The following is a 72,089-nucleotide window of genomic DNA, read 5'->3' on the forward strand; positions in this document are numbered from 1 at the left end:
GTTTAATTATGATGATTAATCATATACGGCTAATATAATAAAATTTGTGACATCAATTCATCAAAGATACAATGATAAACATATAAAACTCATTATATGTTTTTACATGTAAACTCTTAAGTAGCATTTTGATTGATTATTTAATAACAACACCATACAATATAATCTTTCTGATAACATTTATATAAAAAAGTACTCATAGCAATATTAAATACAAGTTACACCATGAAAATTATAGTTTGGGGTGAGCGAGTAACTTGTGTTCCTGGATTACTTGATCGTTTTCTTGCTTCAGCATGGTGTTTAGCTCTTCGGCAAATCTCTTCATAGCGACACTTGGCAACCATATGGGTACCACGATTCCAGATTCCTCGTTAGGGCTTTTAAAGCGCACGTAAAAACTAGCAACATATGGAATATCACCTACCCCGGCCTTGGAAGGCCCCGCATAGACCGGCTTCCCCCACCCGAAATCAACTTCAGTTAAACCGCCGGCACGCGTCAAATCTGATACAATATAGGTTCGTGCAATTGTGAAGTGGGGTCGTCCTTTGATAACCATTAGGTCAGCAACAGATCTTATGTACTCTTCGGTGACATCAGATTTGGCTTTCATCACAAGCTCTAATGTGTGACCTAATGGTTTGTTACATAGGTCTTGAGCTTTGGAAATGGCGGTTGGGAAGCCTATAGCATTTCCATAATATCCTATAGGAAGAGGAGGGTTGAACTTTGAACGTGCATTGACAAGGCATATGATACGCATCTCATCCTCGGGGTTAGGTTTTAATGCAATGGTCCGGCAACGCCAAAGGCAAGCTGTTAGCACCTCAAAGGTGGAACATTTTTGTAGGTGCGTTGGTACAAACCTACGAATGGCTGAAATTTGAGCAGATCCAAAGAAAAATGACTTCGTTCCATGTCATCTAATGAGAGGGTTGTACCATTGGTATTGTCTTCAACTTCATCATACTCGTGATGAGTGCATGTCATGCGTGGTGGGTTTCTTGCACAAAGCAACTCTCTTCGCCATATAGGTAAAGTTGATGGTTTGGATGCACCATTTGTGATTTCACTTAATGCTATCATGAATTGTACAAATCCTGCTGCATCACACATGGTATGATTGAGCGTACACTAAGGATGAAACCCCCGCATAAAAGTCGGGTCACCTATCAATAAAAAGTTGATGAACATGTATCAGTAACCAACAAGATATCCATATTCAAATATGAAAAAACTATTATGAAAAAACAATTTATTTTGTTAATGGCAATTAAAAAATATATGCAAATGCCCTTCAACTGTATTAATCAATATTTGTATTTTTACTTTATTTTTCTATTTAATTTGAGTTATCATTAGATATTCCATGCTTATTACAAAAAGATAATTTAGTTATATTATTTTTTATACTTTATTAAATAAATAGCACTTTATATGTCAAATTTAATAAGTTACATCTTAATTCAGTCGTATAATAACATATACATAAGTTGACTAAAAAAACTTTACGATATTAAATAAGATTATAAAACAAAACATTTTTGTTTACTTTTTAAAAATTTTAAACTTGATTAATTAAAAGTTTAAAGCATTTCTTTTTCAGAAATAAATTGTTATCTGTTTGAAGTTGTTGAAAATATAAAGTATATATCCTTGTTATTCTTGTAATTGGTATCCAAAAGGTATATCGTTTATAATAATTTCAACTTATAACATCCTATTTTTTATAATAATTAATAAAAGAATTTTATTTATTTAATGGTGTGTTATTATTTAGTTAAGTTAAATAATAATAATAGAGTGTGGGCTTGAACAATAAAAGATTGAATAAATTATGGTAATAGGCCTTAGGTTCTTGGGCTTTGGGGTATTTAAACACCCTTAAACCTCCCTAGAAACCTAAACCCTTATTTCCACATTTGCCTCCATACACTCAAAAACACACACAAGCACTCTACTTCATTCCGGATCATGATCCGAGCAAGAAAGAGGGTATTTAAACACCCTTAAACCTTCCTAGAAATCTAAACCCTCATTTTCACATTTGCTTCCATACACTCAAAAACACACACAAACACAAACTAAGATGACTTCTCGCATGAGCCTTTTTATTTAAATTTAAACATTTATGATTTCAAAAATATACTCACATTACGCGTGTGTGTGTGCGCACACACACACACACATATATACGTATATGTGTGTGTGTGGGTAAAATATCCAATATAATAATCACTTATCGTACATTACGTACGCGACTCCTACATCATCGATTTCAAAAAACACGCGGTGGCAATATTGTAAATTCTTTCAATTCGTTTTCATCCAATTAACCGCTACAACCTTCAACCATCGTCATTGACTCCATTGCAGACACTCCAGTTGAATTGAAAATATGAAAATTGATTTGAACTAATAAAAGTCTAAATACGTTCTAGATTTGTTCACATGATGAAAACGATGATCAAATTGAAGTCGATTGATGATTACGTACGATATTATATGAAGTGATTTGAATGTCCAATCTCATGTTATAGAAAACTTATTTTCATATATGATCTTGTTAACGTTTAAAGGTTTGTGCTAAGTGTTTAAAGTTTTTATTCTGAACTTCTTAGATTTTTGTATTTAACTTCTTAGCTTTTGTTCTAAACGTTTTAAATTTTGTTATGAGCATTTTAAATTCTGTTCTGAACGTTTTAGATTTTTGTTTTGAAATTCTTAGACTTTTGTTCTGAACTTATTATACTTTTGTACTAAATTTCTTTGACTTTTAATCCGAACTTCTTAGATTTGTGTTTTGAAATTCTTAGATTTTTTTTTCTTAACCTCTTAAATTTTTGTATTAAATTTCTTATCTTTTTGTTTTGAACTTTTTAAGTTTTGTTCTTAACTTTTTGAATTTTTGTTCTTAAATTCTTAGACTTTTGTTCTAAACTTCTTAGATTTTTTACAGAAATTCTTAGCTTTTTCATCTAAACCTTTTAAGTTTTATTCTAAACTTCTTAGATTTTTGTTCGGAAATTCTTAGACTTTTTCTATAAAGTTATTAGATTTTTGTACTAAGCTTTTTAGCTTTTTGTTCTCAACATTGTTAAGTTTTGAACTGAACGTTTCAGTTTTGTTCATAACGTTTAAACATAATAATTTGAACCCTAATTATCATAGCTCAAGTGAGTTTATTTTTTTTCAATTTCTTAATCGATTGATGATTATAAAGTCTTTTACACATCAATTCGATTGATTAAATAATCAATTTTGATCAACTGAAAGATTATTCTTGATGTTCAATGACGTTTTATTTTGATTTTGGTTTTTGACTTTTGAGATTTCATACTTTAAGCTCAGATTAGGGTTTAGAAATTGGATGAGATAGAGCGAGGAATCTATAATTTGAATCAGGATCGATTTGCAATCGATGAATATGATCACGAACTAGTTTCGGGTTATTTACGAAACTATCACCGCTTGTTTTGTAATCTAACGCTCTGGAATGTCGCGTACGTAATGTACAATAAGCCATTATTGTACAATAACAGACCCCTATATATTAATGTTTGTACGCGCGCACGTAACGTGAGTATATTTTTTAAGATATAATGGTATTCAAACATGATGGCCCAGTGGGTCGTCATAGATAATTAGGTTTTGAAGTTGAATGTATTTAGTAATTTGTTTAAAGTCAGAAATCAAGGATCAATAAAATCGGCAAGGATGACAAAGGTTGAAGGATTCGAGTTTTGATGGGTTCTCGCCGAACCAACCATCAAGATACCTTCCAAATAAACTACAAAGGTAATCTAGAAAACTCAACGGGGAAACACTAGGAAGATATCAAGGGACTAGGCAGGTGACTAGAAGTCGGCGGTCGAGGGGTGGAGACAAAAAAGAGTACTTGAAAGCAATAAAGAGAGATAGGAGATCAGAGAAGGGTTTAAGTAGAGTTTTGGAAATGAAAGGCAGTGGCTATTAAAAGACCTCTAGCTCAATTGTATCAATGTGTTAAAGAGGTGTAAACGTACTTGAAGAAACACTGATCGACCCCGGGCAGATTACGGATAATCTGGGGGTTAAATAGATGTTTCCCACGAGGGGTTAGATCCGGCAAAGATGGTTCTTCTGATAACCTGCAAAACAGACACCGTGAGCTCGTCACTGAGAAGGGGGGGTACCTCCTTGTGACCACCCTCCGGCGTGAGAATCAGACTAGATTGCTCTTGAATATAAGTGTATATTAAGAGAATGACTAGAGCATATATCATGTAATATATCAAGATATGAGATATGAGATAAGATGTAAGATGATCATACCATTCCAAGGTGTTGGAGTATTTATAGCCGAAGGTAGGTTTCTAAGAAGGTACAGCCGGCTGAATAGTATTCCTGTTCTGCCAACTGTGGGCTACGCACATGCCATGCTGGTGGTTGGTGGATAGGCAGCGGCTGATAGTGACCAGGCCGGCTGTGTACTATTCCTGTTCCACCAACTGCAGGCTATGCACGTCCTCCGACAGGTTGGTGAGTAGGCAGCGGCTAATAGTGACATACAGTACAAGAGCGTGCTGCTCGTCATACTGTTGTCAGTGAGCTGTCGTATCCTTGGTCAGATCTTTTGTCCATGCCTCGTCAGGTACAGTACAAAAGATCCTCCAGTATCGTACGGACTGGCTCATTTGGGCGGGAGTTCTCCCGGCTTTGTGCGGGAGTGTTCCCGGCTTGCTCACTCCTTCTTCAGGTGACATTACTGAATTATTTAAGAGTTAAGTGCCTTGTGCGTGTAGCTTTGCTGCGCAGGTAGCCTTCCCTGATGGCTTGTATCCGCAGCTACGAGAACAGGCGGAGTACTTCACCATTGGGAGGCTTTTCCTGCGGGAACAGCTTGCGTACTGCGCGTAAGGACGTCACGTCTCTGAGCATGGTGGGTCCTGCGGGCCCAGTTGGTTTCTACGCAGACGTCCCTCTTCAAGGGGTTGCGAGTTTAGCCTTTGCGCAGACGTCCCTGTTGAAGGTGAGTCTTGCGGGTTCACCTGCGCAGACGTCCCTCTTTGAGGTGAGTCTTGCGGGTCTAACTGGGCTCTGCTGGGACCTTCCTCTTCAGTACTGTTTCAAGTCTTATTGTGAAAATGGTGTATATTTATGAGTGTTTTAGTTTCTACTTGATAAAAAAATAGTGGCTAGAGACTTCTCGTTGACAAAGAAGAAGTGGGAGAAAAGAGAGGGTAATTGTATTTTATATTAAGAGTAAAATTCTTTATCATTATTGAAAAAAAAATGTATTGCAATAACGTTTTTTGTAATTGTAATACTAATTTTGCTTTAGTGTGACTTTATATCTAATAAATGCTTTGCAATGTAATCAAAAATTGTATTGCAATTTTGAAATGTTATCATCTACTCTATGCTTTGCATTAATATGACTTTGAATCTAATAAATGTTGTGCAATCAATAACCTTTACTATTTTCGTTCATATTAAACCCTTGAAACTAGGGTTGTTAATTTATGACACAGACATGTTAACACAAGACGAAACGGATTTTAAATGGTTTGTTTGAGCTTAACATATTTCGTGTCTTAAATAGGTCAACATATTTAAGATATGTTTAAATTCATGCCTTAACAGGTTAAAGACCTATTAACCTATTAGTAACCTGGGTGGATTTTTATTTTAAAAAAAATATATATATATACACTCCTAAAGTCTCAAGCCTATAGTTATACTTACAAACGGGCATTTCACTGTCCGTCAAAACCCGATATTATACTTTTTATGGATGTTATGATTTACTTCAATGGTTTTTTGTTTCAAGTATGCTATGGATTTGTCGTTTTTTGTTTCTAATTATGTTATGGATTTGCGGTTTTTTGTTCAAATATGTGATGGATTATCTATTAATTAAGACTTTTATGTGTTCGTTTTGAAATTTCATACACAAAACCTATAGATGCGTAGGTAAACGTTGTAAATGAAACACTATTTTATTTGAAAATATTAATTTAATTATTAGTTTTTTTATGCACATAACATAGACATTTGTATCTGACATACAAAGTCTTTAAAAATATAAATCAACAATATAACAAATTAAACGGTTTAGAGGTGTTCAAGTTAAGGTGTAGCCGATTTTGACATAACTTATAGGCTGAACCGAACCAGTTGAATTAGTTGAACTGGCCAAGTAAGTTGGGTCAGTCATATCGGAAAATGGTTTTGATAGGGTGGTTTGAGCCGATTATCTAAGCATTGAATCGTGTACTTAAATCTTCACAAGTTCGATAAAATTATATGGTACTCATTTGTGTTCTGTTTCGATGTAATCACAACTTCTTAATTCATTAACTTATCATTGTAGATTTAAAATATAAAATGTTTTACTATTTTTATAAGGCTTTACGAAAAAAGTGTAATAATAAACTTAAGATAATAAAATTGATTAAATTAATAATCTACACGTGTTATAATTTATAATTAAAGATAACTATATATATATAACACCAGCTTGATTCAGTGATAAAGGTGTATATATTCAACAAAATGCTTGTAGATTTTAGTTTCACTTAAGACATAAGCGAATAACAAAAATAAAAATATAAAAAAGAAAGATAACTATGCGTTTTGTAATTGTTGGTTTCTACTTCTACATATAAAAATACACTTTAGTTTTATACATTTTTATTGAAGTTATACAATTTAAAAAATAATTAACTATTCCTTATTAATAACTCATCCGGTAAACAGTAAACAAACTACGAAACTCGATTTTTCAAATTCTAAATCATTAATCGAACAGCCAAACAGGACGCTTTTGCTCGGTATGTACGGTTCGATTGATTTTAACTAGGGTTGACAATTTTTCGCTTCGTACATGTTAACATGACACGAAGCGACACAAAATTAAACAAGTTTGAGTTTGGGTTTAATAAGTTTTGTGTATTAACGGGACAACACGCCTAATACCTTTTTTAATTCATGTCTAAAAGATTAAAAATCTGTTAACATATTAATTATCACTTTTATAAACTTTTGGCAGTTTTTTTTCACTTAGTATGTAATATTATATTTATGACGCCTCTAGACAAGTATTGTCGTGTAACGTGTTTTTAAACAAGTTCATGTTTGAAAAAAATGATACAATAGTTATCGTGTACGTTGTGTTCATATCCAGCCCATGTAATCACATCTTATATGTCGTGTTTAACCTGAAGTGACTATCAATATTACATATTATCTAACTAAGGACTAAGGAAGTTGATATTCTATGTGCAAATTAAATACCTTGCATGGAGCATTATTAATCAATATAAATGAGAAATTAACCTGAAACAACATCAATGGTGAATCGATGATGCTTCCCGAGCCCGGAACATCGTACAAGAGCTCTTCCATACAAGGGAACGGCGGGTAAAGCGCCTCCCCAAACTGCTTCAGTGCAACGTCTGCCTCCGCCTCGATAAACAACACACCCTCCCCAGTGCAGTTCACCATTAGCTTCCTCCCCGGACCTTCTATTATCCGTCAGCAAGCGGATAATAAAACACGAGTACCTTTGCTAAAGCATCCCTGATCAAACTCGCGGGGTTCTTATTTTTCATGGTTGGATTTTGTTGGTAAAAGAGAATCATGGGAAGCTGAAACCTAATGCCTGCCTGATCGTCGATGTCAGAGAGCGGCTTAAGTTCTCGAGGTGTTGGTTTAGCCGGAACGATGAGCTCCGGCGGGTTTCGTCGGACGTTAACTGTTAAGGGAGTGGTGAATTGGGACATATTGGCTTATGTTGTGACTTGTTAGTAGAAGGTGTAACACATATTAAATATCAACTGAAACTAGCTAGTGGTAGACCAAACTAGCTCTAAGGCTACATGTAGTGGGCGTGAGTTTGGGTGATTTTTGGGCGCGAAGGGGCTAGAACACCGCCCCCACCCCCCCCACCCCCGGCGATTTTTGGGCGAAAAGGGGCGGGGGCGGATTGTTATTGTCGCCCAAGTTGTGAGAAAATAATAATATTTTAATAATTTGACCATTTGACAACGGTCAACAATAAAAAAAATAATTAAAACAATATATTTATATATCTATATAAACATAAACCTTCTTCTTCATTTCATATCCTTCTTCTCCATTTCACATCTATATAAACATACACCTTCTTCAAAAAATCTAGCAAAATGAATCCTTGAAACAACTCGAACCAACCGAATTCCTTGGAACTCACCGCTACCATGAGAGGAATCATCAAAAAACACGAAAAGTATGATTCAACGATGCCATGAGAGAAACCAACAAACAACACGAAAAGATTGCCACTATGTTGAAATTGCGGGAAATGAGTAAAGAATACGAATCTCTCAAAGCGGCCAGGTTACACGAAGGGGCCATATTATTGCAACGACAACGAATTGAAAAAATGCGCAAATATTATGGATATTAGTATTTTTTTTTAGTTATATATTTTTTTTTAATTTTTAGTTATGTATTTTATGTATTTCTTTTTAATTTTAATGCATTTTTATTTAATTATTTAAATAAATTGGTTTTTATTTGATTAGTTTAATTATAAAAAGAAAATAATAAAAAAGATACTGTGAGCCCAATTTGTAGCCCCTACACGATTACACCCAAAAACAAATTCTCACTTCTTGCTGACTGGGCGCCACGTGTCACAATTCGCCCTCATTTGTAGCCCATTCACTACGCATAGCCTAATTCCTTTTCTATCTTTTTTATTTTCCTCTAGCAAATTTCTAATAACGTAAAGGTGATCCTAAAGATACCCGTCCAGTCCTCACCTTAAACTAATTGAAAATCAACTGAGTAAACTTAGATTGATATGTAGAAAAGAGGTATGTAGAGTTCCCATTAATCATTTGAACAACAGTTGACCAGTTTATCTAATGGTTAAGCATCAAAGCCATAATATGTATTTAGATGAAACTTTTTTTTATAGGAAGAGATTTAAGTATGAAATGGTTTTTAGGGGAGAGAAAGTTTATTAGGTAATTAGGAGATCCGTCATTTTAAATGGCGGATGTTAAATAAAACATAGACTATGTTAGATTTTGTCTGGTGATATGGACAATTACCAGGTGTTCAAACATTTCAATTGCTGGATCTGGTATACTTTATTCGTGTTCCGCCATTTGAAATGGCGGATGTCAATTTATGTGATCCACCAGTTTGAGTGGCAGGTCACAATTCCCAACGTAAGCTACCCATGTATGTCAAAATGAATCTTGATGGACATTCGTCATTTGAAATGAAAGATGTCATCTGGACATTCGCCGGCATTTCAAATTACGGATGTGAATAGTGTACTTTTCTGTGTGATTTAACTACACACTACCTTTCTTTTTATTATTTTTTATTTCCTAAATAGCCTTTTTTTAAATAAAAAGTTTTTTAATATTAAGAAAGTTTTTTTAATATTAAACACTAATATATGTAATTTTGATAAAACACGTTTTAAATGTAATTTAATTAACTTTCTTAAATATTAAAATTTTCTTAAATATTAAAACTTTAATTAACTTTCTAATATTAAACACTAAGATTTTTTTAATATGTAATTTAATAAACTTTCTTAAATATTAAAAATTTTTTTAAAGAGTTACTTAGGAAAATAATATTTAATAAAAAGAAAAGGTAGTGATGTGACGAAATCAGCCAGAAAAGTAAACTATTCATATTCGCCATTTGAAATGGTGGATGTCCAGATGACATCTTCCATATCAAATGGTTGATGTCCATCAAAATAAGTTTTGACATATAGGGGTAGCCTAAGTTGGGAATTGTGACCTAGGGTTGAGTTTTTTTTCCTAAAATACCCATACCCGTACATGTTCAGTACTTGTACTTGTACCTGTAACAACCTCGTTTTAATTAATAAAATAAATTATGAGTTATTATGAGTCGGGTTTGTGTTACGTAAATAGATGTGAGTTATGGACTTGGGTTAAAAAGGAAAGAATGAAAGATCATGGGCTTAAGCCCATGACCCATCATATATAAACAATAATTAACCCTTAATCCATTCATTTAACACAAATTCCATACACCATCAAAAACACACGCACTTACCTGCCACTCAAACTGGCGGATCACATAAATTGGCATCCGCCATTTCAAATGGCGGAAAGCAATAAAATATACCAGATCCGCCATTTGAAATGGCGAGACCACCTGGTAATCGTCCACATCACCAGACAAAATCTGACATGATTTATATTTCAGTTGACATCCGTCATTTAAAATGACGGATCTCCTAATTACCTAATGCAACTTTTCTCTCTCCTAAAAACCATTTTATACTTAAAATAATAACTATTTTAAATTTTTTTTCTTATTTAGATTGATATATTTATTGTTGATCCGGAAAGCAAGAACCACATTAGTATTCTGATCCAGCACATGTTTTTTTTAACGGCCAACTAAGTAACGCTGGGTATCCCGTATAGGCCCCCATTGGCTAAAGGTAGCCCGAGCCGACCACTAGTCCGGACGGACGGAGCCCCTAGCGGTCCACCTGTTGAGGGATTCACCGGATAAAACCCGACCCCCACGCCCGCCAAATGGCACGACAGCGAGGAGCCGGTAAAACCGGGTGAGATCAGGACTCGAACCCTGGCAAGTCAGGGTCATCCCTCATATCTCCCATATAAGTTGGTGGTAGTAAGGTTTGATCCCCTACCTCTCACTTATAAAGTGAGTACTCTTCCATTGAACCACAACCAACTTATATCACATGTGATTCGCCTTTTTAAATGTTAGATGAGAATAGACCTTTTTTGTACAATTGGATTAAAAAAATAATAAAATACTGATACATTTAGTAGCATGCGTTGGTTGGATTGGTTGGCTAAGGACAAAATTTCCTAGCGCGAGTGATGCCATGGTGGATCAATACAAGGATAAAATATTGATACATTTTGTTATATTTATTGTTATAACATTAACCATCGTTTATAAAAATTAACTTATATATTATTGTTATTCGTTAAGGCCTACGAGCCTTTTTTATTTTGGCTCGGCCGAGGTATTTAAATCCTCGGAGACGGCCTTGTTGATGTTGTTGGATAACTTGGTTGCTTGTGGATGGATGGGCTGAAGTTTGCTGGGCCGGATGGAAGCTTATGAAGGTCTGGGCCCTCACATTTGTTATTGATAACATTAAATGAGTGTTAAACGTATGGATTGTTTTTATGGAGAATCATTTGCATCGTCTTGCTCTCTCAAAATGTCTTCTAGACATTATTTTGGGTTCTTCATTCTTCATAACATTTAAAATAAAAATGTTTAGAAGCAGTTGTGTGTTTTTTTTATGTTTATCACATTGATTGCATTGGTTAGTTTTGAGAGTATTTTATCGTTGATTGAGTCTGTAATTTATCATAAACAGCTTGTAGTATTTGTTTTCTTGTTGACTGGGTAATAAACATGTTTGGTTCAGGGTTATAGAGTCTTGATTTACCATTTGTGACGTATCCAAACACATCAAAATAGACTAAAACATATTTATCAAGTAAATGGTGTTATTCACGATCTATTGAAGCAAGAACGGACTCTCCCTCGGTTAGGTTTTGAATTCCATGACTTCATATTTACTAGGTTTTGTCTATGAAGCCGTGTTATTGGTTTTATTCACAATGTTAAAGCAAGTGTAGGGTCCCAATTACCATATTGCTTATAACCAGCGTAGTAAGTTAACAATCCATCGTGGGGACCTTTTATGTTACCATATAAAAAACTTATTGGATCCAATACATAGGGGCCAATTTATGATATATATATATATATATATATATATATATACCACATGAACCTTTTGTGTAAATTATTCCTTTTTTTTTAAGTTACATGAGCAATGGCGGACCTACCTTTCAGGTAGGAGCGTCGGCCGGCCGTCGTGAAAAAAAAATAGTGGTATATGTATGTTAAAATCCCGACCGACCCCTATGAAATTTCAAGAACCATAAAACAATCCATGTGGAACTTCGAAATGACCCATTGATATTTCGATACCCACCCTAATAAAATAAATTTACATATTTACAATTATAATTATATAAATGTATATAAATAATTTATCTAATTAAATTTGAGTTTCATGAACAAATTTAAGCCCAAATGCCCATCAATCTATACCAATTTTTAAGCTCAAGTCCCAAACTCCAAACCCAATCTATATATAAAAAAAGGTCCCAAAGACGCAAGTAATATGTTAGGTGAGTTTAGTGAATAAAGAGCTTTAATCTTAAAAAAAATGTTTCGGATTTTTATATACATTTTTTTTCTCACCAACTTCATTTCATTGCTATATTGTTTATTGAAGTTATGTCTCGTATTACTTGTCACATCCGCAAGCTTTAAAAAGAAGCTTTTCAGCGACGACGTACGTAAAGTCCAATTTACGTAACTAAGTAGGTGTTAAGATTTAAACAACTTACTCGTCACAACCGCAACGAATTTACGTGAAGTCCAATTTACTCGTCACAACCGTAAGTTATTTATTTCATTAAGAAAGACCTTATTATTAATGTCAAACTTATGATATTTTGGTTAGGTTCCAAAAAATAAAAACATGTAGAAAGCAATTTTAAATATTTTGTATATTAATGATGCATATCAAATGAAAGTTTCATGTACTTTTCTAGGTTATATGATATTTTGTATGATTATCTTTTTTATATATATGATCCGACCCGATTTGACCCGATTGGAACGACCGAACCAAAGCAAAAATAAATTATATACCGATTATCCGATCTGAACAACGAATCTGGGCCGAAAAAGTTTATATAGACATAGTCAACTGATTACCGACCAAAAAAAAAATCTGACCCCTGTGAAAAAATTTGTTGAATCCGCCACTGTACATGAGTGTGTTTAATGTCCATAGCATTCCTACTGATTAACTGAAGGGGCATCTGTAACTAGGGTCTTTTCAGAAATTGTCTTAATGATTGTCAGTCAGATTATCTTTCGGTAGTCAACTTTGCATGGTTAAGAGGAGTTAGTACCTGGGTGATCTTCATTCTCATTGCGTTAAAACCAAAATTCGTTTTCAGTCTATTCTTCTATTTTCCTGTTCTTTTCAGTTTAGTTATTCATTTAGTATTTTGGCATTTCTTTAGTTGAATAGTCAACCATTTCTTCTAATTAGGTAGGAGTCGATAGAGGTTTAGTGCCAAAAGCCACCTATAGTGTCCACGGATTCGATATCTGAACTAGATACATATAAAAGTAAGAAACAAGTGATCTTGTTGCCGAATCTAGTTCCGATGCATATCGAGTAATTGATCATATTAAAATCAGTTTTAATAAAACATTTGAATTGGATAGATATTGTAAAGTTTAATCAGGTATATATAATCATACTGAAATTAATGTTCTTCTCAAGATCAAACACAAATATTTTATGTTTTCACAATGACAATGCCACCTAAATGTATTGTGAATTTGGATTACTCCTGGTGATAAAGTATAAATATTACAATTTACATATTTCATCTTAAAAGTAAACAAATAGCCCACTGCATGTATGAAAAACTAGATGGGCTTGAAAGAATGAACATGTAATAATGCACCAAAATAAACAAAAAAATGTTGACCTGCATATGAGGCTTGTACCACAGGGTACAATCCTTGAAAAATCTTGATCATTCAAATTTCTATATTCTTATGGTTCTTGGTGACCATTGTTTTCAGATTTTGCATCTGATGTCTCTTTTCCCTGTGACATAATAGTCACATGTAATCCATATTATGTTTGCAATAATGATAGATTCACATAGTATTAATTAAGAGATACGAACCTTGTTTCGTTCACGCCAACCTAGTCCAAATGAAAGTATGCCTGGCTTCTTTGTTGTGTTGTTGTCTTTCACAGACTCGGGACGGGTAGTTCTACACGGGATTCACAACTCATGTTAGTCAACGTAGGAGTTGAAGATGCAACAATGTATGCATGCGCATACAGACGTTTATAAATATTCATACGTTGATTTGGCTAATAAAGTTTTGGTAAAGAAAGCGTCGGTACATACAAAGTTTAGATATAAAACGGGTGGGTAAGGTGAGTTGGATAATGGGTCAAAATAAGTGTGACTTAGAACGGGCAATATCTTGTACGGGCCAAAACCAATCCAGCCAGATTGGGTTAACCCAAAGCTTCTGTTACCCTCTTTTTATAAATAACTAGTGTGTCATATATAAGGTTGAAAACTTCCGACGCGACCCAAACATGACACGAGGATAATCAGGGAAATGGCTCGCACATGTAATCCGTTTAAAAAACGGGTCATGTTCTGGTCGGCGTGTTTAGTTAATAATCAAGTCGACCCACCAACCTGTTTAGTTGCACCGGTTGACCCACTAACCCGTAACCCATTAAACCACTTTTTACTACCTGCTAACTTGATTAACACGTTTACAACTTAGTTATCACACGCCAACCCATTTGGCAGATTCGTGTTGGGGTCACACGATTTTATGTGTTCATATATTTTGGATGTAATAATAAGGTCGGAACTGCCCCCAAAAGTTAATTCATTAAAAGAATTGCTTATAAGATAGCATTGTTAATGACATGTGTTTGGAATCCAAAAATAGAAAATAAAAAAATGCGCGTACGCTGGCATTGCTTGTGCTTTAACTTGGCCAGAATCATATTGCAATGTTGCCTCTAACATGGATTCCGCCATTACAGCTCTTTTCTCCATCTGAGCAAGTGAACAAATAGATTGCTCATACTTCTCCTGCATATAACATATTCCTAACTTTCAGGAAATATCAAGTACCATAATCTCATAAAATCTTCTTTGTAAGGAAAATTCATGTTGAGTATTAAAGCTGCGAGAGCATACAAGACAAAACGGTCAAAGAATATGAGAAGGGAAATATCAAATACCTATATCATCTTTGTTCATACAATGGCAAAGTAGTAAATGACCAGAACATCTTAATCTTCTTTGTAACTATAATTAACGGTTTAAAAAGTACCTCAAGTACACGAACTAAATGTCTCTGAGCTGCTGCGTCTCGCTCTGCAAATCTACGAGCATCTTCTGCGACTTTCTGTTCTTGCTCAACTCGCATTAGTACCTGTAATGAAAAAATGCAGTTACCTGTTTTTTAAATGTTATAATACATATTAATAAAAGGAAAATAATAAAAAGAAAATTGCATTTGAACCTCAAGCATTGCTTTTTCCTGTTCTTTCTTATCATCAAGAAGTTGTTGCAGCTCATATGCCTCGTGTTCCAAATCATCAATCTGCATTATGTTAACAAATCTTGAATCAATTTCTCATATTATCAACCTATTTTGCCACATATACATAAAAAGAAATGTTTAATATATATTTTGAGAGAATACCTTCGCACACAATTCGCGCCTATTATCTTGTTGGGCCAACTCCATAAGTGCTGTTTCCAACTCCTCAGCTCTAGAAAGGCAATACCCTTTGTTATAAAATGTCACCGACGCTTTTGCTTATTTCATCTTGAATATAAATGCAAAAATAAAAATAAAGTATTGAAGCTTACCTAATTGTAGCTGATCTTTTGTCCTCCAGCATTGAGCATAACTGGGCCTTCAACCAGATAACCTGTACATTTAACCTATTTAATAAATACCGCAAAATGATATAAATATGACAAGGGTTAACAGTTTCACCAAAATGTAACTTACTTTCACCTTTTTGGTAAATTTATGCTAGGAAAAATTGTTTTCATTTCCATTGTAGATTTGTAGGTAAGATAGTTTCATTTTTTTATGTAACCTTCAATAGCAGGTAAAACAGTTGTTTTTTATGGTGTAGTGGTACCATGTCAGCGTTTTACCTGCTATAGAAGATAACTTGCATGCAATAGAAATAAAATTTGTTTGGTCATTTTATGCAAGAAGAATGTATTTTTTTATGCAAGGAAAAATTGTTTTGATTTCCATTGTAAGTAAATATAGTTTCAGTTTTTTACCATAGTATGTAACCTTCAATAGCAGGTAAAATTATCGTTTTTTTATGATGTGACGGTGTGCCATGTCAGCATTTTACCTGCTCTAGAAGGTTACTTGCATACAATTGTAAAAAACTGAAACTATGTTACTTACAACGGTAATCAAAACAATTTTTCCTTACATACAATGAAGAAAAACTGGGAAGACCTTCAAACTGTTTTACTCATTTGACCGGTTTACCTGTTTATTTAAACGTTTTACCTTACCCGTTTGACCTGTTACAGATATAAACATAACCAAAATCGACCCGGTTTAAATATTATATTTTTAAAATGTACCTGATCTTGAAGATCTGGAAGAGAGTCCATTTCCGAATTGACATTTTCCATGTTAAAAGATTTATCCCGTTTAACAGGAGACATCAAATCCATGCTATCTTTGTCGTTAAACCCTTGTTTTATACTAAGTTCACGCACAATTGGCTCACGTTCTTTCTTAAAACTGTAAAGTTTATTAGCCAGCCCTTTGGAACTTTTCCTTAAATTATCTCCTTTTGTTCTTTCTTGAACTGCTGCTATGACATCTGGTCTATGTTTTTGCCTAAGTTGTTGTAATGTGTCTTCTGTTACGTAGGAGAAACTTATGCAAGCAGTCACAACTAGATTGCTGCTATCAAAAGTTGAACCAACAAGTGATTGTAATAAAGTTATAGCATCTCCAGCATCCATGGTTGAACCTACGTCCGGACCTACAACAGTTGTATATTAGTTACTAATAAAAATAATAATCACCCGTGATAGCCTAATGATACAAAATGAAAAGAAGTTTAAAATCAAAATGTAAAGGAATTTGGGTACCATAAAGCTCCATTAAAGCTAGTGCAGTTCGCAATAACATTGCACGGTTTCCTTCAAATAAAATCACATCCCAGACACGAAGAACTGAAGGTAAGAAAAAGACAACTAATCATTATTGCTAAGGATCCGTCTTTTAGGCCTATAAACGAACTGAACATTCAGTCAACAGTTCGTGAACTGTTCGGCGGGAAGTTCGTATATTTAATATATGGACGAACATGAACAATACATGTTGTTCATTTAGTTGAACGAACATAGATGAACACATGTATCGTTCCCTTATATGTGTTTGTGAACGTTCATTTACGTTCGTCTATGTTCATTTATTCAATAAACAGACAAACAAGAATAAAATATTTTGTTCATTTAGTTAAACGAATGAACATGAACACATGTCCCATTCAGTCATTTATGTTTGTGAAGGTTCTTTGGTTTTAATTCGTTTATATTTGTTCATTTATGTTTGCTACTTTACATTTGTCTAAATTCGTACGCTTATGTTCGTTAATATAATCATTTAAAGTTTTTTTTGGCTCATTACAACTTAGTCTAGTTTTAATAACTTTCTAGGCCCAACAAATTGTTCTTCACTAAACTTTTAACTAGTTGTAGTTCAGTTATGTCCGTTAATCTTTGTTCAGTGACGTTCGTTTTACATTTGTGAACCGTTTGTTTATGTTGTTAACAAACAAATATAAACGACCACTGACATGCTCATTTTCTTAACGAACGAACATGAACAAGAAAAAAATGCTCGCTTAATCGTTTACGCTAGATCATTTGTTCGGTTAAAAGTTAAATATACTAACACAAACATGCTTTATTCGTGTTCCTTCGGTTCGTTTACAGGCTCAGAAAATAAAACAAAAAAGCCTCACCGCTTTCCCATGGAATCATATTTACAAAAATGGAAAGAAACCACGGTCCACAGATCCATCCCATCTCGACTCCCATAAGATCAAAATGAGCAACTATAGAACAAGAAACACATAGATGAGATATTGCATGTTATAAATTAATTAGTAAACAGAGTTATTAAAAACTAGCAGTAGAGAAAACCTAGATTAGGGTATCGTTCACGCATCAAATCTTCAAAAACAAGTTGGTCCACCTAAATAAACAAACAATTTGAAGATGATGATTTCTTCCCCCTCCAGATTCTCAACAAAATCCGGTAATGTTCTCTACAAAACATTTAAAATATAAGAATAATAGAAAAATATACCTGGGATTCTATCATGTCTGTTGTAAAGTATCCATCATAGTAATTATCGATCATTCCCACCAAAGTCCTGAAAAGATTCCAATCAAAGTAATATGCCAAGGGGTTTATTAATGATGCTAAATAAAAGTAATTTTGGTGATATGTTAGTATAAGAAGTTTAAATCATATGATCACACTGTAAATTGTTAGTTGGGTAGGAAAATGGCATGTTAGCTCATGTACACTACTACAATATATATCCCCACTTGTAAATATAGATAGATCATATGATCATATTCATACACTACTATAATGTATATTCCCACTTGTAAAGATATTTAGATCACATGATCTTACCAATTTACCATAATTATGTCACGGACTCATGGAGATGCCATGATGAAACCACCGCTATGTGTATGTATTTACAAGCTATCTATCATGAACTCTATCATTAATTTTGGTGTATGAATGTTGGCAGCAAACAGCTTGCTCAAATAGTAACAGTATTCATGTAGAAACCAACTAAGACAACTTTTAAATATCTTAGATGTATAAGTGGGAATGAAAAAAGCCCTAGAAAATCAAGTGCTTAACGGAACGGTGTGCCAGTTTAACCATATTTATAAATTATAATGAAAGATCACAAGTCAATGCGTACCAGAAGGCATTTTCTTCAGGCATCATTAGCAGCAGCATTGCAGCAAAAAAATTCATTGCCTACACAGATTATTTAAAAAAATGGCCTTACAATCAGAATACAGGTTACAAGATAACGAATTGATTATTAACCACATATTAAAAGCATTATTACTCAGTGAAAAGTATGTTCAAATCCAAAAATGCTCATTAACCATACGAGCAGTCATTTGTAGTACTAATTTCACAGGTGACACTTGATTATAACATTGGTCAATAAATAAACTGTCAAAGAGTACAATAAAATAATCAATCAGGTACATTCAGAAGTTTAATCAACAGGTTACCTGGCAATAGCCAACATCAGGGTTATGGCGAGCGTAAGCTATAAGTAACCGCCTTAAAGAGTTCCTACCTTCCTCATTTAATGCAGGATGACCAGGAAACGTTCGTGGTAAATCCTGTTTTAGGTTAAGGAAAAAAAAGATTACTTTCACAAATAAAAAGATAGCAACTTATAAAAGAACATGAATATAATGACCTTTTCAATCTGCTTTTTAGTTTTTTCTGGAACATGAGCTCTTTCTACTTTTTCCCCTGGTTTAGTGAGATCCAGTACGGTATCACTTGTATCCAACAAACTCTGGTAGTAACTCTCCACCCTTCGTGCTTTCACCCCAACAAAAGCTTGCCATGCCTGAAACAATAAAATCTTACATGTAATAAAAATTTAATTTCTTAAGGTGTAATACAACTGATGAGGTATAAACAAGCACCTCTCCTCTAAGGTCTCGTGGCACGCCCCCACGAACAAGTGACTCCAATTCTTTCCAAGGAAACAAGGACTCAACTTCATCACTCGACTCTGTTGAATTTGTTTGCTCGTTATCATTTGACTCCTCATTAGAGTCCTCACCGGTGGGTCCCCCCTCATGAATAGTATGAAGTTGTTTTTCATGACCGCTTTTTGGCTCATGTTTAACACGTCGACACATCATATTCTCAATGTTACTAATGGACGATCTGACTTCCGCCCAATTCTCCACCACGGGCTTCTTAACTTTTGGTGTTTCTGAGGCCACTATTTCAGGAGGATTATCTGTTTGATTATCATCCTTTCTTGGTGTATCATCATTTCTTGGTGTATCATCCCTTGCAACGTTAACATTTTCCTCTTCAACTGATTCCGGTACATGTTTGGTTTCATTTTCTGTTACATCAGCATCAGCTTTAGTGACATCTTCCTCAATAGATGAGTTTGTTTGACCAAGTTCTTCTTGCTGCTGAAGAAAGACCCTCCATTTTGTTGACCTTTCTTTTTCCTCACTCTGAAATATGAATGGAATGAACTTGAATGTCACGATTATAAGAATAACTAAACCTATACATATACATCAATATATCAACCAATACTCATTTGGTTGATGATATCCGAGACGAGTTTTTACAGTTTAAACAGACTGAATATATGCATCATTTCACCAATGTCAGTTTTATATCTTATTTGTCTAATGGATTCCAATCTGTGTATTTTGTAGCACGTTTAGAATCGTGTTATGCAATAAACATTCACACACTAATAATAAGACAATATTACCTTGTAGATGCGATTAAACTCCTTGAATGTCTCAAGGTACTGAGGTCTAACAGTAAATCCATATGCATCCCTGTCAATTCATTCACAAGTAATTAAACAAAAAAGTTCATAATTCCAGTAGTAAAACTAATAATGCAGCATCGAATACTAGCAATCAGCTACTGAGATTATACCTGAAATCTGCGCGTAGTGTTCGCTTACTCAGCAAGGATAACAACATAGCTCATAAAGTTTACCAATTCTACTTCCCATAACAGTATTTTGGTTTCATAGTTCATACCATTACTACAAAGCTGTTGATTATATCACATACACAAAATCCACTGCAGAATCAAATAATTCCAACTAAACATCAAACTAATCCAATATGTAAATAAAAAAAGCCAAAAAAAAACCCTCAAATTAGTCTTCATAATGCCTCTAGGGGTGCAAACGAGCCGAGCAGCTTGCGAGCTACTTGAGATCGGATCGATAAAAAGCTCGAAACGAGTCGATCCTTATAGAGCCCAAGCCTTGAATAACGCTCGTTTAGTTATCGAGCCCGAGCTCAAGCCTTGTATGGGAAGATCATTAAGACTCGTGAGGCCTTAACAAGCCTAGTGTTATTTTTTTTTAAGTCTCAGCTCCTTTTGGACTTTCATGTATTAACTTCACACTACACAACCGAGATCGAGCCGCGCTTCAGCTCGTTTAAGGTAGTGGAAACCTTAACAAACCTAAGCTTGTCTCGAGCTCGGCTGTGTATTGTGATATTAATACATAAAACTCCAAAAAAGAGTTAAAACTTTAAAATACACCAGGCTCGTTAAGGCTCGATGAATCTTAATGATCCTTCCATACAAGGCTCAAGCTCAGGCTTGATAACTAAACCAGCTTTATTTAAGGCTCAGGAGGCTCGATAAGGTTTTCTCAAATAATTAAATACACATGAAATTTGTTAACATATAATAAACAAGTCGTTATTAAGCTTGAAATATGACTCACGAGCCAAACTCGAGCTTTTGAAAAAAGAACTCGGCTCGCCGGGCTGGTTTACACCCCTAAATTATGCCATTATATCTCAATCAATCCGTATCGAATCTGAGGCATATATAATATCTCACCTTTTAGCGCCAAAAACCCTAACATAATCAAACGAACGATCCAAATGTCGCAGAACAAATAAGCCTAATTCTCGATTGAAACGTGATACATCCGTTTTACGTTACGGTGATCGAAGAATTCGATATCGTCTGAAACAAACAAATTAACGATAAATTTCTGGCGTAGAAACAAACTGTAAGGCGAATATAATTTGATGGAACGGAATTGTGTACACGTGTCACCGAAGATACATACAACGAGAGTATGCATATGTGTTAGAAATTGTAAGATTACCGTTTGGTTTCGACATGAGCGTCATTTGCGGGGAATCGTGTGGTCGTTTGAATTCTCATCACCATGGCGGGAGACGCCGACTAATGCTACATTCACCGTCGATTTTGTTTACTTTTCTATTACACTTTTCAGCGGTTTTCGTTCACGTGGGTTGTTTGTATAAGTAGTTTGTTCATATATGTGGTTTTAGTCTCATGGTTTTAAATCTGTGATTTTCGTCCATGTGGTTTCATTTTACTTGCGATTAAGCTCAGTTATGTTAAGTCTGGTCGTTAAACGCATCAGTGTGCCCCTCACATGAGGGGCGGTTTTGTTCGTTTTATACCCAAATAAACCCCAACCCTAATTCACAAGCCCCCTCACGAGAAGGGCTAAGGTCTATTTGGAAAAAAAAAGACAAAATTGCCCCTCATGTGAGTGGCACGTTGATAAGTTTAACGATCAGACTTAACGAGGTTAGTGGGGTCGGGTTTAATTACAAGCAAAATGAAACCACGATGACGAAAATCACATATTTGAAACTGTTGAACTAAACCATATATTTGGACAAACCACACGGACAAAAGCCGAGTTCACTCTTTCACAACTAATACATTTTGCATTTTATATTTTTTTATTTTCTTACGTATGAGGTTCAGGTCAAATAAAGAATAATGTTATGATCCAAAAATCTATGAATGTAATTTTTAAATTATTTAGTTTTGTTATTTAAAAGGCACAGTTTGTTGCCTTTTTGTCTTCAGTTTAATTAAAAAATTGAAAAAATTGGTTTCGTTAGTATGGTAATACTAGGGAAGAGTCAAGAGGATCCATTGAGCATCCGGTAACTAGAATTTGTATTTTGTATATATGAAAGTATGTTTTTTCATTGTGAAAAACATGATTCATCCTCTTATTGTAGTCGAAAGAGATGGGACCTTGTGATAATTCTTTAATTAAAAAGTTTTGATTCCATCACCGGTAATAACTAATAAAGGATGTTGGGGTTCTTACTATTAACAAAATAGAAGTTCCTTTTACTCTCTAATCTATTCAAATATACAAACAATATCTAAAGAAATTTTTATACAACAAAAATGAAAATTCCTAGGTTTCCTAATATTAGTGGACAATATATTCTTGAAGTGTTTGGTTCTTTTAACAGTTCACCACTTGCTAGTATATTACAGCCTTACATGGTTATGACATGTCCCGTAAATATTTGAAGTTCGCCGGTTCGTTTGTCTAGCAAATGGTAGCTTCGACAATCCACCCTGTCAATTCATCGCCCGGGCTGAAAACCAGTTGCCCAGACAGGTGGATTTTCTTATTTTCTAAATTTCTAAACCATTTAGCTCTTTTTATCTGATCAATTAGCTCGTAAGCACTAGACTAACACAATGAAGCGGTTTAACTGATCAAACAGGTCGTTCGCTTTTCAAGACATTGATTTCAGCATAATAGGCTGCTATTTGTCCGGTTTATTTTGTTAAAAGAGTAAAAATGTGCCTTTACTTTTATATTTTATTTTATAGAAACTCTTTATAATGTTTTTTCAATTCCATTAAAGTCCAGACCAAACTTGTTTTCAAGATATAAATTCTTAGCAAGCTTGTCAAGCTTCTTGGCCCGAGCCGGCGAGCCATACTTGGCTCGAGCTTCTTCATGAGCCTGCTAGGCTAACGTATCGAGGCTTCTTGAACCTCGTACTTATAAGTTGCTAACATGACTATCACTTAAGGGGTTAACCTCAATTTGTACGAGGTAAAACCAAAATTTTACACGACAAAACAAAAACAGCATTTGAATATCGCTAGTACGTGGTCTATGCCCGTAACAAACTGCAGTTCAATTAATGTTGTAACTATAAAAACATCTCATAAGGTCAGACACAAATTGTACATGGTACATAAGATCAGTCCTGTTTGGTGCTTGAAAGTCTAGCACGGTGTTTGAGTTCTGCTCGTTTCCACTTCACGATAAGGTGGCATAAAGAGAAAAGTGTGTTCACCTGCAAACAAAAAGTGTGTTGTTAACTAAGTGTACCTTATTTGGCCCATTTGAGACAACACAACCCATATAACATAACAACATATTGACCCAATCATAAATGCCCATTGGGAGAAATTGCCGTTATCAAAGATTAAAAGTAAAGGAAATGAAAATAAAACACTAACCAGAATTATGGTTGCAAAAACAAGAAGAGGACCGGACCAGAGAACCGAGAGGAAGACTCCATGGCGGTCAAAATAATTTTGACCCGCAAAGCTTTTCCAGTTATTACTCAACACAGTGTTTAGTCTTTCAGCAAGATACACACCAGCCACTGCACCAATTTAATCAGACAATATAATCAATTCAATATAACCATCATTGATGTTTAGATATGAAGTCAAAGTTTATTCTAATTGTCATTCAATTTACACAAACTAAAAATCGTTAAAGCTGTTTGCTTGGTTCTATATATTATGCCAAAAAAAATTACTTGACACATATCAGGTTAGTTGAAACTTAAATCTTTAAGCTAAAAGCCTAAAAGTGACCTATTTGTCATCATTACTAATGTTGATGGTGTTGTCAAGACTGAAGGGTAATATAGACATTTGGCTAATAAACAATTTCCTCAACTTATAATATATCAATTACCAACTCACACTCTCTAGATGAATAAGCATCATTTGAATCAGAATAGGGAAAGCATATGATGTTACTAGATGTAATCATTTCAACCCATTTACTTAAAAAGGGTTTATTCGGATTTAAGTTTCATCTACTAACGGGTCATATTGGTTGGTAATATTAAATAAAAAGCTAAAACAGAACGGGTCAAAAGTCTCCCAAAGAACCAATTAGGATATTGTTAATAAACAAACCGAATGAACATGAACGGTGCATGTTCGTGTTCGTTCGTTTAACTTTAACTTAACAAATGATCGAACACAAACTGTTAACGAACATGATTTTCTTGTTAATGTCTACATTAAGAAAACGAAGGTGTTCATGTTCAATTATGTTTGTTCACTTATAGTATAAACGAACGGATCACAAACACAAACGAACAAATGTAAGTGAACATAGATGAACAAATCTAGCCTAACATAACTGAACAAACACCGATTAAAAGTAAACGTGTATATCAAATTATCAATCCACCGGGCCTAAAAGTTTAATGTAACTAGAGTAAATTGCAATGGGTGATATTTTAATTTAATAAGACCATACCAAACTGTGATGTACCCAATAATTTAAATAAATACATAAAAGATTAAACTTACAAATGTAAACTAACAAACATAACAAACGTAAATGAACATAAACAAACATTCACGAACGAGACATTCGTTCATGTTTAAGAGATGATAAACTTACATGATAGAAGAAATAGGTACATCTGAAAGTTGATATTCTTTCTCGAGGTGAAAATTATTACTAGCACCATAAAGTGAAACGACAATAAGCCCATTAACCAAGGTTCCTGAAAAATAATTTTTAAAACTTACAATCAGCTTTCGAAGATAGATTAAACAAATCTTATCTCTAATCTTGAAACTTAAATGGTACTTAGTGACCTTCCAATCAATGGCATGAAAGAAGCCAATGAAGTTATCCATAGCTGGTTGCATTCCAACTCGAAGCTCAGAAGAAATTTTCTCAACAATTTCTTGCATTTGATCCAAATGGTCATTCATTGCGGTCTTAAGTTCATCCATGATTCAGTTTTCTCTCAATTCACTGCACCAGATCTTGAATGTTTGCTGCAATAATGATAACATAGCATAAGCAATCAAAACAATTTTTACCAATACAGATTGATGGAAGACATAAATAACAACAAAATTATGTAAATAACTAAATATCAACTTCTTTAATTGAAATTTACTTTGGCTAATTCATAACTTTAAAGGTAATCCACATAAAATGAAATGCAGGCCTCCTTTAGCAGTTAGCACATATGGAATATATAAATAACATCTATTTCGTTTCAAATTTGACTCTGTATATTATATCTAGGGTTGTAAACGAACTGAACGTAGGTTCATCGAACTGTTCGGTGGGAAGTTCGTTTATGTCCGTCAGTTCAATAAATGAACGAACATGAACAAAGAATTTCGTTCGATTAACTAAATGGACGAGCACAAACAAAGGCAATGTTCTTTCAATTGTGTTCGAGAACGTTAGATAATGTGCTCATCTATTTTTGCTAATGTTTGTTTGTTTGTTTACGTCTGTTCGTTAAAGGTTTGCAATACTTTTTAACGACTTCTCTAATCTTATTATATAGATTTAAGCAAAACTATTAACAATAAAAGAAAAATACACATGAGAATTATGTGATTAATTTATATGTAAAATTAACATATGAATATGAAAGTTAAAAAAACACCAACGCAGACTAGGTAGCCGGACCAAACCGTCGACATTGACCGTTCTCGGTTAGCCAAATAAATAAAACATCATTTGTGTTCATTTGTATTGTGTTTGTGAAACCGCAAGTTCATTTCCTTAATGAACGAACACGAACAAGAAATTTACAAGTCCTTGTTCGGTTCAGTCCGTTTACAGCCCTAGATTTATATCAAATTAGTCATTTCAGAGATCGAAAACCTAAACGGAACATAAATTTAAACCATAAATTGGAGTATTGGACAATAAAAGCAATTAAACTCTTAACGGAAGTCAAATTCAGATCCGTTTAATGGATCGGAGATTACAACTACAATTACAAATCAAATTAACTCAGTGGTATAAAATGTGAATCACAAATCAGATTGTTCGAATCTAAACACAATATTACTAAGTAGAGAGTAAGTGATTGATTACAGATGCACGAGATCGCCGATGTGCAGTAATTTGAAAGCTAGCTCAACCTTGTTCTAGAAACTAGAGACTTAAAAAGGGGTTTTATCACTTAATCCAACTCTGGAACACAGTCGTAATGTCCGGCTTGAGCTCGCCGGCTAGATCGGCTCGTTTTAAGTTTCTTTAGCTTTTTAAGGTTTGGGTTTGACTCGTTTATTGCTTACTAGTTTGATCCTCTTGTGTTACGGGAGTTTATTTAAGTTTTTGTTTTTAATCGTTTTGCTATTATATGATAATTTAATTTATATTTCAACGTAGTATGTTTTAATTTAATACATATATATTAGTTTGTTATTATATTTTTTTGCGTTTGAGTATTTCAATTGAGATGTGTAGGTTTTTTTAGATTTTAACGAACAAAAATACACGTACACGAACATGTTGATTTTTTTAAATGAACAAACATGAACACAAATATTTGTCTAATGAAAAAGAAGACGTTGATGTAGTTGACGATAGCGGGTAGTATCGGAAGTTAACCGGCGATGGAGATGATAGAGACCAGCAGTGGATAACATGTAAAGAAGATAAATTAAATTAGGGTTTGAGGATGAAAGTATTTACCAATAAATAAAATCTTATAACCTATTTGAGAGCTATTAGGGTTTGGTAATACCCATAACCCGTGAAAATTATTCTTTGATGATTAAGGGGTTATTTCACAAATAAATGAGATGTTATAACCCGTTTAAGGGTTATCCGGGTTTGGTGAGACCCATGACCCGCTAAAATTATTGTTTGATTATGTAAGAGTTTCATAAATAAATGAGATGTTATAACTCATTTAAAAATTATTTGGGTTTGGTAAGATCCATACCCGTGATTTCGGGTCAAATCAATGAGAAGTTTCCATTAGAAATCAAGCAATCTGGTGACTCTTGATAATGGGAGGGCCAACATAAGAGCGACACGTAGAATTTCATGGTAGCCAATTATATAGATAGTTAGATTAGTTGATTTATATATATATTTTTTATTAGTTTATATATTTTGAGAATAAATTTAACGAGCCTAAGCTCATATATAGAAGTTTAGAAGAGTTAAACCAGATATACACTAGGTTTTTTTTAAGACTTAACGAGCCTAAACAGTCTTCTCGTAGCTCAGGATTGATAAGTCGATAACTAAATGAGCTTTTATTTGAGGTTAGACTAGGTATGAGTTCGATAAAGGATCGGCTTGTTTCGAGTTTTTTTATTAATCTGATCTCGAGTAACTTGAGAACTGTTCGGCTCGTTTGATCCTTGTTTTTTACACCATACGATTGTATAAACTTTTTTTCCTAATCATACGAGTCGTATGGTGTTATACGACCTGGATGGTAAGACGAGAAAGGTCATGCAACTCGTATGGCTTTGTAGTGTATAAATAATTTCTTTGTTAATCAACAAATCATATGAGTCAGAATGTTAAAACCTGTATAACTTTTTTTCATCATTTCATATAACTCATATGACTATCAAAACGACTCATATAGCTGTTTTTCGTCCTACCCTACAGCAGTTATGATGTACAAGTTGTGTGACGATGTATGAATAAAATATCAATTGTGTGTGTATATCGATCAGGGCCGGCTCTAGCCCCATCCAAATAAGGTGGTTGCTTTAGGCCTCCAAGTTTTTAGGGCCACAATTTCGTATAATTTACCTAAGATTAGGCCCTATTTATAGTAAATTAGTTTCATACTTTAAATTAGGCCCACATTCTTAGGGAGATTCATATTCCATTAATCATTGTAGATTGTAGTTCTATAACAAAAAATCCCCACTCCCCAATGTTACAATTTCTCATTCTTTTATTTGGAGTTATTTAGTAATGCTCTTTGATAATCAATTTAACCATCCAAACATGCTTATGTTTTGGGGTTATTCAGATTTATTTTGATAATTCAAATGATTCAATGGTTAATGATGGTATGTTAATTACTTTTTTCATGGACATGGAGTGCACAAAGTTGCGTGTTTTGTTTGTTTTCTTTTTTCTAATTATTTTGTTGTAAATTTTGTGTAGATTCTAGATGATTAAAATGACTAGTTACTCCAATGACTAATTTTCATTGAATTCTTATCTGAAAAGACTACTAATGTTAATTGCTAAGTTTATTATAATTTTAATTATGCTTAGAAAGCAACTCTATTAGAGGGTTTGAGAGGTGACTTGTTAATTCGTTTATGTGAAATAGAACAATTTGAATTTGCTTTATGGCTTACACCTTAATCAGAAGAAGGCCTCGATTTTAAATCTCGCTTTAGGCCTCCGGAAACATTGAGTCGGCCCTGATATCGATGGCTCTCCATGATATGCATATTTTGATTTTACATTTAATTTTGATTTCACAATTGATATGAATAACTTTCATGCCGTTTAAAAGATAAAATATCAGAGCATTAGTTGAAATAAAAATCAGCTCAAAGTTATAATTGACACTTCTAATATCTTACTCTTCTAATAAAAGATTATCACTAAGTGTCACTTGTCAAACTCTCATTAATTCTTAAACTTTTTAACCCATTTTTAAAATATGAATCCTATGGGTCATTACCCACCATGTTTAATGTTATTCGGATCTTATCTTTTATTCTTTTCTAAACCCTAAATCACAAAACTCTCCCAACTCCATCATCCATCCCCCTCTTCATGGTCGCTTCCGGCACCGAAATCTCATCAACCGCCCTAAGCAAATAACCATCAGTCAAGCCTTGAATGATGGAAAGGAAGATCCTCTATAGATATCGACTATTGAATACTATTATTGCCCCTCCACGGCCGCCACTACCACCACCTCCCGCACCGCACCGCCACTCCACGACCTCTTTCCGGTTTCCACACATCCATCCATCCATCGAAAACTCTCCTTCAACGCCAAATATGAATACCGGACCGGGACTCTTCTCCGATATCGACAAGAAAGCCAAAGGTTATTTCAATTCATTTCGATTCACTATTATATTCATATTCAATTCGCCCTAATTTGTTTGTTTGTTTGTTTGACCTGATTAATTAATCTGTTGCATCTGTTATGTTTTGTGTTAGATCTGTTAACGAGGGATTACATAACGGATCAGAAGTTTTCTGTCTCCACCGTCAGTGCCACCGGCGTTGTATGTATTTCTGTCTCTTTTTCTAACCCTATATTTTATCCTTTTTCTTTCAATATTTGATTCATTCATTCTGAATCATCTATTGTTATTATTATACTCATATATGAATGATTGACTTCATTTGATATCCTATTGATCTCCTTATTGGTATACATTAAACTTAAAAGTTAAACTATCAATAACATTTGCATACCTATCCAGCTTTTGGTATCAATAACAAAGGTTAAATTATCCAACTAGATGAGTAATATATGATTGTGCAATATTCAATTAGATGTTTTTCAATGTTGTAATATGTGGTCTTCTGTTTATATCTTTTGAAGCTGCTTTGTGCGATCTACTTTGAATCATATTCACTTGATAAGATTAGCTCTGCTGCTTGTGGCCATCCTTTTTTGCAATACAAGCTGCAACTAAAACTTTGTTGCTTTTGAAGAGTTATCACATGTTAATAATTGAAACCATGTATCGTGTATTTTGTTTGATTGGGACCCAGTTGAAATAAAGTTAACAATGATGGATTAATCATAACGGGGAAGGCAAACAATCGTTATATGGCAGGTAAGATTGTTTATCAGAATACTTTGAAGTGAACCCAACAAATGCACTTCATAAGCATGTTAATCGAAGACGCTTCTCATCTTCGGAGGTTTTTGTTCATAGTTTATAATAAATTTTTATTCTAAATTCTTGTTAATTGTTATGTTTGAATGCAGGCGGAGTCATGTCTCACTATTAATGTGAAATATACACATCTATAAACACACACAAACTTCACCTGCAAGTACATAGCAGGCATTGTTTCTGGTTTGTCTCGGTATTGACTAACTTAATATATATGAATACTTCTGTTAAGTTTTATGAATGCTTTTATATTCTTTTTGTTTTTGTGTGTGTATGTGTTTTTTGTATACAGATTGGACATGAGTGGAATTTTGACAACCATGTGCATCACTAATTTCATTGCTCATTTACTTCTAAGTGGACATGTTCTTCTTGCCATGTAACTCTGTAAGTAACTTAATAATGCTAATATTATATAGTTGGATTATATTAATTATAATCTGATTTAGGATTGCTTCAGGTATTTCGTTATTATCAACAGAAGTCTGAAAAGTCGAAATGTTTGATCCGTCAATCCTCGGAAAATGTTTGGATATGCCTTCTTTGTGGCTTTGTCGGTTGCGGGAGGTAACAAATTACTGTTGTTTTCTTCTTTTTTTATGTTTTTTTACAATGGGTAGATTCCATAAACAGGCTGTGTTAGCCCATCCGAACCCGAAAATCGGGCAGACACATGAACTTGAATACGACACGTTTTACCCGATAGATCCAAAAATTTTGACATGGGTCAAGTTTTTGCTAAGGGGCATTTTAGGAATTTCAGTCAAAATAGAATTAAAATTACAGTTCTACCCCCTCTCTATTGTTACAGCAACAACAATATCACTTGGAATTCAAGTACAATCCATAAAAGCTCTTAAATAAGATAAATTTAACGAAATTTAGCCTCACACTCCAAACATGTTACAAAATTGAAACCTCAAACCCCAAAATTGCAACTTTTGAAATTTAGACCCCAAAGGCATGGGCTCAAGGACCATTTGGACCGGTGGTGATGGGGCATGGGCTGAACTTTCAGGGAAGATGCACCTGCTAGCCCGTTTGTTGGGTCATATGCGTAGGATTTTTTTCATATATTTACTTTTTTTTAAAAAAATTTCCATGTATTATCTGATTTTTAGTGAAAAGCTTGCATTTTTAATAAAGTTTTCATCTTTCTATCATTTTGTTATAGCTTACATCAGCACATCTATCAGTGATGATCCTGGATGCTTGACATTAAGATGTCCCACTCCATCATGTGGTGCTGCTGTCGGTGTGGACATAGTCAACATGTTGACTTCAGACGAAGATAAAAATAAATATCGACGTTACCTTCTTAGATCTTATATTGAGGACAGCAAAAAGGTATACATTTACTTTAAACTGTTAGTAGCCTGTGTCCTTTCTTCCTGGCTCCTGCAATTTAGGATTTTTTTTCATATATTTATTTTTTTTAAAAAGTCAATGTATTTTAGGTTACGTTTAAAATGTTGTTTTTATTATAATTTTTCATTATGCATAGTCAAACAAATTAGAATTGATGTTAAAACAAAAATTATGAGTGGTCAAACTCATAGGACTTTAGGAAAGAAATTCAAATTAGAAACTCATTTTAACAAAAAATAAAGATATTTTTAGGAAATATTTCGTTTTTTTATTATAAAATAGTATAATGATGACCGTCGTTTGAGTCAATCAAAAACCTAATTATTCTAAATAGTTAGAGCAAGTAGGGTATCGTATCACAAGGAGTATGTAGTCAATGTATTCGTGTAAAAGATTTCTAATTATGAAGTGACTGATTTTTAGTGCTGATCACACAAGCAATTTTAATAAATGTAGAGAACTAAGCAACAAACAAATAAACGAGTTGTAAGCAGTTAACAAAGCAAATCACACCCGGGAATTCAAGTAAGCAACCAACAGTATCTCATGCAACCTAACATATTAATTATTAACGATTAACTGAAAACTGATCAATCAGACAAAACCTTAGACATCAACAATTACTTTACACACGGCACTGGTTATCAAACAGTCCTTGCCAGTGTGACTCAGTTAAGGGCAATTGTATGTTTTATCGTATTCAATCTAACCAAACAGTTATATGACTAATTATCTAGCAACTGGTAACAGATCGTTCAGACCAACGTAAACCTAAACCGACCGAACACACAGACATACCAAACATCAATAATCATATATCAATCATCAATAACAATACACAAGTATTCCAAATCACATGAGAAAAACTGTAAAATGTTACAAACTATACATCCCGGGTGCGATTCTAGGAGATTAGCCAAGCCTTGACATCATTGAATCTTCGATATGGATGATAGGAATCATATGTAGGGTCTTGGAACGAGCTAGGATAGTGAAAATCGCCTTCTTGGACTGCTGGAATCGCTTCTTGGTCGTCAAAACGGAGTTAGGTTTCTTTAGAATGAACAATATGTTTACAACCTAAATTTCCCGTCTGCACACTCCATCGCGATACGCGATGGGGTCTTCAATGGTCCATCGCGTATTGAGATGGACTAGAAAAGTCAACGATCATTTTAAACCCATAGCGATACGCTATGGGTCTTCAGCCAAGCCCATCGCGTATCGCGATGGGACGTGTCATCAGCAAACTTCATATCTTGTCTCGTTATGCGTGCTGGACATCCCGGGTCTTCATTCCGTGTCACAACAGGTCCAAATAGAGCACTTTAACACCCGTGACCTGATATCCAATAATACACGTATGAAGTATCGATAGTTCTAGAATAAACAGTTAAAGCTAAGCAATAAACGAACTAAAACATATACATATTAACCGACCATCACATCCCCACACTTATCTTTTGCTTGCCCTCAAGCAAAACTCTAAAGTAAACATCAACCTCAATCATAGGTATGTAGATTATCGCCATTAATAATAGTAAGGTTTAAGGTCATACCCAGTTTCCCAGACTAACACTGTTTTTAGATTGATATCTCACAAATAAAGTTAAATGATGCTATAAAAACAATAGAGCCGCCCAGACGAGTGTACTTTGTTTCCGGTTAAGGCATACATGTTCATACCCCTCACACTATCAACACTCCTCTCGGTTTAATATCTGGACTAGCAAAAGATGTGCCAGTATATGTCTCTACCCTCAAATACCAAATATGAGTCACACTTAATAAGCTTGTAGGCCAGTCTTATCTCCACCCATTACCCACCGGTTGCATAAAGACTCGGACTAAGGTTTTGCTGAGGTTTAGGTTGGGTGCGGAATAGGCATATTTAGTGACTAAGGTGGATGAAACCCAGTTAAACAAATATACTGACAACTAATCTAAAACAAACGGACTGCTAATTACATAATTGAATAAGAACTGACTTTCTTTTTGGCTTTTTGCTGATTTTTTTTTTCAACTGATAGACAATATACTAAAGCAACTAAATATACAACTCTGATAAACACATATTTACAACTCAACCGAGACATAAGTACATTGTGTACTATGCTCAACAACTGACTATATACAACTCGATAACGAACTGGATTTCATCACACAGGGTTAAAATAAAGTGAAGGCCAAGGCTGAAATGGTGTGTAATGTTCAGTTTAATAAATGAAAAGGAATATGGTCCAAATGGGCTCCTAGGGGAATAATGTCGGGTAAGGAAATTTATTTAGTGGGGGGAATAGTGTATGAAAGGGTTTTCTAAAGTCCTAATCTCCATACAGGTGGTGGTATTAAGATCTCGATAAGCATGTGACAAGCAAGTTCTAACTCTGTAAAACATACCGGTTTCCCTCAATCAATGGTGTAAGACGTGTTTTATATCTATTATATAGTATGTGTATTAAGTATAGGGGGCCATCTCACAATATGTCTGGAATAATGGGCTGCCGATATGAAACATGTATACCCGTCCCCTTGACTCGTTATCCCCGCCTAAATGACCCCATTTTCAACTTCTCTTTATAAAAACATTTGTGAGTAAGACTAATGAGAAGCTGAAAAACCAACCATGACCAGAAACCTGTGACTTGGCATTAATGGCAATAATTAACAGTTAACAACTTTGGTTTCTGAACACTCTTCGAGGTACCATCGGGCTAATATCTTTCAAATCCCCCATCCCCACACTTGAGGTTTACATTGTCCTCAATGTTAAAATAGATAAAACGATTAATAAACATTGAGGGACGGGGTTGAAATTGAATTTTTGACTAATAAGCAATTTTAAAATTCGGGGCTCAAATGTGGCGGTTTAACTAACAATTATACAATTACACTTTTAACGTTTAAAGTAATAAAAACAAAATAAATTATGAAACTGAAATCACCTGATATCAACGGGACTGGAGAAGGACCAGTCGGCTCGTGAACTCTCATAAACACTCGTATACTCTCGTCTCATCCAATTACCAAACTGACAATCGAACCTGCAAAATCTCGAGATGTGTAGAAGCAAGCTTCTCACAAGTGTAAGACATAGGTCTTTTAAGAGTTATGAAAATGATTTTCTTGTAATTTTATTAAAACAATTACTGAGCCAAATTAAGTCGTTTCATAATAAATTTTGTTAAATTAGTTAAAACATTAAAAGACCTAACTCACTTTCGTAGGAATCACGATTGCATTTAGCGTATGCAACAAGCCCTGTAAACCTCCCGGTAGCCCGGGAGAACGAGTGGGGTATCGTGAGGGTTTATAGTGAACTACACCTACAAAGTTCGGTTACAACAAAATATACATATAAATCAAACACAACAGCAACCAAAAGATATATAAACATATACACCCAACCGGTTACCCATACAGTATTCCAACAAATATAATAGTAATATAATACAAACCATGAGAATAAAAAAAACAAAATAAAGTAAAAAGGTAACCCAAACATCAACTGATGTGGCTGATCATCAGCAATGTCCTCTGGCGGATCCACAGGCTGCTCCGCTGTGATAATCAATGACTGCGGGAGCGGTACCTGCGAAGAGACAAATAACAAACGAAAATCGTGCAATATCCGAAGATCGTTCACGTACCGACAAGCATTGTATAATAGCTACCTCGTATAACATCTATAACATACACTTACCACTTAAGGTAAGTGTATTCATACTTCACATCGAGTATGCACACAGCCCCGAAAATATAACAAGGAAATGGGGCTAGAAACTCACCTGAACTCGGTTACTTCTTCCGCTACTGGTTATTCCTTCTCGAGCTGTGCGCGTCTAACTCGGGTCGTAAATCGGATCTCCTTCTTCTTCTTCTTCTTGGTTTCGGCTTAGAGAGAGAGAGAGTAGGATGAGAGAGAGCTAATTATGTGTTTTGGGTGGTGTATGGAGTATGAGAAATGAATGATAATTGGGTAATTAAGGCTTTTATAATTATGGATCATGGGCTTAAGCCCATGGTCTCATCCTTCCTTCCTTCATGACCCAAGTCCATAACCCATATCCATTAACCAACACTAGCCCGACCCATATCAACTCCTTCTCTATTTAATTATTTCCCGATAACCCGAGTAAACTTTACCTCCATTATTAAATAATATAATTTATATTATTTTGGAAATTTCGGGATGTTACAACAAGGTTTCTCTGTCATTTCTCATGATTAGAATGTTCCATTATTCTAGAGCTTCACCTTTGAGTTTCAAAGATGTGTACTAAGTTCTTTGAATCTTAGTACATTGACTAATAATAACGATGGACTCGATCTCTTCAAGTCATCGTAAAGTTGGTATAATACCTTGATTTCCATAGAACTCCTTTGGTTCGTAGGTTTTGAAGTTCTTAAAACTACAACCTTAAGTTTCTTGAAGTTCTTATTATCTATATTGAAACTATAATGGTTTTTCCATGATGATAAGGATTTCGGCATGGGTGAGTTCTAATAATCTTATTTGAATGTTTATATATCTCTTCTTTTATTACATCGATAAGAGAGATCATTGTGTCATGAATTCTCTCATGCATTTTGACTAAATATCATTCAGGAATCTTATGGCCAGATTGCATCATATTCTTGTTGCTTCTTTAATTGGAAATTTCATCATTATTTACTGACTGTTTTAGGTTTGTCATTCTGAGTATGAAAGAAACTTATATACTGATAATAAACTATGTGATATGTGAACTTAATGCTACAAGGAATCGTTTCGTAGATTTGTCGTATCCTTGGAGGAATTTCCTTTCCAATTTTTTTTCGGACCTTGACTAACCTTTCCTTAAGGTTATTTGTTTTGTGCTGGGTACAATCCATATGTTTTACCCTTTTGACTGAGAAATAATATTAAAGAACTTTTATAAGAAGATATATCCATATATCTCTTAATTACCATCAGAATATCTTAATGATTGTCGATAAGGTTCTACTTAGATATTACTAGTTTGTCCTTTATTGTATGCTCTTGAAATGACTAGTACATACCTTGTGTACAGACAACCCATGAGAATTTCTAATTCTCCTCCTAGGTTTGTTTATGTCTCTTTTGCGATATACTCTTTTGGCATTGATTTGGAGTTATTTATTCTCTGAATATTGTCCACCTGAACTTTCCAAACTTGCTGGGAGAATAATTCTAAGAGTTTTATGCTTTCTATTTCATGACATAATTTAAAGATAAGTTTAGTATTTCGAAGAAAATAAAACATATCTTTTATTTATGTTGTAGTAGTAAGAATGCACAAAACTACTATTGCTATACTTATTACAACTTATTGTCTACTTCTTCCAGCGGATGATTGATTTCTTGATCTTGTTTTTCCTTCTTGATGCTTTTGCTTTTGTCTTTCCTTGTTTTCCATTTCTTTCTTAAGCATTGCTTATGTTAATTTGGTAACATTAATTTCGTAATAATTAGAATTATTTTCAATGTCATACATTCCTTCTAAGGAAATTCTGAATCGTATTCAAGCAATTTTCCTTGAGTGTGAGTGAAGTAAGGATTTTGAAATGCTAAATATATTGTTTGTCCTTGATAATTGTCTCCATTACTCCATTTTCCCTTTTGACGATATTGGTTTTGATTCACTTGATCCTACTCCTTGCGTATTCTGATTTACACTTATCAGAACTGGTGGAGTATTGAATGAATCTGAATTTCCTTCCATTGTCATTTGATCTGAATCTTCGTTACTTGACACATGAATTAGGAGTAGAGATGTTCCAATACATCCCTTTCTTTTACCGGATTGAGGTTTGAATGGTATAACTATTATGATTGGAAATCTGCGTGAGATTTGATTGAAAATAGGAATGCGTTCCTATCTTATTTGTACAATTTACCTTATCAATAATATTTGAATGTTTAGATATTTTTCTGTTAAATATCTAATTTATCATGACTGATGATTATGTAATAAGATTGCTCTTTCTGTTTATTGATTGTCAGGAAGATTCTTTGTTTGCCCTCTATATGGCAAATTAGGAACCATTGATTGTTCTTTGACTGAAAAAGATTGTATAACAGTTGTTATTATTACTGGCCATATCTGATGGCTCAGATTCGAATGCAGTGATTGAATGTCTTGCTACTTAGCGTATATGCCTAAAGTAGTTTGTATAAGACATTGCTACAGATTATGTTTAGGGATATATAACTTTCAATCTTTGCTTATCCCTATTTATTCCACAAGAAGTTACAACTTAGGTACTAATATATTAATACCTAATTCGTTGAAACTGATGGTTCTATAATATGATTGATATTTATCTATGATCAAAGCCTAGGTATAATTTATACCTATTCGCTAAGATCAATGGCTCTGATACCAACCTGTCACACCCCGGTTTAGGCCTAGGCGTGTGACAAATAGTTGGTACCTGTTTTGTAAGTACATCAGAGTTGCGGGTTATTTTAGCGGAAGAATTTGGTTGAATAAAATATTAATTTATTTGAAAACTTCTCGGATAATAAATACCCGGTGTTTGATTTATAAAGCTTGTTGAAATACCGTCGCAATATTTTAATAATTAAAACTGAGCCATCATTACCTTGCGAGCATCTATCTCCATGAATGTCTTGCTACCTGTACTAATCTGTATTCCCTGAAATGTGGGAAAAATACGTCATCTATATGCTGGTGAACACGTATGACTCTATAAAACATTTGAAGGACATTACAATACAAACGTAGTTTTCTTGACAATCTCAGCGGAAGCATTTCTACTTCCGGTATATGTACCACTGCCTTACACACACAACGGTATTCTCCGAGCCAAACGGCCCTGACTAGAGAACTGGTCATGACCGTTTAAGCTCGCGGCTTCATTGCCTTTGATTGATTGATTGAGCTTTAACAGTTATGTTTGGATCCAGACATATGCGTATTCGGTCTGAGTTGATATTATTCTCTACTTTGTATTATAATGTTTTAGAGATTTCATTATCTCATGTAGACATTGATTGACTCGTTAAGACAAACACCCGTTCGTCTCATTGAGTATGAATATGTTTTGACTGATTAAAAAGGTTTGAACGTATTCACCTGTGATTGTCTGTTCTGAATGATATGGCGATTTCATTTGAAACCTTGACTGTGAATGAATGATTGATTGACTGACTGATTGAATGATTGATTGACCTATAATAAAATAGGTATATAAATATCTGGATCGTCACTTGATCCGGCTATAGACCTTTAGTCTGGTTTAAATAGCTTTAAACCTTGATTGATCATTTGTTTGAATGAAATATTTAGACTTGTAGTCTCTTTGTTTAATTACTAAATCATATGTTGAGTTTCTTTTTCATGAAGAAACATCCATAATCTGTTTCTTCTTCAAGAAGAAACATTCATTGACTGCTAGTATTGAATGTAAAATCTTATGTTTCTTAATCATAAAGAAACAATGTTTTTACTATATTCCTTGTGTATGAAATGCTATGTTTCTTAATCGTTAAGAAACTATATCTTGACTATATCCTTATGAATGAAAAACATGTGTTTCTTAATTGTAAAGAAACATTACTATAATCCTTTGAATGTTTAAAAGCTTATGTAAACATAATTATGATCAAGGTTTGGGCTATATCCCTAACTGTAGTCTAAGCCATAATAATAATAATAATAATAATAATAATAATAATAATAATAATAATAATAATAATAATAATAATAATAATAATAATAATAATAATAATAATAATAATGACTTAGGCAGATCCCTACCTTACACGGTATTCGAAATTATATTACTAAGATTGATCGAGCAGCACTTTCACTCTCTATCGCGTTCTAGAGCTTAGACTGTTGGAGCCTTAGAGCTTGGCACGAACTTCAAGGTTGGCACGCAAAATGAGGCGACATATGGTGTTCGTCGTGTCTTGCACGTACTTCGAGATAGAATGTTGGGTTATTTTGGGTGGCACGCGCTTCGAGGTATCGTCGGTGTATGTCACAGATTACGAGGTGACGATTGTCGGGTTGGGGCACGGAAACCGAGGTAGAGAGAGTTTGGTGTAAGAATGAATGAGCCGTGACCCCTCCCTTTTATAGCTGATTTTGGGTCCCATCGTGGTACGCAATGGGTCCTCTTCCTTGGCCGTCGCGTACCGCGACGCCGCCATTTTTGCATGGGCGCCACGTGTCCTTCCCTGCTGCCACGTGTCACCATAGTGTGACACGTGTGTGATGTGTCATCACGTCCCATCGCGGTACGCGATGGCCGTCTTCTTGGACTCATCGCGTAGCGCGATGGGTCCCTGAATATTATTTTTCACTTTTAGTCCCTTGTCTTTGATAGCTAAGCGGCTCGCGGCGATGCGAGCGTGTGAAGTGCAAAGTGCGCCATCAAAGCGCCACATTGCACCCATCGCCCTTCGCCCGCGCGCGTGCTCGTTGGGTGCTTCGCACCCTCCGCTAGGACCACTGGGTGCATGCTAGGCATATAAGAATACTATTATGGAAAATCTCTTCCTTATAAAGAGCTTCCATTTCTTTACCACCATTTTCATGTGGGATGGGTGGGTTTAAATTTCTTTATTTATACCCATGTGGAATGCTTCCACTTTCTTACATCTTTCAATGTGGGATGGAATTTCTTTATTCCATATCCTTAACATTAGATGACTTTATTTAAGGAATATTTTATTTCCTTATAGAATGATCTTGTTTTCTTTATTTAAATTTTCCCAACACTTATTTTAGGGAATAATTTTGATCATTCAACTTTACTTAGTTGTCAAATTTGGATCGAAATTTTGGGGATGTTACACCATAACTACATATAAGGCATAAGATGTCCAAAGAGTAGAGAAAGAGAAGTTGCAGTTGTGATCTTGGAGACGGGGGAGGGATAGAGGTGCACAAAATACCTGACTTCGAACCCGACCCGAAATCGATTCCTACCCTTACCCGAACCGGACCCGCTGGAACCGATTCCAACGTTACTTGGTCAAAATCCAACTGACCCGAAACCCAAAAAGGAAAAACAGAAAACCCAGTCAAATACCCAACTATACCTGGAGGCTGGAACCAGTTTCTGCCTGACCTAGTTTTGACTTTTATTGACCATATCCGAAACCGGTTTCTACCTTGATACCGGTTCCTAAGAATACCTGGTTTGTGCAGAGAGGGAGATGAGATGACACTAATAAGAAGTGAGTTTGGTTTGGCCCAATGGGTTGAATCATTAGGGCCCAAGATCAAATGTTGAGCCCGGTATTGAATCATGCCATTAGTAAAAATTGAAATGTTTTGTTATAGAAAAAGGTGTTATCAATATAATATAGATCAATGTCTTGACGAATAACCTGGCAATTTAATAATCCAATAGTAAAGAATTTAGATCAACCAAGCGCAAACATACGGTAAGTGCCTGACAAAAAATATTTTATGATCATATAAGACCTCTTTCAACTATCGAAAATATATTATGTCACTAGATATTATGTTTTCGAGTTTCGTCACCACATGAGGTGTATAGCGTGCAAACACCTAGAGATGACAATCCAATATTATAGAAATTTTTATACTTATTGTTTTAAAACAATTCTTGATTTTACGTTTTTGGTTTACAACTAGTAATATGATTAACTTGTATGTTTGTATTTTTCTAAATTTTATACCTTTATTTCCACCTTTTATACGTTCATCCGTAGCTTCAAACATATAAGTTTACGATGCAATTTTTTGTTACATAGTTTGGAACACTATCGATGATTGATTGATTATTTACTCCAATGGCGAATTCTAGGGTTTCCATTATTATTATTCTCCTTTGTTTTCCAGGTAATAATTGAGCTGATTATCGAATTCATTTAGCTGGATATTGAATAACATCTTCTATCTAGGTTTAACTAACTTCTTTAGCTTAGCTTTATTAATCAAATATTTTCCCCTGGAATGAGCCGACCCAGGCCAAGCTCCGCTCGGCTAAATTTTAAACCGAGCTGGCTCAGTTCAGTTTGGCCTGGTTTAAATGATTAATTTATGAAGTATATATACACACACAAAATTGAACTCGATATATAATATTGAAACACTATATTTTGTAACTAATTTGCAATATGTTAATTGGAAAGAACAAAAGATTCATAAAGGTCTTTCTTTAAACCCATTTGCATCAACAAAATATAAAAGGAAACTCATTAAACAAAATATCATAAAATGCTTCTTTATATGAATATGATTATGCACATAGTACTTGGGGGTGTAAACGAGCCGAGCAGCTCACGGGCTACTTGAGCTCGGATCGATAAAAAAAAGCTCAAAATGAGCAGAGCCCAAGCATAAAATAAAGCTCCTTTACTTTTTGAGCTCGAGCCGAGCTTAATATCATTTAAGGTTTTTCTCAAATATATAAAATAGTTATAAAAGTATATAAGTTATTTAGTAAATAATAAACAAGCCGACCCCGAGCTTGAAATAAGTACACAAGATCCGTGCTCGAGCTTTAGAAAAAGGGCTCGACCTTGGATCGGCTCGTTTACACCCCTAGTATATACATATAAATATATATAATAAATAAATGTAAAATTATTTGAGCTAGCTTTTTTCGAGTTCTGAGTCACAAGCTTTCTAACAACCCTACCCTGGGCTATAGTTTGGTTTCTTAATATGATCATGACTTGAAGATGTATGTATATAAATGCTGGTTTCATTGCTTTCCTGTTTGTTTGCAGAACTATTATTATCAGCAGTTGTTACACTTCAATCTCTTGAAATATATACAACCCATGAAATACTAGCATCAACACCTAAAGTCTACTTTAAATGTAATGGGGAGAATAAGACGGTTTTACCAGATGTGAAGAAGAAAAATAATTTATATACTTTCAAGGGTGAAGAATCTTTTCAGGTATATATTAACACCAATTTTAGTGTTTATTGTTTTGAAACGAGTTTTAAGTCATGTAATATTATTTCAGCCGCTCACAAGTTTTGAAAGTACAAAATGCAAAAGATGTGGATTTTATGAAGAGGATCGATTTACATCTGATGATGTGTTTGACGAGTGAGAATTTTGCCCGTCTGATTTTGAATCTGATGATGGTCGGTACGTTCGTGCCAAAAGCAAGGAGTTTAATGCAACGTTTTTCTGTCCTGAGTGTGTCAAAAAAGGTATTTTCTTTCTGATATCCTATATGCATATCATGCAAACATGTAGTTTATTTAGATGTGGCAAATGGGTACATCCTTGTGTGGCTTGAAACGGTTCGGGTTGGGTTAAAGTTAAAACAGTTTTTGTCCAATATATTTTAAGTCTATATGAGTAACTTGTATGTATATGATTGAAGTTTATGTTTTTTTTTTTCTGTGTTTCGACTAAAAGTATTTAGAAGAAATTAGAAGGTTGTATGCACTAATACTCATAAGGCAAATTTTGACCCATTTAATCCTTTGTTTAGCTGCTTCCTTTTAGAATTATTTTTACCCATTAGACATAGAATTCATTAGAGATGTAAACGAACTGAGCCTTAGCTTGACTAGGGTCGAGCTCGGCTCATTTTGACTTACAAGAGCTCAAGCTCGAGCTGTTTTACCGTACTAAACCTTGGGATCGGCTCGTTAGTCGTATTTTTAAGCTCAAGCTTGGCTCATTTATTATTTATTAATCAATATATATATGTTTTTAATTATTTTTGTGTATTTTTTAGTTACCTTTTTATACATATTAATACATTAAATAAAATCATATAAGTAATAGGCCCGTTTAGATTTTTGAGCTGGTTGAGTGAAGCTCAGGCGTAGGCTCGTTTATTAAACAAATTTCTTGTAACCACTAGAATCATCTTTATATAAATATAGTCAAAGAAAATTCATATTATTTCATAGTCTAGTTTCTTGAAAAGATTGATTTATAAGGTTTTATCACTTTATGCATAAAAAAATAGAGTTTGGGATACTTTTCACCCATGTGAACCCTTTACGTTTAAGCTATATATACATATCTGGCCCATTAGAGATAAAACATAACCCAGGTCAACCTATTCATAACTAAATCCACAACAATCTTTACTATCCATAACCCATTAGTCATATTTTATTTTGATTGTTTTGACTTTTCGTGACACTAATAAAATAATTGTTGTAGGCACGGGCAAGAGCTCGGATAATGCCTCGCATGCTCATGAAGAAAACGGGATGCATTGGTCCACAAAACTAATCATTGGTATAAGTGTTACAGTTTTAACCGTACTACCAGTCATGGGATTGATTGTTGGTTACAAGTATTGGCTAAAAAGGAAAAGAAAGCATGAACATGCGCGGTTTTTGAAACTGTTTGAAGACACCGATGAAATAGAAGATGAGTTGGGTATTGGTCCGCTTAGTGACTCAATCTAACAATTGTCTTTAATGTTGTTTGAACTTGTGACATGTTATTGTATATATGTAGATTTGATTATAGATTTGAAATGGTGATGATAGATTTATAGGGGATGTGAATGCATGATATGGTTAGTTGGTACAGTATGTTCTTTGAAGGTTTAATTTTCTTGATTTGACTTGTTTCTAAAATAAGTAAATGTGTTAGAACATAGGGATGGGCATGACTATTTTGGTTTGATTTTGTGCTTAAGTCAAAGCTAGTTAATGTGTTGGTTTTTGGATCTTTCATAATCTATTAGTTTTTATTAAGTTTGGCATACTGGGCAGTGGGCAGGGACGAGTGTCAGGTTAAAACGAGTTCAGTCAATATGAACTTTTAGTAAAATGATTTCGGGTCAAAACGTGTAAAGAAAAATAACAGTTTTGTTCAGGTACTTTTGGCCAAAGTGGAGTTGGGTGACGGTGGTGTCGACAGTGGCATAATTGATGGCAGCGGTGCAGTGGATGTGTCGGTGGGCAACATCAATGGTAAAGTGGTGGCAGTGCCGATGACGAGTAGGTGGTTGGTACAAACAGTGGTCATTGATGTGGCTAATCTGTTTATATTCATTATAATTATAAGTTAACAAGTTTTATAATTGTTGTATTTTTTTTTGACACATTGTCTACTTTAAGGTGACACAAATAAATCTATATACAACTTAAGTTTGCCCTAGTTAACCAATTCTTTGAAATATGGTTCCTAAGCATCGCGTACTCAACAAGTAAACCCCGAGTACTCTCCGTCTAGGCCGAGTACTCTGCAAGCAGTTCCCATGTACTTCCCGATTACGCCGAGTACTCGCAACTCCCACTTCATCAACTTGGCACCACCTAGCGACTTCAGCAAATAATGGTCATGATTGCCACCATAAATAAATTGGCTTGGTTAGTGAAGTTTGATGGAATTCAAATATATATCCACAAATGAAATGGTATATCCTTACAAAGCTGTTGAACAAGTAATATGTGAAAATTATAATGTAAGTAAATTAACAACAGTTTTCCTTTTTTTTTTTTATGGTTTTTTACCTATTTCTTCAAATAGAAAGAAAAAAAAAATAGTCTAAGCAACAGTTCAGTTTGACAATTACAGTTTATATAGTAGGTAATTTCAATCATTTTTGTTTTTGTTTTTCCTAATCCACAATAAGTATCTACTTAATCCAACAATTAAGATCGTGACCCTAGCAAATAGGTCGAAAAACTATAATGAAAACCTGTGACCACGAACGAAACTAAAAACTCCAGACAAGCAACCAAAGCTCACAAACATAATCAGATAAAGCGCAACTTACGCTAAACAAGTTCCTTAAAAGTAATTATTCCAACATTAACCAACACGAAAAAGTCCTCATTTTCGTTTTAACCATCTCTCAACACCAAAACACATTAACCATAAACGCTAGTTTCTCAAAAGTCTGTCTTTCAACTACTTAAAAATAAAAGACGCCTCGCTCACCTCTCAATTCTCTTCGTCACCATCAGCTGGACTTCCTTCAACAACCAGACCCTCTTCATCAACCGGGCTACCCTGAGGCGCATCCACATCACGGTCAACCGGGCTCTCACGCACAGGGCTAGGGCTACGGCTCCTACCATTGGCTTCAGCTGGACTTTGACTCTTTGCTCTTTGTGGGCTCATGCCGTACTCTGAGTTAACACGGTCAGGAGACGGGCTAGCCCTGTCTTCATTAGGAGTCGGGCTGTGGTTCTTTCCCTTTGAAGGAGGTGGTGAACCACGTGCATCGGGACTACGGCTTGGGCTCCTGGAGTCACGGGGACTCTTTGACCTCCTTTCATGGTCAACAATACGTTCTTTCTTTTCGGGAGATCTTGAACGACTGGCACCAAACAAGAACAAAAATTTATTAACTCTTGTCAAAAAGATTACAAAAAAAAAACAATACTTATGGAAGTCGACTAGGCTACCAAACTTAAACGAATCCTATTAGTTATATAATTCTTTTATATACTAAATACAAATGTATAAGATATTATTACTGTAATATATAGATATATAATTAAAATTAACTGAAAATCTATCATGTTATATACATGCATTTTAATTTATAATATACTAAATAATAAATACTAAACGAGCCGAGCCAAGCTCCAGTTCTCTTAACACGCCAAGGTTGAGCTTAGGCGAGCTCTAGCCCAGCTCGTTTACACCCCAAGACACATAAGACCAATGAAATCATTTTATTCATTAAACTAGTTGATTACTAAATAAATATTCTTTTTTGTAATTATAATAACACTTGACTATTAATTATGTATAAAAATTAGAAATTTTAGAAGCTTTTTGTAATACATCGTACCCAAAACCAGTGTTGACCCAGTACACAAACCGCCCCAACCCTTCTATTTTCTACCTGTAGCTACGGCTTCGGCTGTAACTTGGGCTGCGGTTTTGGCGACGACGAGGAGAGCGTGACCGAACTGGTGACCTTGAGAAGCTTCTAGTATGTCTGCAAAACAATTAACATTATTAATATGATCAATTCGTTGTATCAAGAAATAACAAATTGATGAAAATATATTTAATAAGGATTACTAACTTGAGCTTTTTGGGGCTATTTTGACAGTGTCTTTCAATGTGGCCCCTTTCACCACAACGATAGCATTTGTTTTTCCAGTCGCCAGCTTTGCAATCTCGGGCCCAGTGACCATCAAGCCCACAATTGAAACACCGACCCGACCCTGGAGGTGGACCCCTTCCTACATATTCTCTAGAACCACCGGACCCACGTGGAGTCTATAACCAAACAAAACATAATTGGGAGAATTTATCAATACAGATTAAAAATTTCTAAAGCTATTGAGTATAGACCTAGAGATGACAATTCTGACACGGCACGAAAATAACTAGGGTTTAAAGTTAAACTGACATATCTAACCTGATTATACCCGAGAGGCGGGCCCCTTCCTACATGTTCTCTAGAACCACCAGGCCCACGTGGAGTCTGTAACCAAACGAAACATAATTGGGAGCATTTATCAATACAGATTTAAAATTTCTATAGCTATAGAATATTATGACAATTTCTGACACGACATGAAAATATAAGGGTTTGGACTGGCATATCTAACCTGCTGATACACAGGTTGGGTTTGGTTGATCTGTTTATTTTAAGCGGGTCAAGTAAACAGGTCAACCTACTAACCAAACAAAACACAATTGGGATTTTGTAAATTCAGAATTAGAATTTTTAAACCTAAAAAACTAAAGGTGACAGTTTCCAACAAGACCCGAAAATAATCAGGTTTTAGGTTTGCATAATTAAAACAGTTCAGGTTAACCTGTTTAATTAACTGGCCGGGTTAGTTAAGTGAGTTGACCCACCAACCCGATTAGTTAAACAGATCAACCCACTAGCCCGTTTAAAACCATTTTTGACAACCCACCAACATGTTTACAACTTGATTAGTTGGTGCCAACTCGTTTGAGACATTTTTAGATAAATGAATTAAACAGGCCATGTAAGGTTACATGATTTTAAGTGTGTGTTTGCTAGGGTTGATGTTTTTGGGACAGATATAATATGGGTCGTGTTCGGGTTAAAAAATTCAATCCGCCAAGCCAACACAATTGGCATATTTACTCATGAAAGGTCAAATCAGAAACATTAGGTAAATTATAAGAAAAAAAGGTTTCAAAGATAGCAGGCCACACATGTCAAAACTCACATAAAGGTAATCTGATACATAATTTTTCGTATATCAATTCATTTTCAAAAGCTTACCATATATTAAATTATAAAAAAATATGAACTGAAATCACTTACACCCTTTGCGAATTCCACAAGAAGCCGACTGCCATTTAAGTCTCTACCATTCAAGCTGTATCTTGCATCATCAGCATCCCGAGGATCACTAAACTCCTGTTATAAATAAATACAAATACAAAAAGAGCAAAAAAAAACATAATTTTGTAATAAAAACATCATTCTTAAATAACAAAAAGTAACTCTTTTTAAAAAAAAGTTGTACAGAGGGGTACATACAACAAATGCAAAGTCGTGCTTCATATCCACATCGCGTACTCTGCCAAAACGGTTGCCAGAAACAATAAGGCTATCATACATCATCATCGCCCATCAAAACTTAAACACCATTTTTGGATTGTTGACAATTCCATAAAAACACCAACTAAGACTACATCAAAAGTCTCCTAACACTCTGCCAAGAATTCCCACCATTTGACCTCCAAAACCTTCAACAAATTCATTCATGTTAAAGGGTATTTTAGTCACTCCTATATTTCTCACTCCTTTTCTTCTAATGTTCCTTCAAATCTATTCTTAGTCATTCAACAATTAGAATCAAACAATCCCTTAAAAACTCAAGTCTAAAGCAATTAAATACAACTATACAAGCCACTCATGCGTTCACCCAAGACTATTTTCTATGAATCAAACTTTGTATGCCATACATAATAAAACTAAAAAGAAGATGACTGAAGATTGAAGAAAACACTTACCTCCCATATTTGCTGAAAAGATACTCTAAATCACGAGAACGCGTCCTTGAAGATAAACGACCCACGTATAAACGAGTTGTACCATATCGATCATCATAACGAGGCATTTTTAACCTGATACAGTAAATAATCCATTAGCAATGCATGGAAGTGCCTATATGTGTTAAGGTAGAATATAAATATTAGAACAAAAATACATTAAGGATGTTTAAACATTTGGATTAAACACGCTTATATTAGATGAATGCAATATCTAAATATAACAAATGAAGGAACAAAGTAAACCACTGTTATCACAGAAAAAGGTTCAAAATACCTAACTGATGTTGCTAATTTCCCCCAACTACAAATCAGATAAAAGTTACAAAAGAAACCTAACCACAAAAACTACCGTATGCATCTAACTTCACATACAGAATGTAGGGGTGTGCAAAGTCAGCTAACCGAAAAGTGTTAACCATAACCATAACCAACGGTCGGTTAAACCGGCAGTTATGGTTATTTAATTTTTTCTGCTGCGTTTTGAGTTTATGATGCCTATTAAGCCTTAATTTTCCACTCCTGATTACTGATAGTTAGAATTAGATTTCAGTCATAAGGGCGATTCGATTCAAAGTGGTCGGTGTAATTCGGAAGCATGTGTTTCTTCACATTGATAACACCTTTCATCATACAATAATAAAGATTATCTGATGTGTTAATGAAAGTATGGAAAATAAATATGATCAAAGTAGAAATTTAAATACAGAAAACTCTTCTATTACATTGACCAACATACAACAAAAGTAAAAAAATTATAATACGGAAAATATTCTATCAAAAACAAATATTTCTCGGTTCGGTTAGAGTCGGTTAACAAAGATACCTTAACCATAACCATAACTGATCGGTTTTCGGTCATGGTTTGGTTTTTGCTCACCTCTGTTCCAAAAACATAAAACTTACAGCTTGAAATGAAATTTGAGCATAATTTTGGTCCAATTACCAACATATTCTACTAAAAATCATGCCGAAACACACTTAACTTAATCTCCTTAACGTAAATTCACCAAAACTAACATCAATAAACAACCTTACACATAATCAATCGCTTAAATACAATCTCCTGTACTCGCATGCATACATAATTATATATACAAATTGTTTAATGTCATTCGATACTGCCGAGACAAAACGAAACCTATGTATAATATTAAAATTCACAACATGAATCGTAAATCGAGATGAAGATGAACCTGAACAAACGTTTTCGTAAGCTTCCCCCAAATCCGATTGAACAAGTTTCTATCGTAGGAATAATAATAATAATAATAATAATAATAATAATAATAATGGACCATTAAAGTAAGTGGGGGCCACACGATAACTACGACTAGGACATTTATTTTGTTGTTTTTATATAAAAAGGTAAATAAAAAAAAACAAGACAGACGTACTTGAAACGAGAAATTATACCAATTTTATCCAAACAAGTTAATGTTTAAATTAGATCGATTTTCTTTCGAAAGGTAATCCAAAGACTTTATAGTTTTGTTTAAAAAATATTAACGATTTTTTGTCAAAGATCACTTCGTTTCTAATTTTTCATATGCTTCAATCGACTGTGAGAATAATACGTTGTAAAACTTGAGACTGCTGACGATCCAAATTTGATTTTACTTAAGTGTTCATGATTTATGTTTAATGAATGGGAACGTAAAGATAAGAATAAAACTTTTAATAATTTTCTCCCGTAACTTTTCTTTCAAAAATGAACAAATTTGAAAGAGAAAATAAGTATAGTGCATATGAAATTTTCGATTTTATAATTTCATTTAGGAATATTGGATTTTAATAATACCTATTAGATGGTATTAGTCGATAATAATCCCTATTCGTTTTATGACCACTGGCGGTCCCAAATTCAAAAAAGTTGCCCCTCAATGGTCCCCCGTTAAAAATGATTTAACGACGTTATAGTTTTTTCTGAATTTCAAACCAATGTTTTAGGGCTTTTGATCGTTAGGAGGATACGAGTCGATTAATGTAAAACTTAGCTTGAAACAATAATCCAAACGACTTGATTTTGGTTAATTGTAAGTTCAAACACCCAAATTGAAGCATTGTTTCGTCATTTTGAATCACTATTTCAAACTAAGTTTTACACCAATCAACCAGTATCCTCCTAACGATTTAAAGCCCTAAAACATTGTTTTAAATTCAGAAAAAACTATAACGTCGTTAAGTCATTTTTAACGGGGACCATTGGGGGCCAACTTTTTTGAATTTGAGACCCACAGTGACGATGAAACGAATAGAGTTAATATCATCCAATATGGATTATTAAAACCCAATATTCCTTTCATTTAAAATAAATAATCTCGACCAAAGGGCATAGTTATAAACTATCACTTCCTTTTATCTTCTTTCAACTTGGACGCATAGGAACATATAAGATCTTTAATTTCTTCTTTTTTTTTTTTTAGCCCTGCTTGCGGTGCGCACATATGATGTATATATGTGTGAACCCTCGGGTGGGCAAAAGTGAAATTGCACTAATTTTGACGTTATTTTACTAATCTCGTGAAAATAACGTTAAAAGTGACGGACGGTTAATCAGGCATCATGTAGTGGCGTTGATAGCCGAAAGACAAGGGTACATGCACCGATCAGCCGGTGTCCCGATGATTGAGTGCTATGTGCCTTATGTCCAAGGCTTGATGCAAAACTACTATCGAGCCGGGGGTCTCACTGGAAGCAGCCTCTCTATCCTTATGGGGGTAGAGGTAAGGCTGTCTACATCTTACCCTCCTCAGACCCTACTATAGCTTTGCTATTGGTGGGATATACTGAGTACGATGATGATGATGATATGATGAATTTCTTCTTTTTTTTCCATTCGAACTTGATATACGAAATTACAATATATTTTTCTATTTAATTCTTTTTAGGGTCAAGTTATTCTACAAAAGAAACAAAAATGAAAAAGATGAGAAAAATTTATAGCCACACAAAAAAAACTCTAAATTTTTTTTAAAAAATTAACAAAAAAAATTATAACTAAAAAATTAATAAAAAAACGAAAAAAAAAAACACAAAAATATTTTCACCGTCTTTCTCGTTCTAAATAAAACACAGTGGTAAGTGAAAAAAGTCGATGCCTATTTTTGCTATCATTGTGTTTTTTGTATGTTTTCGTCATTGATTGTGTCTTTTTCTCTTAACATTGTGTCATTTTTCTTTATATTTATATTGTGTTATATTACTCAACATGTGCTATATTTTGTTCGGCATTTTATTATATTTTAAGATATATTGTCTTTTTTTTAGTTGTAATTGTTTTGCTCATTTTCGTCATTCTGTCTTTGATCTCGGAATTGTGTCTTTTCGTCATTCTGTCTTTGATCTCGGCATTGTGTCTTTTCGTCATTCTGTCTTTGATCTCGGCATTGTGTCTTCTCGTCAATTTTTTTTATTTTTTCATTTTTTTATTTTATTTTATGAACGGGAATGATAGCGAAAACATTTTAGTTTTTTAAAATTTTTCATTTTTTATTTATATTTTGAGTTATGATTTTTTTATTATTTTTTTGAATTTATTTTTAAAGGTTTTTGTTGATCACAAATCCTTCTCATACTGTTCATTTTTATCTCCATTTGTGTTTGAACTTCACCCCTTCTTTTAAGGGTCCTACTAGGTACACCCAAGAGAATTAAAAACACCCACCTAATCCGTCATAGATTGGGCAATCTATGACATTGGTGGGGTCTTTTGGGAAAATGTGTTTTTTTTTGTCTTTTTATTGTTATTTTATTGCTTTTTTTTTGTCTTTTATTTTATTTTATTTCTTTTATTTTATTTCTTTTTGCTTTTGTATTAGAAATCTTTAAAAAAATGCTTTTAAAATATTTTTCATTTTAAACCAAGTTTCAGGTAAAACCGAGTAAAAGTCGAACTTCTCATTTTAACGAGCTAGTCATTGTTTAAATCACCAAAAATATTTCATGACATTTTTAACTTATGTTTTATTTTATATTATTTAAATTTCTAAGTGTGTGATGTGTTGGAACCAAACTTGGTTTAATACCAATATCGAGTGGATATACATTCGCTTGAACCCGGGTTTGGGACTTTAATCAATAAAATTTCTCAAACTTGTTTAAGCTACTGATTTTATTGAAGTAATTCATATATTTAAATAGAATTTTTTGACGAGTTTGAGTAATACGGGGATATAAAATGAATTAAATAAAATTAAATACTCATAAATACAATTTTTTATTAATAAGAAAGTTCCGAATTACATTCATGAGTCGGGTAAGCATAAACGAATACAAATACGAAAAATCCGAGATATTACAACAACGGTATAACAACGACGACGATTATGCTGGGGATAAGCCCACCACACGCAGACGAGACGACGACGCAGGTGGTGCTGCAGTTTAGATTTGTTTTTGTATTTTGTTTCTTTTTTTTCAAACTCGTTGTTATGTATTTAATATTATATATAAATTTGGTTTTGTTTATGTTGTTTCGTTTTAATTTAAAAAATGTTGTTTCATTTTAAACCAAGTTTCAGTTAAAATCAAGTAAAAGTGAACTTCTCGTTTGGAAAAATGTGTTTTTTTGTCCTTTTTGTTGTCTTTCTTTTATTATTTTTTTTTGTCCTTTGTTGTCTTTTTTGTATTTTTATTTTTGATTTTGTTTGTTTTGCTTTTGTGTTAGTGGGGGTGTAACCAATTTTTATTTTCAATATTTTTTTTGTTTTCAATCCATTGGTTTTAAAATTACAACGAAACAACAATTTTAAAATTGAAACGAAACAACGTAAACAAAACAAAATTTATATAATGATATTAAATACATAACGAGTTCGAAAAAAGAAAGAAAACATAAAAACAAATCTAAACTGCAGCACCACCCGCGTCGTCGTCTCTTCTGTTTGTGGTGGACTTATCCCCAGCATCATCGCCGTCGCCGTTCTACCGTCGTTGTAATATCTCAGATTTTTCGTATTTGTATTCGTTTATGTTAACCCGGCTCGGGAATGTAATTTGGAACTTTCTTATTAATAAAACTTGTATTTATGAGTATTTAATTTTGTTAATCATTTTATATCCTCGTATTATTCAAACTCGTCAGACAATTCTATTTAAATACATGAATTACTTCAATAAAATCAGTAGCTTAAACAAGTTTGAGAAATTTTATTAATTAAAGTCCCAAACTCGGGTTTAAGCAAATGTAAATCCACTCGACCTTGATATTAAACCAAGTTTGGTTCCAACACACCACAAACTTAGAAATTTAAATAATATAAAATAAAACATAAGTTAAAAATGTTAGAAAATAATTTTGATGATTTGAACAGTGATTAGCTCGTTAAAACGAGAAGTTCGACTTTTACTTGGTTTTACCCAAAACTTGGTTTAAAATAAAAAATATTGAAAAAGAATTTTTTTTAAAAGATTACTTTACTTGTACAAAAGTAAAAAACAAACAAAAGAAAAGAAAAGACAATAAAAAGACAAAAAAAAAAAATAAAAAAATAAAGTAATAAGAAAAGACAACTAAAAGAAAAAAAAACATATTTTCAAAACACCCCACCAATATTGCCCAATCCATGACGGATTGAGTGAGTGTTTTGAAAACACTGTATCTATCTCCTTATTTTTTTCCTTTCTTTTCTTTAATTTATTTACCTCGAGAACACCACGTTAGAGCTAATTATGCAAGCGTTTCTTATTCTTTAGTCAAAGTACGTTACGCATTTCGATTTAAGTTTCAAAGGTTTTGGGTTGTGATCTCAATCTTGTAACATGTTTTGCATCTACAACTAACTTTCGTTAAAAATTCTATCAAGTTAAGTTGAAATTACCAACAATCATAAATAATCTAAACAAAGATTAATTTCCTTATTTATTAATGTTAATTTTGGTGAGCTACACACACCAAAACATGTTAATCTTGATCTTAAACCAACACTAATATTAGATGGGAAGGGCGGTGGTTTATGCAGTCGCGATGGTGTGACGTAGGTTGAGCATGGATTAGAAAACTGAATAAATAATCATTGATGAATTTATAAATATATGTAACTGAAAATTATGCATCAAACAGTTTAATTCTTAATGGCTACAATTCATCACTAATTAATGAAGATGATAATGTTAAATCCCTCGAGGTGAGTTACGGGATTTAATAAGATTATTCTTTGAGTTTTATGTTTATTAGATAAAAGTTATAATCCAAACAAATTGGAAGCTAATTTAATAACATATGAAACAGTTGTGAAAACAAATAACGATAAATAACCAAAAATATGTAGAGATTACATTCCCCAACAAACAAATTTAAACTAAACATTCTTAACATTTGAATGTCCATATACCACTTTAGCTAACACTTCTAGCTAACACCTTTTATCAGTAAAGCATAAAACCCAAAAATTCCATCATTAAGATGAACTATTTCTACACATATCTTGAATCCTTTATTCAAATCTATCAATTTCACACAACATTCCTGAATCCCTCAGTAAACAAAGATGAAGGTTAATTAATGATGAACACGGAGGAGGAATGAAGAAGATGATACCAACAGTGGTAAGATGTTTTTAAGGTTTGAATCACCATAGAGATAAATTATCCACCAAACTTGGATTTCTTGCCCAAACCTAACCAACACTCTACTTTTTTTTTTCTTTTTCTTTTCCTTTTATAAAAGTTACATTTTACGCCGTTCCACATTATATCTATCTATAATATATATAAACAAAAACATAAAAATCCTACGTGTCGCGATGTGGTCGCTCCCCTTTTTATGAAGTCATCAGATTTACTTGATTTTTAAATGAAGGCTTCTCATTCATTTAACCCGAATTCACGGGTATGGATCTTACCAAACCCAGATATTCCTTAAACGGGTTATAACATCTCTTTAAATTAAAAATTCTTCTCATCATTGATGTGAAAATCCTGTAAAATAGGATAATACTAAAAATTATTATATGATTTTTCTTTTAAAAAATATTATTTATAATTTATAAGAAACAATTTTATAGTAAAAAAAATAAGCGGGTCTTACCAAACCCAGACAATTTTTAAACCGGGTTATAACATCTTAGTTATTTGTGAAACCTTTTATCATCAAACTCTAAGTATATTATAAATTTCATTACGATAAATAAAATAAAACCCAAAAAAGTACATAAATATTAAAACAAGTAATGTAAAACAGCACCCGTAGTACAAGGGATAAAAACTAGTTAGTTAATATATATCAAAATTAGCCATTTGATTATTCATAGAGAAATTTTTGTTGTAAGCAATTAGGTAAAATTTCAGAATTCAGAGTGTTACATAAAAGATAAAAATCTCATAATTTAATATGCCAATGCTATTTCACAAGCTGATTCGAACTTAATATTTCAACTTGATAGGATAAACGAGTCGAGCCCTAGCCCGAGTTGGCTCAATGATGCCTTATTTCACATTACCTTAGTTTTTTATACAAACAAAATTTTAATATTCATAATTATATATATATATATATATATATATTAATTTGCAACTCTCTTTAACAAAACTGTGCTTTGAGTGTTGTACATAATGCTTTACAAATTGTTACTTTCGCTTTAATAGGTATACTCCTTTCTTCAATAGTTGTACTTCGTTGTCATCAAAGCTCACATTTGTGTTCTCCGGTAGACTCTGCCGTTAGTGAGTTAAATCTGATTTTGGGGTTTGGGACGTCCGTTGCTCCGATTTGACTGTTGCCGGGTTCCAGAAACTTATTTTGAACCCTAGGCGACGGTCGTGACGCCGACGAAGACAATGAATGACAAGGTGTTCAGACTTACTTTTTCTATGATGAGCCTCTCAGTTATCAACATGTTGGTGTTGCTTTCATTATTGTCTTGGTGTTTAAATGCTCTATATATTATCTAATTCAATACTGTTGATTGGATATTGTTTTGCTATGATTGACGGTATGCAACCATGATTTTGCAGCCATTCCGAGCCCCCATTTATAAATCTGAGTGGCACCTCTACAAATGCCATTCGGTTGCTCATCATACAACAACAACAACAAAGATATACTAAAAGGCCCTAAAAATGTTGGCAATTGTGCCGTTGATGGATATTTTGCTACTGGTATGTGTGTTGGGAGTTTGGTTCTCTTTATTTGGCACAAGGTTAATACTTCGAAACTTAATTCAACGGCTTTGATATGTGTCAAGGTATGTGGATACTATCAGTGATCAATTACTTAAATATTGCTTGAATATATTATTCATATGCAGATTACTATCATCATCGGGTTTGTGTGTAGTTTTCGGTGCTCATTAGTTGTGTGCAATAATGCGGACTTGAGCCTATTAATTCCACCTATTGAGATCGGTTTATGGCTATGATGATGGTTCGGTTTTTGAGGTAACAATGTCTGACCTGAGCCGTCTCGGGTTAACAAATTTATATGCTTTATTTTGTACATTCTAAGCGTTTACTTTTTAATTGCGTCAGCAGATTCGTGTATGGCCGTGATGATGATTCGCACTTTGGCGCGGCAACTTATGTTGCAGCCAGTGCGTCATTTTTTATTTTTCTTTAATTATTTTTGGTAATTAATTACGATTAAAAACGACACCATCAATTATGAATTAATTGCCTTGCGTTTCCGAAATAATGAGAACGAGAACTACTGTTATGACTGCACTGTTACGTGCTCTATTTAATTATTCATAACAAATTATATTATTAGTTATTTTATCATTTGTTTAGAATTAGTGTGTTAAGTAATGGGTAGTTACTCCATTATTATAGTAGAACATGGGTTAAGAAGTAGTGGGTAGTTTAGCCTTGTTTCTATTTAATAGTCATGTGTGAAGATTATGAATGAAAATGTTAAATTGATCTATGTTCTCTCTATTTTCTAATCTGGATTCTCTCTAATTTTCTTTGGTCAATCGATTATCGGTTGGAACCACATCATGCACTTAAAAGAATCATATAAGTTTGGCGTGTTTAATTAGGTTCGGTATGTCGGATTTTTTTTAATGGAGTTGAGGAAGTTAAGGTGTTGTGTACCCATGTTTCGTGTGACTTCGGGTTAGACTCATATTCTTTAAGCGTGTCTCATGTTTATAATGGTTAACATTTGAAGCTCATATGGTTTGGATGATTTTAAAAAAATTGAATTTATATTTCTTTATGCTATGATGATTGTTTGAAACCGATTTGAGCACATCAAATGCTCCTAAACCGAGTAGACAAACGCTATCTAATCATTGCAGAAACTTGAAGCTACATGGAACAGTTTTATGTACTTTCCCTTTATTATTGTTTTATGCTCTTTGTTTCCCATTTCTTTAATTATATTTTGTTTGTATCTTTGCAACAATCTATAGTTGAACACTAAAACTTTGGGAAGTTGTAAGAAGCCCCAGGCCTGAGCATTAATGGAAGTTACTGTAATGGTTATAAAAGGATGTGATGACATACATAGAGGTGCCATACACATTTTGATCTTCATTTGTTTGACAAAAAAAATGTTTATAAGCGTGTATGTTTTACATCATATTTGACATGTGATGGATTCAGTTTTACTCTGTTTTGAAAATGTATAATGATATATATATATATATATATATATATATATATATATATATATATATATATATATATATATATACATACCGGTGGTTGCGATTTTGGCAATTTAGGAAAAGCTTGCTTTGCAGCAAAGCAAAATCATGGTAGACGACTAGAAGTCTTTGGTGCATTCCAATTTCTCGAAACTTCATTTATCTTTTTTCAAAAGCCATGATCAAAATCGAGAAGATTCGATTGACTCGATCACCAAGATCTAAGCTTCAACTAAGGTTTCACAACCCCCGCAACGCGGGGGGGGGGGGGGGGGGGTGGGGGTGGTCGAAATACTAGTTATACATTAAAGTTGAAAGCATAATCAAAACATAAGTCATAATTCAAACATTATAATAAAAAAAAGCATGACATGTATTAGTATGAAGTAAACTAAGATTAAAAATAACTATAAATATTACTTTCCGAGGCCACCCATTCCAATAACAAGAAAAAAGAAAAAAAATCACCATGGGATCTTATCATAGAATAATCGATTACACAAACACATCATAATGACAATTATTATTCGGTTGCAATAAAAGAGATCTATCAAACACAACCAGATCTTATTATCAGTGAAGAAACACTAAGTGAACCCTGGACAGATTATAGATAATCTGGACAGATTATGGATAATCTGGGGGTTAAGTAATGTTTCCCACGGATGAGATCTAACTGAGAAGGCTGTTCTTCAGGAGACCTGCAAAACAAACACCGTAAGCTCGTCACTGAGAAGGGGGGGGGGGGTTCCTCCCTGTGACCACCCTCCGGCGTGAGAATCAGACTAGATTGCTCTGAATATAAGTGTATATTAAGAGATTGCTAGATAACTGGATAGCAGATGATCTTACCATTCCAAGATGTTGGAGTATTTATAGCCGAAGGTAGGTTTCCAAGCAGGTACAGCCGGCTGAATAGTATTCCTGTTCTACCAACAGTGGATTATGCACAGGCCATACTGGTTGGTGGATAAGTTACGGCCAACAGTAACAAAGTCGGCTGCACTATTCCACCAACTGTAGATTATGCACGTCCCACCTACTGTGGATTATACGCAGGCCATGCTGGTTGGTGAATAGGTTACGGCCAACAGTAACACTATTCTACCAACTGTAGGCTACGTACGCCCGTCAGTAAGAGTTGGTGAGTAGGCAGCGGCTAATAGTGACAAACAGTACTAGAGGGTGCTCCTCCTCGTACTGTTGTCGGTGAGCTGTCACCCTGTGATTGGCTCATGGGTTGTTCTGGTCAGATCGTCTGTCATATCCATACCTTGGTAGGTATAGTACAAAAGATCTTTCAGAATCATACGGACTGGCTCATTTTGGCGGGATTGTTCCCGCCTTGCTCATTCCTTCATGTGACTACTGAAGTAGCTATCGCCTTGTGCGTGTAGCCCTGCTGTCTGCGGGTAGCCTTCCCTGATGGCTTGTATCCGCAATTGCGGGGACAGGCGGGGTACTTCACCATTGGGAGGCTTTCCATGCGTGTACAGCTTGCGTACTGCGCGTAAGATTCTATGAGCATGGTGGGTCCTGCGGGAGCAGAAGGCCTTTGCGCAGACGTCCCTATTCAAGGTGAGTCTTGCGGGACCAACTGGTCTCTGCTGGGACCTACCTCTTCAATCAGTTAAAGAAATACTTGAATTATTCACATCCAAATGACAACAATATTAAAAAAAAAACCACATATGCGCTTTATATAACTATAGAAATGACCTTTTTATTCTTATTCAAAAAAATTCTAGCAACACCTTTGTTTTTTCACCCTTTACAATTAAACTAAAATCGTCAATATGCGCAGGAGCTTGATCCTAAAAACATAGGCGCAATGACACGAGCCGAGCTTGAGGTTGGGCTCGACACTTTTGCACCCCTAAAAATGTGGAAAAAAACTTACAATGTATTTTGTAAAGTTTTCAATTCTTCGACCACCCATCACTGTTGCTACAGGTTGTTGTTTCACAGCTTCCTTAGACTAAGGGGTGTGGGGGCTCTAGTGGGGGCTCCAGCAGAGCCAAGAACCAATAATATTATAACGTGTGGCAGAGAGAGAAACTGGATAAGGGGGGTGTTGGTAGCGCCCCTCTAGCGCCTGGTGTGGGTAGCGCCCCTCTAGCGCCCCACATCCTCTCTCTCTTCTCCCTCTACCATGCTCACGGGTGGTGTTTGCGCCTCGGTAGCGCCCCCTCTAGCGCCCCTTTGGTGTGGTACTAGCGCCTGGGGGCGCGAGCGGAGGGGCTCTAGCGCCCCCTTTGAAGCCCCCACACCCCTCAGTTACTGAGGGGTGTGGGGGCTTCAAAGGGGGCGCTAGAGCACCTCCGCTCGCGCTCCCAGGCGCTAGTACCACACCAAAGGGACGCTAGAGGGGGAGGGGTGTGGGGGCTTCAAAGGGGGCGCTAGAGCCCCTCCGCTCGCGCCCCCAGGCGCTAGTACCACACCAAAGGGGCGCTAGAGGGGGCGCTACCGAGGCGCAAACACCACCCGTGAGCATGGTAGCGGGAGAAGAGAGAGAGGATGTGGGGCGCTAGCGGGGCGCTAGAGGGGCGCTACCCACACCAGGGGCAGGCGCTAGAGGGGCGCTACCAACACCCCCCTTATCCAGTTTCTCTCTCTGCCACACGTCATAATATTATTGGTTCTTGGCTCTGCTGGAGCCCCCACTAGAGCCCCCACACCCCTTAGTCTAAGAGCTTCCTCATCACGACGTGGTAGGACCCACTCGTACCAATGAATTATGGCAACGAGTTTGACAGTATGACATTTACATTCCCCTTTTTGGAAATTATATAAGTAGTTTGCAGCAGAATAAACAAGACATTCATTGTTCTCAGTAACGTACTTAAAAGCCTTTTCAATGTGGCTATCCTCAGCTCCATGATTATTTTGAGCGCAGTCTATTAAGTGTTAAAACCTGGTTAATTTATTTCCATTGATATCGATTTGAATGGCAGATTCAATAGCAACTATAGTTGAAAAAAACCAGCAAACACCTACATATTAACGATAAGAGAGTTTTTGGAGGGTTTAAACGTTAACTAATAAGATTTACTTACTTCCATGTTGGGATTGTAACGGAGAAGTGACAGAACCTTCAATTTCCCAACTAAATTCGAAATCCTTGCCTTGATTTTTAGCATCGACATAAATCGCCATTATAAAGAGTCGACTGTTTGGAAAGTCTGATGAAATAAGGTTTAAGATTTTTAACTTTAGAGTAATGTCAAAAACGTCCCTCATGTTTGAACAACAATGCAACTTTCATCCAAAAAAAAAATTATGCATCTAGATTTCCCATTTATTGCTAATTGTGTTCAAATCATTAACTTCGTTAGTTTTAATCGTTGATATTTGGTATTTTTACTTATTTATTCATTATCTTCATCAAACATCGCCTATCCATACCCCACCTTACTCCTTAGCCAGACACCCCTACGACCACGCTCCACCACCATCATCATTTTCTTTTTCAACCATACTCATTTTCTTACAAAGCAATCCAATTGCCAATATAGCTATTTGATCTAATTTGTTCTTGATTTGATCCGTAGCTACAATCATCAATACAAGATATATAACCGACCTAATCACCCCGTCAGGAACAGAGAGTAATAGTCGTCGAAAACCCTAAAATCGATTCCCCTAAAACCATCCATGCAAAACCCGTTCACAAATCAATGTTTTTATGGTTTGAATTACCAAAAGATAGATTATCCACCAAAACTTGGATTTCTTGATAATCTTCTATGTATCGTTTTATCATGTCTCTAAGAGAGTTAAACCCTGAAAAAAAGAAGACCAGAAAAGGGTTTAAGCCCAAAAAATATACTTTTTAATATTATTTGTTTTGCTACTTATAAATGTATTTAATATTTCTTGGATTTAATCAATATGACCATCTTAGCCTAACACATTTACTTTAACGAAACTTAAAATAACTATGAACTGGTTGATTTTTTTTTTATTTTTTTATTATTTTTTTGAACAGCAAATTTATTTCCAAACAAAATCCCAATAACCTTACACTTACACCACACCACACCACACCACACCACACCACACCACTAATTAGATCATGGGTATGGGCTGGTTGACTTGATTAGATGCAGTTTGAATTATAGATGTTAAAAAATTTCCTAATAATTGACATAATCAATTTTTTATACCCTTTTAAATTTCCTTCTCTTCACATACACTATATTTAACTTCATACTTGTTTCTTATAAAATTACAATATATTAGAATTTTGTCTAAAAACAACTAATTTATTTTTATGTAGAGATGAAATCGGTATATTACTTGTATAAAGTATTCATACCGAAAATCAATAAAAAGGAGTACCGAGTACCATACCGAATTTATTGGTAGGGTGCAGGTACTTCAATATGATACCCGCTTTTTACTGCTTCATTTTTTTCTATTTTCTCAAATCTCCCATACCCATACTGATATGAATAACAAATTATTTGAATCGGTATGAGTACCGGTATGCGAAGAGTACCAAATTGGTTTAATACCGCCTACAAGTATGATACAGACATTACTAATACCACAATTAAGCCTCCTTGTTTTATGATTTGAAAAGTCCCTTTTAAATATATATTAAACTAGTTGTTTGACCCGCCGGGGTGCGGTGTATTTTTTACTCCGCCAGTGGGATGCTGTGTATTTTTTTCCTAGATTTCTTTGTGTAGGAAGGTTCACAATACTAAATGTTAGATATAGGCTGCATATAAAGCGGTCACATATGTGTTAATGATTAGCAAGAAGATTCTATTAATTGGTATCGGTTTCTCATGTTAATAATAAATACTTGACTAAATCTGAATAACATTCTTTATCTTGTTAATCCACAAACACCAAAGTTTAGTAATATAAACTGACACCATACACATTCATGTTTCCTTACTTTAATCATGCAGGCAATCATGTATTTCTGATAATAGTTTCTTAACTCGTATATCTTTGACTTTAGCTGCTGAAGTGTAAATTTGACAGCTTTAATCTTTTACAAATTAATCTAGAAGCTTGTTCGACTTAAGCTTCAGGATGTCAACTATTATGGTTGATCCCAAAAGTAAAACCTGCCTTATGGCTGTCTTCAGGGCATCAGAAGGATTGATAGAATTAAAAAATGTCTTTGGAATCTTCAAATTTGACCCATCTCAACCTGTGAAATAAATCTCAATTAGCAACACGATTAACATTAAGATGCAATAAAAATCTCGTCATCACTAAAATGCCCCTTTAGCGAATTGAAATGCAAGTTGATGTTTTTGACCTTCTATTTTTTTACTTCGGTTGACTTTTTAGTAAAAATTGTTTAGATGATAAGTGCTTTTGATTTTGGCGTTGAGAAAATTAACCTGGTAACTATGCTGATGCTGATGCTGATTAAAGTGGAGCAGGCTTCGCGTTTGTACCTGTTGAAAGGCGTATTTGTTTGTTTTTTGCAATTCTTTTTGGATCTAGGGTGTTCAGGGACAAAGCCTTTGGTTTTGCAAGCGTTCTGTCATGCTTCATGGAGACATCCATTGAGCATCAGATTTCTCTTATGCCAAGTATCTCATCATCTGGGATTACATGCCTTCACATTGGCACTTCGCCTGCGATACTTGTGTTTATGCAACACCTAGTAAAAATATACAAAGATACAAAAATTAGTATAAAAAGCACATATATTGTCTCACGCATATGTCAACATACATATTCTGTGCATTTTTTACAATATTTTAGCATGTTAAAAAAGATAAACTCAGTTTTGTATAAAAGCTACAAATATTATACGCTTGTTGTTTAGTAAGGTACTGCAATAAAACTTGTTGAGTTAGGTATTCTTCTAAAATAATAGTTCATGTTTCTTATAAATAGTACTTTTATCCTTGTTAGTACCAGTTCAGTACCAAGCTCATCCATAAGTTCAAGTCCTACATACTAAACCAAAAACTTGTAAAAAATATATAAAAAAATGTTAAATTCATTACCTCTGAAGTCATCCAACAATAAGTTCCGGTTTCAACTGTGTCATCATCGCTGATACTGACTCTACTCTAGCAAATCCAGTTAAGCGCTAGAGACCAACAAACATGTCACAAAATGCAAGGATATGAGCACCCATTTATAGTGTGTTCTTCAGAACCTAAAGTCAGATGTTAATCCCACAACGGCAACAAATCAACTTGATTTCTAAGAGTATGAAAATGATAAGAAATTTACTTGCAATCGAAAAATCTATAGCAACCGTGAGAGGATTTATTCATGGTTGGTGCCTAAAAATCTAAAACAAAACAGTTGACAACCTTAAAATGTTTGATCCAAATATTTTAAATTTTAATATGAATTGCATACTTGCTATTAAATTTCCCATGGGACTTCCCGAAATTTCAAGTCGGGTTCCATCATGACCAACCGCACGAACCACCTGCAACAAAAATCATTATTCACAATTAAAAAAGTATATATAATAATAATAATAATAATAATAATAATAATAATCAGTCGCGAAACACAAATCTAAACACACTTATGTCTTATGTAGCCCCTTTGTCAGCACCTTGTGGATGATTAGCCCCTAGTTTTACTGCCTTTGGAGATGTAGTTATGAGAAAGTCAATTTATTACATATACATATTCTCCATATACATGTGATTACAAAATATGAATCCATATTAACCATGATACTATAACTACAAAAGACTCACTATAGAGGTAGGGTACCAAAAAGACCCAAATACCCTTAAGGAATACCCGCGGGTCAATCAGAAGTCTCTTATAAGGCACCCGCGGGACATAAGAACCATCCCCATAGATCATCTGAGGAAGAAACACCCTCGTAGCACATGCGGAAGCATTCTGGCACCCTCAAGAGTCATCCGCAAGAAAGAATATCTTTCCGCGTAAATAACCACGAGGTAATGCTCCGGGACAGCTGTCAATAACCAACTACCTTTTAGAAGATTCGCCAAGATGCTTTCTTGGGCAATACATGATCCATCGGCTAATTAGCTAGTGACACGTGACAAGGTCGTTATAACCGTGCACATGGCCAATATTACCCCGCTAACCAATAATAGAGTGACACGTGTCTAGGTTGTTATACATGCACATGCAACGTATAGGTCGAACCTGTCATATGAGGGCACGTGTCCAGGCGGTTATGAAAGCATCTTCTAAAGGGACAGCTGGCCCAATCACTTCCCCACACTCTCGGCTATAAATACCCTCTTAATCATCATGAGGTAAGCATTCACCATCACTGTACTCTCTCAATTTACTTAAGTACTTTATCTCTTCGTCAGAACGGTACTTATTCTCACGCCGGAGGGTGGTTACGGGAAGACCCCCCACCTTGTCCTTCCCGTAACGAGCTCACGGTGTTCTGTTTTGCAGGATTCACGTCATTGGACTTTAGGGATTGTATTCATATCGTATTGACAGTAACCGTATCTTACCCTGGGGACTCATCGGACCTAGGACCCGTTAGTAGGGAGTAGATCCGTGTTTTTTCATTGGCGCCATCCGTGGTTTTGTTAGAACAACAGCAAAATTTTCCGTTCTCTTTACGATATGAGTCAGTTACCTAAAGGGCCGACGAAGAATCAAGCACAACCTCCACGTGATCTCAACCTTGAAACACGTGAAGGAGAAACATCTGTGTTTGCTCGAATTTCGACCCCTGTTGCAAGACTTGACACCGTCAACCCAGGAAATTTTTCCTTGGGTGGTTCAACAACTCGGGGGTTGTTTGCTCAACAAGAAGGCGTCACTCCGATAGACGCCGGAAATATTATTACACCAACTACTAACTTGGGGCATGTCGCAGCCCTAGGAGGGTCTAACTTGAGAAATTTAGAACGAATTGCAAGAGAAGTCCACCGAACTCAATCAGAGTTAGGTTTGGAAGAAGATTCCGGTGATTCTAATCTGAGAAGAGCTCACCGTCATGATTTCAGAACCGAAGAAACTTTGTCTCTGGACGAGTGGCTTCGTGTTCAACAAAATAGTCTGAAAGCAGAGTATGAACGTCGGGTCCGGAATGAGCGTTTCCATAGCCGTACCCTGACATATGATGAGCCTCCCAGGAGATCTATCTCTCTTCCCATAAAGGGAAGCCACATTCAGTATAGTCAGCCACCGGAGCGGAACATGAGTGAGACCCGGAGGTTACGTCCTCGTCCCCGCATAGATATGCGGATATCATCCTATGAGGACGAACTGGACGGGTACGACTCAACTTATTATGCGGAAGGTAGTTTTTATAGCGGGGATAGCCGTCTTCCTTCGTACGGAGGGGCTAGCTATCCGCGCCCAGTTGTTCGCCATGCGGAGTATCATAGCAATGCTGAGTATGATTTTTCCAAACCATATCGCCCGGAATCTTTCGCAGAGAAATCAAAATTCATTCCGAGCATCGCGACAGCTCCATTCCCGATTAATGCAAAGATTCCAACATCCGTTGGAACATATAATGGAATGACTGATCCTAGTGATCATCTGTTAAGGTTTGAAGCAGTTGGAGGAGTCAGCGGTTGGACCCTTCCATATTGGTGTCACATGTTCGCGCTAACATTCATCGGGGCAGCGCGAGAGTGGTTCGAAAAATAGCCATGTGGAAAGATTACAAGTTGGAAAGACTTTGTAGCAAAATTCTCTCAGCATTTTAGTAAACAAAGAAACATACTCGTGACCCTTCGGAAATACTAGATGTTACAAGGCGAAATAATGAGTCTATTGAGGACTTCATAACTCGTTTTACTAACGAGAGCCTTAACATCGAAGGAGTGAGCGAAGATATGTTGCGAGGAGCATTTTGTAAGAACGTCCACAGTGATGCCTTGATCCGTACTCTAACAGGAAGTGATGGAATGCCCGAGTCATGGGATGAAATCATGAAGGCATCAAAGCTGTATGCAAGAACCGAGAAAACTTTGAGTTCCAGTAGCCAAAAGCAATCACCAAGAATCGAGTTTCAAACTCCAAGACCAAACAGGCAAGCTAAAGGACCAATATTGTCAAGACTTCAGCCAAGTGCGGAAACATCTAAACCCTTTGATGCGAGATCTTTGATCGGAAACAAGGGTAAACGTAATTTTTCAGCTCGTTCCACCAATAGTTGAATCCAGTTATCAAAAACTCCCTCAGTAATTCTCACCACTGAGAATCTGACTTTCCGGAAACCTCAACCAATACCAAGGAAGTCCTTCCTTGATACCAAAAAACATTGCTCATATCATAACGATGTTAGACACAACACGAATGAGTGTGTGGCTCTCAGAAATGAAATTGAAGCAGCTGTTAAAAATGGTAAACTCGAACATTTGGTTAAAGGCGTACAAGCAGGGACTGGCAAACCTCCCGCAAAGGATAGCCAGGGCCCAGCAAAAGGCAAATCAAAGATCTGAATGTTCACATGATTCAAGGGGGACATTCGGGTAAGGGAAAACGGAGGGAATATTCGGATGAAGAAGGGAAAAACGAGCCCGCTATCTTTCCTCGGATCAAAGGGGGCCCGTGTAACAAAAACCCGCTGATAATTACCGCCGAATTCGGCCACTATCGATCACAATATGTGTTCTTTGACACAGGCAGTACGTCCGATATTTTGTACGAACAGTGTTTCGAACAATTGGACGAAGAAGACAAAGAAAGACTACAACCAATTCATGCCCCTGTTTCTAGTTTCGAGGGAGAGATAATGCACCCACGTGGTGTTATAACTTTCCCAGTCACACTAAGTGACGGAGTACGTTCAAGAACAGACAAAGTTGAATTTTTGGTCCTACCAGCAACTTCTAAGCATGACATTATTTTGGGACGAGAGGCGATCGGAGACTTCAATGCCCATCCGTCCACAGCCCATGGTGTAGTAGGAGTTCCAAATCGCACTGGTGTGGCGATAATTCATATAAACCGACATTGTTTTATAACCGAAAGTTCAAGACCAAGCAAGGTCACAAGATAGGTTCAGAGGACCGAACCTGAAAAATGGGTTTTGAATAAGAAGTTTCCGGACCAGACAATTACAATAGGACCCGCTATCTCGGAAATAGTGAGAACCTTTCTAAATCAATTATTGACCAAGAACATTGACGTTTTTGCGTGGCAGCCCGCGGACATGACTGGTGTCCCGCGGAGCATTTCGGAACACAAGTTAAAGGTAAATCCGTTGATCACCCCAGTTGTGCAAAAGAAACGAAATATGGGCCCGGAACAAACGAAAGACATGAATGTGCAAGTGTAAGATCTACTTTGCGCTGGAATTATACAAGAAATTAAGTACCAAACATGGGTGGCAAACCCAGTAATTGTTCCGAAAAGCAACGGAACTTGGAGAATGTGCATAGATTATAAAGATTTAAACAAAGCTTGTCCGAAAGATTGTTACCCACTTCCGGAAATCAATTTAAAAGTGGATGCTGTGGCCCCTTTCAAATTCAAGTGCTTCCTCGATGCCTACAAAGGCTACCACCAGATTCATATGGCAGTTGGTGATGAGGACAAGACAACGTTCCGCACTGACCAAGGAACATTATTTTACAAATTGATGCCTTTCGGGTTAAGGAATGCAGGTGCCACATACCAACGATTGATGGATCAGGCCTTCAAGGGTCAGATAAGTCGAAATCTCGAAGTGTATATGGACGATTTAGTGATAAAAAGCACCGAAGAAGACCAAATGTTGAGGGACATAGAGGAAACTTTTTAAACCTTGAGAAGCATCAATATGAAGCTGAATCCAGCAAAGTGTTCCTTCGGGATGGAAGAAGGAAAGTTCCTCGAGGTAATTGTTACGGGCACCGGTTTCAAAGCTAACCCAGACAAGATTCAAGCAATAGCCCGTATGCCGTCTCCCGCTTCCCTCAAGCAAGTTCAAACACTTAACGGGAGATTGGTGGCATTAAACAGGTTTCTGGTAAACCACGCTGCTAAATCTTATCTGTTCATTTCAACATTGAGGAACTGCCTCAAAAAGGCATAATTCAGATGGACTCCAGAAGCCGAACAAGCATTTCAGGAAGTCAAGAAGTGTTTAATGGAATTGCTCACATTAACGGCTCCTCACGCGGGTGAACCACTAACACTATATTTGTCGGCATCCGACATTGCCATAGGGGCCGTTCTGCTAACCGATAGAAAAAATGTTCAAACTCCAATTTATTACGTCAGTAGAACGCTATCAGACCTATAAACAAGGTATTCGATGTTGGAAAAGTTGGTTTTGGCATTGGTTTACGCCGCCAAACGGCTCAACAGATATTTCCAGGGCCACCCTATTAATGTGTTAACCGGGTACAAACTCAAGAACGTGTTGAGTAAACCCGAATTGTCCGGACGACTGGCAAAGTGGGCTATTGAATTGGGTGAACACTCGATCGAATATAAGCCTAGACCAGCGATCAAGGGGCAGGTACTCGCGGACTTCGTCACGGAAGTTCCGCAGTGCAAAGAGCAAGAATGCCTAATCGAATAACAACCCCAAGCACCTCCGGAACAAGGGCAAGTTTGGTCATTGTTCACGGATGGAGCTTCCAGCAGCGAAGAGTCAGGTGCAGGTTTAAGGCTAGTCAACCTTGAGGGGCATGAATTTATGTACGCAATCAAGTTGGACTTCAAAAGTACCAACAATGAGGCGGAATATGAAGCTTTCCTGGCAGGACTGAGGATAGCGAAAAAGCTGGGGGTGAAACATTTGGAGGCTCGGGAGGCTAATTGCGGGACAAATAAACGGAACATACGAAGCCAAAAACGATGTCATGGCTTCTTATTTGTCACAAGCAAGAGTCTTGATTCGCCAATTTTCCTCCTTCAATATTGTTCACATTAAGAGGAGCGAGAATAAATCGGCGGACGCTCTTAGCAATCTAGCTTCAACGAATTTTGAGCATTTCGCCAAAGATATTCGTGTAGAAGTTCTAGACCATACATCCGTTCCACAAAATCAAGTCCTGGTAATCCAAACTGGTGTTGAGTCTTGGATGTCACCCATTATAGCTTACTTATCTTCCGGAGCACTTTCAGCAGGAAAGGCTGAGGCTCGAAAGATTAAGCACAAAGCTCTGAATTACCAGTTGACTGACGACATCTTATACCGGAGATCATTCCTTGGTCCGTTATTACGTTGTGTAGACACAGAAGATGCAAATTACTTGATCAGAGAAATTCACGAAGGCATTTGCGGACTACACGCGGGACCAAGAATGACAGCTGCAAAGATTATGAACGCAGGGTATTATTGGCTCGACATGCACTTAGATGCTGTGCAAGAAATCATAAAGTGTGATTCATGCCAGCGCCATGCCCCCAACACCCTGCGTCCAAAAAACGAATTAGTTCCAGTAACATCTACCTGGCCGTTCCAAAAATAGGCTATTGATATCATGGGACCTTTCCCAGAAGCCCCGGGACGAGTCAAGTTCTTGATAGTGGCCATTGATTATTTCACCAAGTGGGTAGAAGCCAAACCGGTTGCATCAATCATGGCTTCAAGCGTGAAAAAATTCCTTTGGGAATTCATCATTTGCCGGTTCGGTCTCCCACAGGAATTGGTAAGTGACAATGGGACCCAATTTTCTGATAGCGGACTACAAGAATGGTTGAAAGAACTTCAAGTCATTCAAACCTTCACATCTGTAGCTCATCCGCAAGCAAACGGTCTGGTCGAAAGGACTAAACGAACTATCAAGGAAGGGATCAAGGCAAGGCTAGGGACGAAACGTACGGGTTGGGTAGACGAATTGCCTCATGTACTCTGGGCCTTCCGCACCCAAAAGAACTCCAGTAATTTGGAGACACCCTTTAGCATAACCTACGACACTGAAGCCATGATCCCCACAGAGATCGGGATTCCATCCGCGAGGGTTCTGTTAATTGATGACAACGATCACGAACTCAGGATGAATCTAGATCTATTGGAAGAAAGAAGAGAACTAGCATCGATTCGCGAGCACAATTATAAGCGGCAGCTTGAGAAATATTACAACTCGCGAGTCCAAAATTGCAAGTTCTATGCGGGAGACTTTGTCTTCCGCAATAACGAGGCCTCCGGCCAGGAGCCTCCCGGCAAGTTAGCCCCAACTTGGGAAGGACCTTATAAAATCAAACAAGTACTATCCAAAGGTGCCTATAAGTTGGAGAAGTTGGATGGGACGGAAATCCCTCGAACATGGAACGCAGCATAGCTAAAGAAATGCTATATATAACAGTTTTATTTGCTTCTTTATTTTTCGGCCTGCGTGCCCACATAGACTAGCAAGCTATTTAATTTCTTTTATTAAGAAGGCTTATGCCTAAATGTATGAGAATGTCCAGTTAATTCCATGTTATTTCATTAAGTTGTAATCTTTTATTGACAAAACCGAAGTTCCGGATAGGCACTTATATTATAGTACATAAGACAAAGTACACCGGAAGAAACGCAAAGACTTCTTATTGTTGATCAAAAGAGATTACAAAACAGGAGGAAAAGATTTACAAAGAAAAGTACGTATACATCTACGGGGCGACATTTTCGTCTTCCACAGCATCTTCGGCTTCTTCATCTTCTTCCTCCTCCTCAAGATCCAGCAGCTCCTTTAATTGCTCTAGGGCATCTTCCTTATCTGCGAGCTCTGATATATGGCCGGAAAGAGAAAACTTCAAGGTATCAAACTCTTTAGTTTTCTCAAGAAGGATAGCAGCAGTGTCCTTGCCTGCCAAAACGTACTCCTCCAGAACTTTGTCCTCGGAACAAAACTTATATCCTTCCTCAAAGCCCATTTGTCGGCCTGCTTGTTCGGAAGCACGGAGGAGCACCGCAACACAATTTCCAAGATCGTCACTATTTCGAACGTCAGTAATAACCTGTTAAGTAAAAAAACCACGCGTGAGTACAAACAAACACATCATGTTAATAAAAAAACTCGGTACCTTGGGAATTGCTGTTGACAGAAGCCATTTTTTATCCGTCTGAGACCGGATAAGATCCATCTTGTGTCCAGCACACTC

At 35.4% G+C, this 72,089-nt stretch overlaps 4 protein-coding genes and 1 pseudogene across 8 annotated transcripts; 1 reads left to right on the plus strand and 4 right to left on the minus strand.

The window, feature by feature from the left end:
• Window positions 1-98: 98 nt before the first annotated feature.
• LOC143540146 (benzyl alcohol O-benzoyltransferase-like) lies at window positions 99-7,845 on the minus strand (annotated as a pseudogene). The gene is made up of 2 exons (XR_013136549.1): window positions 7,324-7,845; window positions 99-1,172 (listed from the first exon to the last, which is right to left on the minus strand). The product of XR_013136549.1 is annotated as a benzyl alcohol O-benzoyltransferase-like (transcript).
• Window positions 7,846-13,458: 5,613 nt separating this feature from the next.
• On the minus strand, window positions 13,459-19,781 carry LOC143540133 (uncharacterized). The gene is made up of 16 exons (XM_077033276.1): window positions 19,434-19,781; window positions 19,199-19,354; window positions 19,005-19,118; window positions 18,680-18,738; window positions 18,040-18,106; window positions 17,874-17,925; window positions 17,693-17,785; window positions 16,815-16,898; window positions 16,296-16,705; window positions 15,546-15,607; window positions 15,376-15,445; window positions 15,193-15,273; window positions 15,001-15,102; window positions 14,632-14,756; window positions 13,815-13,905; window positions 13,459-13,732 (listed from the first exon to the last, which is right to left on the minus strand). The coding sequence occupies exons 1-16, from the start codon at window positions 19,653-19,655 to the stop codon at window positions 13,679-13,681; spliced, it is 1,842 nt and encodes a 613-aa protein (XP_076889391.1). The 5' UTR covers window positions 19,656-19,781; the 3' UTR covers window positions 13,459-13,678.
• Window positions 19,782-23,307: 3,526 nt separating this feature from the next.
• LOC143540134 (uncharacterized) lies at window positions 23,308-25,405 on the minus strand. Its single transcript, XM_077033277.1, has 4 exons — window positions 25,180-25,405; window positions 24,980-25,085; window positions 23,788-23,936; window positions 23,308-23,621 (listed from the first exon to the last, which is right to left on the minus strand). The coding sequence occupies exons 1-4, from the start codon at window positions 25,318-25,320 to the stop codon at window positions 23,526-23,528; spliced, it is 492 nt and encodes a 163-aa protein (XP_076889392.1). The 5' UTR covers window positions 25,321-25,405; the 3' UTR covers window positions 23,308-23,525.
• Window positions 25,406-41,328: 15,923 nt separating this feature from the next.
• LOC143540135 (uncharacterized) lies at window positions 41,329-44,091 on the plus strand. The gene is made up of 4 exons (XM_077033279.1): window positions 41,329-41,411; window positions 42,305-42,480; window positions 42,551-42,743; window positions 43,717-44,091. The coding sequence occupies exons 1-3, from the start codon at window positions 41,363-41,365 to the stop codon at window positions 42,638-42,640; spliced, it is 315 nt and encodes a 104-aa protein (XP_076889394.1). The 5' UTR covers window positions 41,329-41,362; the 3' UTR covers window positions 42,641-42,743; window positions 43,717-44,091.
• Window positions 44,092-45,354: 1,263 nt separating this feature from the next.
• LOC143540151 (serine/arginine-rich splicing factor RS2Z33-like) lies at window positions 45,355-49,732 on the minus strand. Of its 4 annotated transcripts, XM_077033289.1 has the most exons (8): window positions 49,713-49,732; window positions 48,478-48,591; window positions 48,002-48,210; window positions 47,783-47,878; window positions 46,895-46,960; window positions 46,556-46,752; window positions 46,370-46,465; window positions 45,358-45,835 (listed from the first exon to the last, which is right to left on the minus strand). In XM_077033289.1, the coding sequence occupies exons 3-8, from the start codon at window positions 48,086-48,088 to the stop codon at window positions 45,457-45,459; spliced, it is 921 nt and encodes a 306-aa protein (XP_076889404.1). In that variant the 5' UTR covers window positions 48,089-48,210; window positions 48,478-48,591; window positions 49,713-49,732; the 3' UTR covers window positions 45,358-45,456. The 4 variants fall into 4 exon arrangements, with proteins under 4 accessions (XP_076889405.1, XP_076889402.1, XP_076889404.1 ...); XM_077033287.1 differs by lacking the exon at window positions 49,713-49,732 and having other exon boundaries at window positions 45,356-45,835; window positions 48,002-48,041; XM_077033288.1 differs by lacking the exon at window positions 49,713-49,732 and having other exon boundaries at window positions 48,478-48,600.
• Window positions 49,733-72,089: the final 22,357 nt, after the last annotated feature.

Source organism: Bidens hawaiensis, unplaced genomic scaffold (assembly GCF_021521415.1).
Source record: "Bidens hawaiensis isolate Kalapana, Puna unplaced genomic scaffold, B.hawaiensis_p1.1 tig00012141_1, whole genome shotgun sequence".
Classification (NCBI taxonomy): Eukaryota; Viridiplantae; Streptophyta; class Magnoliopsida; order Asterales; family Asteraceae; genus Bidens; species Bidens hawaiensis.

Excerpts from the sequence above, each read along its gene's own strand:
- LOC143540133 (XM_077033276.1), bottom strand. The coding sequence starts at position 19,655 with ATGATGTGTCGACGTGTTAAACATGAGCCAAAAAGCGGTCATGAAAAA. Across the intron at positions 19,355-19,433 it reads CACGAGACCTTAGAGGAGAG|GCATGGCAAGCTTTTGTTGG; the intron begins GTGCTTGTTTAT and ends TTATTGTTTCAG. Across the intron at positions 15,446-15,545 it reads AAAAGATCAGCTACAATTAG|AGCTGAGGAGTTGGAAACAG; the intron begins GTAAGCTTCAAT and ends TTGCCTTTCTAG.
- LOC143540134 (XM_077033277.1), bottom strand. The coding sequence starts at position 25,320 with ATGGATGAACTTAAGACCGCAATGAATGACCATTTGGATCAAATGCAA. Across the intron at positions 23,937-24,979 it reads GTACCTATTTCTTCTATCAT|TGGCTGGTGTGTATCTTGCT; the intron begins GTAAGTTTATCA and ends AAATTGGTGCAG. Across the intron at positions 23,622-23,787 it reads TTTTTGCAACCATAATTCTG|GTGAACACACTTTTCTCTTT; the intron begins GTTAGTGTTTTA and ends TTTTGTTTGCAG.
- LOC143540135 (XM_077033279.1), top strand. The coding sequence starts at position 41,363 with ATGGCGAATTCTAGGGTTTCCATTATTATTATTCTCCTTTGTTTTCCA. Across the intron at positions 41,412-42,304 it reads TATTCTCCTTTGTTTTCCAG|AACTATTATTATCAGCAGTT; the intron begins GTAATAATTGAG and ends GTTTGTTTGCAG. Across the intron at positions 42,481-42,550 it reads AGGGTGAAGAATCTTTTCAG|CCGCTCACAAGTTTTGAAAG; the intron begins GTATATATTAAC and ends ATATTATTTCAG.
- LOC143540151 (XM_077033287.1), bottom strand. The coding sequence starts at position 48,584 with ATGCCTCGTTATGATGATCGATATGGTACAACTCGTTTATACGTGGGT. Across the intron at positions 48,042-48,477 it reads CTTTTCAGCAAATATGGGAG|AGTACGCGATGTGGATATGA; the intron begins GTAAGTGTTTTC and ends CCGTTTTGGCAG. Across the intron at positions 45,836-46,369 it reads AGCCGAAGCCGTAGCTACAG|TCGTTCAAGATCTCCCGAAA; the intron begins GTAGAAAATAGA and ends GTTTGGTGCCAG.